This window comes from Cervus elaphus, chromosome 26, assembly GCF_910594005.1.
Source record: "Cervus elaphus chromosome 26, mCerEla1.1, whole genome shotgun sequence".
Classification (NCBI taxonomy): domain Eukaryota; kingdom Metazoa; phylum Chordata; class Mammalia; order Artiodactyla; family Cervidae; genus Cervus; species Cervus elaphus.
In genome coordinates, this window is record NC_057840.1 from 42,105,311 (window position 1) to 42,177,399 (window position 72,089).

At 44.5% G+C, this 72,089-nt stretch overlaps 1 non-coding gene and 2 pseudogenes across 1 annotated transcript; 2 read left to right on the forward strand and 1 right to left on the reverse strand.

Moving 5' to 3' along the window:
• Positions 1-19,938: 19,938 nt before the first annotated feature.
• On the forward strand, positions 19,939-20,011 carry TRNAW-CCA. The gene has a single exon. It is a non-coding gene; the product is annotated as a tRNA-Trp (tRNA).
• Positions 20,012-29,928: 9,917 nt separating this feature from the next.
• On the forward strand, positions 29,929-30,924 carry LOC122684267 (annotated as a pseudogene).
• Positions 30,925-45,814: 14,890 nt separating this feature from the next.
• LOC122684268 lies at positions 45,815-53,719 on the reverse strand (annotated as a pseudogene).
• Between the last annotated feature and the right edge of the window lie 18,370 nt (positions 53,720-72,089).

The following is a 72,089-nucleotide window of genomic DNA, read 5'->3' on the forward strand; positions in this document are numbered from 1 at the left end:
CTGTCAATCACAGTTCCTGTCTGAGACCAGCTCCGTTCCCAGGTCCTTCCCGGGGAATTGCCCCCTTTCCTGTCCTGGTTTCTGAAACATCTTGACCCTCATAAATGAAGCTGTCTGGAGGAGGAAAGGGGCTTCCCAGGTGGCGCTGGTGGTAAAGAACCCGCCTCCCAGTGCCAGGGGACTTAAAGAGGACTTCGATCCCTGGGTCAGGAAGATCCCCTGGAAAAGGGAATGGCAACCCACTCCAGTATTCTTGCCTGGAGAATCCCATGGACAGAGGAGCCTTGCAGGCTACCATCCATAGGGTCACAAAGAGTCAGATACAACTGAAGTGACTTAGTATACATAGCATGCAAGCATGAAGGGGGGAACATCAATACTTTGTAACCAAATTTCCAACAGACACAAGGCCCAGATTAATCCTTTGCTGAGATTATTGAAAAGGGAAAACTGAATGTGAGTCCCTAATATCCACAGGATAACTGGGTTCATGCCCTTCAGAATATACACTTGGGGCTCCCTGGAGTCAAACATTTCTGTCTAAAACACATCAGGGCCCATTTATTAGCCACAGCATAGCTCCTAATTTCTTCTTTATAAACAGAAGATCAAAAACTCCACTTGGCCTGATTCCCACCTTTATCAAGCCACTCCGGCACCTGCCAGCCAGTTTCTGAGTCACGTGGTGGCCTTCAGGTTACTACACCACGGTCTGATGATTCATAGACAAATATGTTTCGAATACTGTGTAGCTGTTACGGGGCTTGCAAACCCTCTGCAGCCCCTGAGCCTCTTCCCAGAAACAAGAAAACTCAAAATCAATTAGACAAGCTTTTCTCCTAAGCAATGCCCATCTTGAATCTCTGCGCCCTTCAAAACCTCCTAAGCATCCACCCTTCTCCTCTCTCCAAGCGTATAGGGCCCGTGGCCCCAGGATTTACATTTTCTTCTCCCTCCTCCTAAAGATCCCCCCCAGGGCCTGACACCTGCAAGGATGGGCCAGCTTGGATGGGGCTGGGGGCTCTCATCCCCCCTCTGCTGGAATGATCCCTCCCTTCTCTAGCCTCTCTAGCTGCCTTCTGCTCTATTTTCCCCCTTTACAGAGAACCTCTCAGCCTTTTCCTCCCCTCCCTGCATTAGGAATTGGCTCCTCTTCAGCCCCGGCTCCCTGGTGCTTCCATGTTGTTTTTCTCAGGCAGGTCTCTGATTTCAGATCCAGGAGCCACTGCTGTTCCCACCTGCCCCTCCTCTGAGCATCACTGGGACATCTGTCTAGAAGATGTGGTTATATGCAGTAGGCTGTGTCCAGGAAATGAGAAGATCTCACTTTTATTGAACACTTACTATCTGCTCATAGTATATATATATATATATATTTTTGCCCCTAGTATGTTTTCTCATTTAATACAGTGAGTCAAGGTGTTTGTATTGATATTCCCATTTTTTAGATGAGAAAAACCAAAGCTTTGAATGGATAGAAAACTTTTCCAGGATCATTGCATGTGCTAAAGTCTGCACTCAGATCCAGGGTTGCATGAATTTACAGTCCATCTTTCCACTACGGTCTAAAATAAGACATCTCTAAAATAAATAAATAAATAAACAGACTTCCCTGCTGGGCCAGTGGTTAAGGCTCCATGCTCCCAAGAACGGGGCACAAGTTCCATCCCTGGTTGGGGAACTAAGATACTACATGCTATGTAGCATGGCCTAAGAATTAATTAATTAAAATGGGACATCTCTGACAAATATGTTAGAAATTATTACTATTTACCAGTTACCTAAACATGCAATTCAATTATTTTACTCTGAATCCTGGAATTAAGGCAGTTAAGAAAACACCTTGCCTAATTTGGAAAAAATAGTTGGATTTTTAAATTTTTTTAAAAAATTTGAAGTCCCTTAAGACAGTAGCATGCCAATTTCAGGACTAAGCTAATAAAGAAACACTTAAATCCTAATTTCATTTTAAAAGAATTACGAGTTTTATTAAGGTCAAAAATAGAGCTTAAGACACAGAGTCCAAAGTTTAACTATCCTGAATTTAGGCAGGAACAATACAACCAAAAAAAAAAAAAGAGAGAGAGAGAATTTACATAATAATCTGGACAATTTGGGGAAATATTTTGTAAATGTAATATATAAAATAAAGTTTGGTCACAGAAAGTCCCCACTTCACCTTTATGATGCCAGCAGCAACTCAGCTACATCCGTTTAAATTCATACTTCAGTTTCTAGAATTGCCAACTTCCTTTAACGCCAATACTTCAAGGAAAAGAAAGGAATATTTTCTTTCGAGTATGTGCCTTCTTTGTTTCAAGGGAAGGAAAGAAGGAGGGTTAGCCTAGGTGAACATCTCTGAGATTCTTATTACATATGTGGAAAATGGACTGAAATTGTCAAGAAACTGATTTCTGTAAAACTGGGCGGTCTCCAGGCAGAAGTGACTGTGGATTTATTCTCAGCAGTTGAAGTCACTAGTTTATCCTTTTTATTAAATTTTTCATCTTCGGCTTTCAGTGCTGTTGCCAAGTTCCATGAGAAGATGCTTAAAGACATGTTACTGGGAGCAAAGGGCCTCTCCGCTGTATGAAAGTAATCTCCTTGGTCCCCCCCTCCTATCCCCTCAAGGCCTTCAACAGACACGTAAAATACATAAATTCCATTTCCGCATGTGGCCTGGAATGCTAGTTGTCATCACGCTATTGTGTCTGCTGTAAATAATTGTGTTCTAGGAAGGCAACCGATTATAGCTCCGCAGGAGGCATGAGGGACCCACAGCCTTTACTCTCTTCCCATTTGTATTATCGCTTCCATTTCCTTCTCTTCCGAGAAGCTGTAGGACTGCTCCCCTGTAGCAGGGAAAATTCAGGTCCCACCCCAAGACCCAGAAATGGGAATCAGCTTGGTAGTACCTAGAGCTCAGACTTCATCTCCTCACCTTGTGGGGCTGCAGCCCACCCACATCCCACAGGAGGAAGGCAGAGAAGGAAGGTTCGGAAGATCTTTATTGGGAGGGGATGGGGCAGGACTGCCATTAGTCTCAAGGCTACAAAAACTCTTAATTTTGCCCAGTCTGCCTGCCTGCCAGGCTCCAAAATACTGTTGGCTGTTTCACAGCACAGGGCATTTGTCCCACATGTTCTCAAGTCAATAAAGATCAGCTTTGTCCTGGAGTATTTTAAACATACAGAAAAGCAGAAAGAATGATGTAACCAACACCCATTCCCATCACCCAGATTTTTAAAGCACTGAGGACACAGCAATGTCCAGGCAGATGGACATTCCAGACCAGGTTTGCCAGTCAGCGCTGCCCCCGATTCACCTCCCTGTGTTGGGACACCCAGGGACTTGCATCTCATGTATCAGAGAAGATGTGTAAACAGCACATCTAATTCCTTGAGCTGATGAAAGGTGCTGTGTAATCACGGTACGTGCTCTCCCAGCAGAGCTCACACCTGCCTTCACACCCAGAGTATTCCTGCAGCATTCTGGGCTGGAGGCCCCAAGGAAGGACCACCTATGCATAGATGCATCTTAAATTGTGCTGAGTTCAGCGGTCACAATTATCCTAATTTGCAGCTGAAAGAAATCCCAGGGCACATCCAATGAAACTCTCTCATTTTACAGATGGCAAAAAATTGATTCTCCTTTTTCCATACATACGGATGACCAACAGGCACATGAACATATGTTCAACATCACTAATTATTAACATCAGTGTTAGTTGCTCAGTCATGTCCGACTCTTTATGATTCCACGGACTGTAGCCTACCAGGCTCCTCTGTTCATGGGATTCTCCAGGCAAGAATGCTGGAGTGGGTTGCCATTCCCTTCTCCAGGGGATCTTCTCAACCCAGAGACTGAACCCAGGTCATCTGCATTGTGGGCAGATTCTTTACCATCTGAGCCACCCAATTAATGGAAAAATACAAATCAAAATCACAGCAAGATATTACCTTACACCTGTCAGAATGGCTATCATCAAAAAGACAAAAAAAAAATAACAAATGTTGTCAAGGATACAGAGAAAAGGGAACCGTTGTGCATTGTTGATAAGAATGTAAATTGGTGCAGTCACTATGAAAAACCCTATGGGATTCCTCAAAAAAATTGAGAATAGAACTACTATACAATCCAGCTATCCCACATGTGCATTTTATCCAAAGAATATGAAAACAGAAATCCAAAAAGATACATGCACCCCTATCTATGTTTATCACAGCCCTGTTTACAACAGCCAAGATACTAGAGCAATCTAAGCAACCTAAGTGCCTATCGACAAATGAATGGGAGAAGAAGATGTAGTATATGTATGCAATGGAATACTACTTAGCCACAGAAAAGATGAAATCTTGCCATTTGGGACAACATGGTTGGACCTTGAGGGTATTATGCTAAAGGAAATAAGCAGTGTCCCCAAGGTCACACTTAATAGAATCCAGGCTAGAAACCCTAGTACCACTCAGTCTAATGCTTTTTCCATCATCACACCGTATTGCTTTCATGAAGAGTAAAGTGGAATCCATGCGCTCTCGCTTTGACCATCAATGAGGAGAATGCAGGGAGCAAAGGTGGTGTTGGATGTGTTGCCTCCTTTTACAACTGGCTTCGTTTGGGGCAGAGAGGCAGGCTTAGATCTTACGCTGCCTCCAGAACCATCCAAGCTTGTGCATCCAAGCAAGTTACTTAACCTCTTCAAGACTCATGTCCACCTCTAAAACAAGGAAGATAGTTTAACTTAACTCACAGGGAAAGGAAATCAGTCCTGACTATTCATTGGAAGGACTGAGGCTGCAGCTCCAATACTTTGGCCACATGATGCGAAGAGCTGACTCATTGGAAAAGATCCTGATGCTGGGTAAGACTGCAGACAGAAGGAGAAGAGGATGACAGAGGATGAGATGCTTGGTTGGCATCACCAAATCAGTGAACACGAACTTCGGTAAACTCCAGGAGACAGTGAAGGACAGGGAAGCCTGGCGTGCTGCAGCCCATGGAGTCGCAAAGAGCGGGACACAACTGAGCAACTCAATAACAACAACAAAATAAGGAAATACACATAATTGTCTTAGCACAGTGCCTGGTGCATGATAAGCAAACTCTATGAGCTGTTATCATTCACCAGCAGGTCTCACAGGAGCTGAGAGCTAAATAATCTTGGAAATATTATTAGATGGGTCCACCCATCTAATACAGGAGAAAACGGGCCTAGAAAAGAGAAATTATTCTCCCAAGTTCGTGCCTCTGGTTGGCACAGAGTACAGATCAGAATTAGTGTCCACTGGGCCACATTTGCGTGCTCCCGACCCCTCACCGCCTGAAGACAGTTCTCTGTCTCAGCTTAGCCCTTTTCCTAATGACCACAAGCCGTCTTTAATATTTGCTTGGTGTTTTCTCTGTTAAGCTGAAAATACCACCTTCTCAAGTGCCCGTTCAGCCTGATTCCCTTCTCAGAGAGGCCTTCGGACTCGGGAAAGGCATGACATTTCATCCAGTATCTCCATGAACTTGGCATCAGGCATCCTTCCTTTTCCTTTCCTACTTTTCTTTTTTGAGCCCTTTGGATACTCACAGAGTCTCATCTACAACTGACTTTGGAAATCCAAACGCTTGTATGGCTCGTGTCAAAGCTCTCTTCTCCCCTTCTGTCATGAACCTCAGCCTCCCGGCTGACAGCTCATGTGTCCTTGAGGATCGGAGGCTGGGCCTTTATGTTATCTCAGGTACAGAAGCTACCGCTGGGCCATGTCACCTGGCCCTAGGGACAGGGCCATAACTCCCACAACAGACATTTTACAGCTGCACTGAAGAAATGTGGTTTCTGCTCTGGAAGTGAACTTCAGAAATGGGTTTTCTTACTAGGATTCTCACCAGCTACCCTGACACTTCTTTGTCATAAGACACTTTTTCAGTATCCATTGATCCAAAGTCAGCTAAATTCAAAGGTGACAAATATACTTAGAGGCAGTTGCACAATTTGTGAAATAGAAATTCTATTTTCAAAATCATTTCAGCTCAACACATATTTATGGAGCACCCTGTGTGCAGGGCTCCAAACAGGCATTTTCATGTACTGTTTTTTTTGTTTAATCCTCATACTCCCCAACAAGTAGGTTTTCTTCCATTTCAGTGACTATTTCGTGAAGGCAAAAGTGAACAGAAGCACAGCCCAGGGCCAGAGGCAAAAAATTATATATACATCCTTGTCATCAATTCAGTATAGTATTCATACATTTCTCAGGGCTTCCCTGGCGGCTCAGATGATAAAGAATCTGCTTGCATTTCTCTACTTAGGTGTTCTATGAAAAACATGTTTCATGAGTGGGATTAATAGCCATATAGTTTTACATTAAAAGGATCGATTAAAGTGGTTTTATTCAGAGCAGAAAAATTTATGGTAAGCCCTTAGTTACTATTCTATTATTCTTTAGTTACTATTGTGTTATCTTTTAGGAAGCCAGATGGGTGGTAGAAACTCAGAGAGCTCCTGTGATTCAGGGAGATTTTCAGACTTTAACAGTTTGCTCAGTGTGACCAAGATTACAGCAGGAGCGGGTGTTACTGGAGTGACTTAACATGACTGAAAGCAGGGCACACGTGAATCCCTCCACCCCTCCAGGGGGCCTGTGTGGAGGCCAGCTGGGACCCTGGGGTGCCGACCTCACGTGGCGACACCGAATTGTGAAATCCTAGATAGACCCAGTGTGGGTAGACAGCTGCTGCCAATTAAAGCCAGCCCAAAAAAATGATCATTCTTATTACTGGGTAATTTATAGCATTCTCTCTGATCTCCTGCCCTGGGAACCATGTGCTTCAAGACATCTTTCACGGGGATGAGAACACCCGGCTACAATAAAGCCTTATTTAGGTTACTGTTTATTGAGATGACTAGAGGCCTCCCACCAGCCCGAGTTGGTAGATTTCAGCAGGATTTTGTCACTGCTGGAAAGCTGGCTCTCAGGCCTTGCCGTGTAAATAGAGAAGCATTTCTGTACCATCCGGTGTTGGATTAGCCCCTTGGTAACTTGCCAACATTCAGCCCATCTCTCAGGGATTCAGAATCCGTTGCTGGCTCCTCCTCTCTCCACCCAACAACATCCTCGTTTATTATGCATCTCTTTTATTGAGCTTGTCCATCCACATATTGTGTATGCTAATTTTTTATATTAAGCTAAATAAAGCATCAACAGAAGGCAAATCTCCTGGTCCAGATGGACCAAAAGAAAGAAAATCATTTCTGTCTTTTGCAGAGATTATTCCATTGCTTCCTGCCAACAGTCCTGTGGTGGAAAACTGCCTGAGAATAAGCATGTATGTTTCAACTTAGCTGGGAGGTTGCTTCCCACGTGTGGACGCATCAGGGCCCGTGGCCTTTGGAGGAGGTGTCCAGGAGTGCATCCTCCTTGGTGGCTGCTGAAGGCAGAGGAGGGCAGAGTGTCTTGACTCCATGCACACCTGGCAACCTCCTGCTTCCCAGTGGGTTCATCTGCATATTTGCCAGCAGGAGAAAATGGCAGTATTTTTCACACTGTAGATTGCAGTTTCAATGCCCTGGTCTCTAATCTGCCTCTTAGAGTGTAGTCAGGGAGAGCTGACTCCCCTTAGGTGATCAACTCTGGGCTTCTGTTGATGCCCTGACCTCTGGCCGCGGATAACCCTCATTACCTGGCCCTGGAGGTTCTGTCTAAGCTATAGGAAGTATCTTAAGGTCTGGTTGTCTGACATCAAGGTCTGAGTCAGCCTGAAGCAACCACCATCTTCCATACAGGCCTGGGCTAGTCCAGCAGACCAGACAGTGCATGGAGGCAGCCAGCACGCTGTCTGCTCCCTGCCCCCCAATAGAGGGAGACCTCTCAACTATTCTTCCTTCTTATAGATCCCATTCAAATCATCCAGTATATAAAGTACATGACAATTGATTGAGTTCTTTATTAATCACAACTTCAATGCTGTTGTAGATCCCTCCTTCACTTTGATCAGACTCTGATAATCCCAAGTCTCTCAGCTACGCACTTATAAATTATCAGGAAAGAATATTTATTTTTTGGCCATGCTGCATGACATGCAGAATTATAGTTCCCAACTAGGGATCAAATCTGTGCCCCTTGCAGTGGAAGCACAGAGTCATAACCACTGGACTGCCAGAGAAGTCCCAGGAATGTATTTTTAGAAAGCATTCTTATTTGCCTTAAATGTATTTCAATTAATAAGGGGTAAGGGGAATCAGGAATGCTAGAGATGGGATGTAAGCTGGAATTTTGAGCAGGACAATAAGTGTAGACTTTATGAGAAGGTAACATCTGAGCAAAGATCACATTTCACTCTACAAGTTATTGCAAGATACCAAGGTGAATCAGACACAGCATCTGAACCTAAGTAGTTTGTCTCTAGTGAAGGAAAATTTTCAAGACACACACCAAACTGAAGTCATAAGAGACAGAAGAAAATGTGTACATAAGTAGCAGTGAAAGAAAGAATATTTTAATTCTAATGAGATATGCTTATTTAACTTACATGCAGAGTACATCATGAGAAACGCTGGGCTAGATGAAGCACAAGCTGGAATCAAGATTGCTGGGAGAAATATCAATAACCTCAAATATGCAGACGACACCACTCTTACGGCAGAAAGTGAAGAAGAACTAAAGGGCCTCTTGATGAAAGTAAAACAGGAGAGTGAAAAAGTTGGCTTAAAGCTCAACATTCAGAAAACTAAGATCATGGCATCCAGTCCCATCACTTCATGGCAAATAGATGGGGAAACAGTGGAAACAGTGGCTGACTTTATTTTTTGGGCTCCAAAATCACTGCAAACGGTGACTGCAGTCATGAAATTAAAAGACGCTTACTCCTTGGAAGGAAAGTTATGACCGACCTAGACAGCATATTAAAAAGCAGAGACATTACTTTGTCAACAAAGGTCCATCTAGTCAAGGCTATGGTTTTTCCAGTGGTCATGTATGGGTGTGAGAGTTGGACTATAAAGAAAGCTGAGTGCTGAAGAATTGATGCTTTTGAACTGTGGTGTTGGAGAAGACTCTTGAGAGTCCCTTGGACTGCAAGGAGATCCAACAAGTCCATCCTAAAGGAGATCAGTCCTGGGTGTTCATTGGAAGGACTGATGTTGAAGCTGAAACTCCAATACTTTTGGCTACCTGATGCGAAGAGCTGACTCATTTGAAAAGACCTTGATGTTGGGAAAGATTGAAGGCAGGAGGAGAAGGGGACGACAGAGGATGAAATGGTTAGATGGCATCACCAACTCAATGGACATGAGCTTGGGTAAACGCCGGGAGTTGGTGATAGACAGGGAGGACTGTTATGCTGCAGTCCATGGGGTTGCAAAGAATCGGACAAGACTGAGCGACTGAACTGAACTGAACTGGAGTGAGATATGTGTAAGCAAATAGCTTTGGTCCTGGAATGAAGACAGGGAGAAAAGGACAATTAACTAGTCTAATAGCTTGATGAGGAAGGGAGGAATGGGTTAAAGAGCCACTGTTAGAAAAGCAGATGGTATAATGTTGGGAAGAGGTGAGCATGTGTGAAGCCTGGAGGAGATGGGAGAAGGGTCTGTGGGTGGTGATGAAACATACAGCATGATGACTGTAAATAATGTGTGTGCATGCATGTGTGCTCAGTGGTGTCCAGCTCTTAGTGAATCCATGGATTGCAGCCCACCAGGCTCCTCTGTCCATGGGATTCTCCAGGCAGGAATACTAGAGTGGGTTGCCATTTCCTTCTCCAGGGGATCTTCCCAATCAGGAATTGAACTTGTGTCTCCTACATCCTCCTGCATTGGCAAGCAGATTCTTTACCACTGAGTGACCTGGAAAGGCCCTAATTAATTATTATTTAATAATAATTAATAATACTGTGTTGCATATTTGAAAGTTGCTAAGGGAACAGGTTGTAAAAGTTCTCATCACAAGAAAAAAGTTCTGTAACTTTGTACGATGATAGATATTATCTAGACTTATCATGGTGATCATTCCACAATATATACCAATATTGGATCATTATGTTGTATGTCAATTATACCTTGAGAAAATAAAATAATCATAATCATAAAAGAGTCAATGGTGAGAAAGCAACTAGAGGATATGACAGATGTTTGTCTTCCAGGCAAGAACGGTCTAACCATGTTTCTTACATAAAATACTTGAAATAATGCTTCTAAGGTGATTCATTTATGTTTGGGATGGACATGTACACACTGCTATATGCAGGATGGATAACCAACAAGGATCTACTGTGTAGCACAGGGTCCTCTGTTCAATGTTATATGGCAGCCAGGGTGGGAGGGGAGTTTGGGAGAGGATGGATACGTGCATACGTATGGCTGAGTCTCTTTGCTGTCCACCTGAAACTATCACCACATTGCTAACCAGCCACACTCCAATATAAAATTAAAAGTTCAATTTTTAAAATTTAAAAAAAAAAACTCTTCTCTGTATTTGGGCAAAGGAACCACATTAGCCAGCATGTCATTGCCAGTGACTATCAAAGGGTTCCTTCCAGGCTGTGTGGTGAGGCAAGCAAGGTCAGAGAAGGAGCTGTGAACTGTGAGGTGTAGGGCCGGGAAAGGATGGTAAAAATGAGGAGCAGTTGCCATCAGAGGGGAGGAAGGAGGATATAGGAAAGAAGAGAGAATGCCAGGAAAGGAAAGCCCAAGCTGACCTGGGGCGCAGACCCTGATGCCAAGGGGTCCAGTGTGAATGGGAGAGCTGACCTGGACTGCAGGTGAAGGTCGTTTGGGACCGGGAGGCTGACTTGCTGTGGGTCTGTTTTTCCTTCTCCAACCTATCCTTCTTGAAATCCCAGAGTGCTCTTTCCAGTAGCAAAATCTGAACTGAACTGCATGCTTGACAAAGGCCAGCTGATTCCGACTGATAAACACACCCACGTCCTTCGAGCCTCTGCTCCGCTGTCAGCTTCCTTGAGAAGCCTCCCTGGGCTCCCAGTGGGTCTGCCGTTCGCTGCTCCAGTCTCCTAGTGCTGCTCGCAAGTGTCGTTAGCACAGATTGCTGTGTGTGGCAGAGTCAACACACTCAATTCTCCTCTAGAACCTAAGGTCTTAAGGGCAAGAGTCAGACTTCCTTATATCTGTGCCCCAGGCTTAAGCAAAGACTAGCATGCTGCTTGCACTCAACTGATGAAGCTTTAAGGGTAGGGGTTTTTAACAGGTGTGAATGGTTGGACCTCTTGGGAAATTTTTTCAAAATTCAGAGACCTTGGCCCTTCCCAGGTCTAATGGATCCAATCTCTGGGGCTGCTTTTGGGTAATTGTGTTTTGGAGAAGCTTCCGCGGATGAGTCAGATGCTGTTCATGATGAAAAGCCTCTGCTCCAGAGATGCAGCTCCAAGTTCTATGCACTCACGCTACTGACATCACTCGTGGGGTCTGGAAGCAGGAAGTCACCGTGAAGAACCCAGGTTTCGGAGCCAGAAGGATCTGGATTCAATCTGTAGTCTCAGTTGTGAGTCCATTGCCAGCCAACCATGGGAACTTGGGCAAATTCCCATACCTCTCTGAGCCCTGACTCAGAGGTCGTAAAAATTAAATAAGACCATAACACAGGGTAGACACTCAAGCTGGTGCTGATTTTGTCTGTAACAAATCAAAGTCTCGGGCGTGCTCTTTCCACTCAATCCTGTCTATCAGAATAATGATGAATGATATTTTGTATATTTGCAAAGCTCATTATTCTTCTCACAAAATGTTCTTGCCATTGACATCATTCAAACCTTTTAGTGACTCTGAGAAAAGGGACAGATAATGTCTTGGCTAGTCATTTTATACATGAGGGAATGTCATTTCTTGGAAGTGTAAGGATTAGCCATGAGCACATCTGAGTGTCCAGTTGGGAACAGATGCCTTCCTGCTCTGCTCACTGGGCCACCAGCTCATCAGCACACACCTGCCCTCTCCCCCAGGTAGTTACAGGGGTGCAGGGAGCTGGGGAGAAGCCCCAGTTGACAGCCATGGGTAAGTCATAATCTGCCCAGGATAAGAGGGAAGCAGCCTGCCGGAAGTGAGACTTCCATCTAGAAAGAGAAAACTCCAGGCAAAGAGAATGTCACCTACTACCGTGGAGAGGCAGAAAGAGACTGGTGTGGGTGGAGGATAAACTTGTAGCTGATTCTGATGAGTAAGAGAATGTGCTGGAAGGGGCATCCTGGTCTGATCATGAAGAACCCTGAATGACTTTCACACTTGCTTTGGCAATGCAGAGCCACTGAAGATGATTAGCAAGAAAATTTATAGCCTCAACATTCTGACCCTGGCTTCCTGAATAGATTAAAATAATGATAATAACAGAAGCTAAATACACACTAGGCACTGCCCGAAGAGCTTTACAAAAGTTAACTCAGTTAATCCTCATACCCATCTTTTGGACAGGTCTTATCATTTATTTTCCTTATTTTATAGATGAGGAAACTGGGATGAAGGGATGTTAAAGAACTTACCACCATCACACAGCTGGTAAGCGGCAGAGCTCAGATTTGCTAGTGGTCTGGCTTAAAGGGTGATATTTCTAATTACCCCAGGAGTGGTACCTCACAAGAAACTAAAAAGCAGACAAAACAGTTAAGAGATGGTAGCAGTTTGGGAGAATCAAAATGGGGAGAAAGGAGACTTGGTTATGGATAAATCAATGTAGACTTATAAAGATGATTATTTAGTATACGTGGAAACTTACTGGCCAGAAAATTGAAAGACAATTTTCACTAAGCATCTTTATAAGGAGAAGGATGGTTGGTAAGAATGATTCATTTTCACCTCCGTCCTTGCTTTGCAAGTAAGGAAATGTCCACAGGTGTTCTAAGGATGCTCCTTCTATCTGGCAAGCCCATTCTTTGCTCTGATGGGACTGATATCTCACACTTTGTAGGCAGAGAATAGGTAGTAGCTCAGGCAGAGTGATCACAGAAAGGACCGCACTCAGTCTGTGCTAGTGTTCGGCCTCCTTCATCTTCTGAAGCCATGCCTTCTAGAAGATGGTGCTGGTGGTTTAGTCATGACCAACTCTTACAACACCATGGACTCATGGACTGTAGCCTGCCAGGATCCTCTGTCCATGGGATTTCCCAGTCAAGAATACCGGAGTGGACTTCCATTTCCTTCTCCAGGGAATCTTCCTGACCCAAGGATCGAACCTGTGTCTCCTACATGGCAGGCAGATTCTTTACCGCTGAGCTATCAGGGATTTCAGGCTTCCCAAGTGGCTCAGCTGGTAAAGAATCTGCCTGCAATGCGGGAGACCTGGGTTTGATCTGTATCTTGGGAAGATCCCCTGGAGAAGGGAAAGGGTACCCACTCCAGAATTCTGTCCTGGAGAATCCTATGGACTGTATAGTCCATGGGGTTACAAAGAGTTGGACACAACTAAGCGACTTTCACTTCAATCCTTTTAGAAAGATTTCCCTTCTAAAAAATACTTGGCAATAAAAGATGGGAGAATATAAAGATTGGGAGGGTTAAGGAGAGGGATCAAGAGTAAAAACAGAACTGAAATACTTCAGCTATCTTTGAAAATGACCAGAAATCTCAAAGCATAAAACATTTTCAAACTTGCAACTGAAATGGAAAAAAAAGAACAGTGTGAAATGAAAGCGGGCCCAAAGCATTGCCTCAGCTGTCCCAGTGTCCTCCCGAAACAGCACTGAAAGTCTCTGTGCCGAGCATCTGGATGCTTCGGAGGCGTCCCTACTGACCTCATGCTCCTTCACTGAGCTCATCTTGGACAGCTTCATGGACAGGCACATCGTGTTTCATGTGTAGCTTTTAATATCTGTCCTTGTTTTCTGGCTTCTCTTTGCAGAACCTCCAAAATGATGTCAGCTCCAAACTTTCCAGAAAGACTATTTTCAAGGAGCTCCCATTTTGCCATTCTGAGCAGTTAACAGTAGCCTCTTCAGAAGCCATCCTTTTGGTGGGTTTTGCCATACCGTGATCCTTACAGGTAGATGTGATGGACACTAGCTGGTTGCTTTCCCAGCTGAGTGTCATTCCCTCCTGGGCATCCAGCTACTCCATTTCCCAGCATTAGGGGCACCCATGTGCCTGGGTTCTAGGCAAAGAAGGTGGCCAGAATGATGGGCGCTATTTTCATTCTGGCCCCTGAAACCCTCCCACATGCCGTGTGAGCTCTGCTTCACACGGTCCTGTTGAGTCTGACATGCCAGTGAGACATCCAGAGCTGCATGTTTAGAGAAACGTCTGAACTCGAGATGCAATCATTGGTACAGATGTGATTGTCCAGAGGCTGGAGAATGAGGAAAGGCCAAGGACAGATCCGTGAAGGCCACCTGCACTTCACAAGGAAGGCTACCCAAAGAAGCTGGTGATGCATTCTGAGAAGGAAATAGACAAAGAAAAGCAGGATGAACTTTTTCATGAACATGAAGGAAGGAGAGTGTTTCCAAGAGGCCGTAACCAATAGAGACAATTGTCACTGCAAGTTCCATAAAATGAGGTTAAATAAAAGGGTCTGCCAGATTTGCCAGTGCCAAGGTCTTTGACAGCATTTGCCAACATCTGGCGGGGATGGGGAGTGCGGTTTGCTGGTATAGGATACAGTCTTCAAGAGTGTGAGGACTGAAGGAGAAGACAGAGTGTAGACAGGGAGTGTAGACACTTGATGTTTATGAGGAAAAGGAAGATGGAAGGAAGCAGCACCAAGACAGAAGGAATATATTAACAACATGAAGAAAGGTATTTTAATGGGAAGACAAAGTAAATGAGAAAATTAGTCTTCGTTCATTCCAATTTTGTGCGTGGGGGGTGGGGGCGGTGGGGAGGTGGGAAGGATAGATAAAGAGAGTAAGAAAGAACACACATACCAAAAAAATTCAAAACATAATACACAAAAATGATAGAGGTCATTATCCTCTAATAGTAAGTGGATTTGGGGGGTTTATTTTCCTTCTTCAGATTTTTCTGGATTTTCCAAATTTCTGACAGTGGCTACTGTATCACACTGGTACCAGTAACAGGTTTTGGTTTAGAGACTCAAGCCTGATTAAAAGCCAAGACCTAGGAGAAAGTGGGAAGAACAAGAAGGGGGAGAAGTGTGTAAAATAAAATTCTGAGGCAGTGGGGGGAAGCAGCAACTCAGCTTAGTGGAGAACATTCTCTTCTGACACTTTATTTTCTCAAGGCTGTGACTGAGGAAGAAGCGACAGGCATGGGCTGATGAGTTCAGAGCTGGGAATTGACAAGAAGATGGAAACTCGTGATCAACACTCCACCACCCACCCACCCACCTCCAAGAACCAGCGCCATCCTGCCAGCAGCTTCCTGTCGAGATTGTCCCACATTGTCTCCAGGACTGACTTCTTGGGGCAAAAAGAGAGCTGTCTTCCTTCCTTCCTTCTACCCAAAACTGGTTTTCCTATTGATTCCTATGTGGCCTTCCTCCAAGCTGACAACATTACCTAGCAGCCCATGAATTGACTCACCATGTGAAGCTGACAGTGAATAATGAATATCCCTTAACATTCCTTCCTACTGGTGAGAAGTTGCATTTTAATAGAAGACCTTTAGAGCTATGTGTTTTAATCAAGAGATGAACATTTCCACCTCTGTGGTGCTTGAGAGAGCCTTTTTATTTTTTCAGTATAAGGGGAATGGTGGTTCCAATTTTCTCTAAACTCACCATCCAGATAAAGGTATACCTTGTTTCCATGGGAGGACAACAATGCTGATAGATGGGTTTTAAATCCTCATCTGTTACAGACCACTTTAATGGAAAGACACATAGTTGCATAAGAAAAGAAGATTGTATACATCACATGTGTCCTTCCAGGACCAGGATAAAATAAAGATCTTTTAAGAAAAACAAAAACTGAGAGAGTTTGCTAGCAGCAAACCCTTACTAAAGGAAATCCTTAAGCATTTATTTCAGGAAAAAAGGATATTATCCCAGATGGAAAGAATGAGATACAGAAAGAAAAACAAAGAAAGGGGAAAATATGTGGGTAAATATGGAAAAACATTAATACATAAAATAAGAAGAATAAGACAATAATAATAATAATAATGTTCCTAGGGAGCAATTTAAAAATAGAAGTAAAATACACAGTAATAATACCACAATGTTAGAAGGAACAACTGAAATTGAAGTATTTTAAGGACATCATGCTACTTGGAAAGAGGGTTTACTGTTGATAACGTAACATTTTGATAAATTATGTATATTAAATTTCTATCATAGCCATGAAAATAATAAAATGCATAACTCTTAAACTACCATAGGAAAAAATGAAATGAGAAAAACTTAACAATTAATCCAAAATAAGATAAGAAAGGAGAGAGAATGGAACATAGAAATGGTGGAACAAGGAGAAACTACAATTATTTTAATTAAAAATATTAAAATTACAACAATATATTGCTGTTGTTTAGTTGCTCAGTTGTGTCCAACTCTTGTGACCCCATGGACTGCAGCAAGCCAGGCTTCCCTATCTTTCACTGTCTCCTGGAGTTTGCTCACATTCATGTCCGTTGAGTCCATGATGCCATCCACCCACCTCATCCTCTGTTGCTCCCTTTCTCTTCCTGTCCTTAATCTTTCCCAGCATCAGGGTCTTTTCCAATGAGTTGGCTGTTCATCTCAGGTGGCCAAAGAATTGGAGCCTCAGCTTCAGCACCAGTCCTTCCAATGAATATTCAAGGACGATTTCCTATAGGATTGACTGGTTTGATCTCCTTGCAGTCCATGGGACTCCCAAGAGTCTTCTCCAGCATCACAATTCAGAAGCACAAATTTTTCGGCACTCAGCCTTCTTTATGGTCCAACTCTCACATCCATACATGACTACTGAAAAAACCATAGCTTTGACTAGACCGTCCTTTGTTGGCAAAATGATGTCTCTGCTTTTTAATATACTGTCTAGGTTTGTCATTGCTTCTCTTCCAAGGAGCAAGCATCCTTTAAGTGCCCACAGGACTGGACGCTTTCAGTCAGCTTTCATTTAAAACCAGAGAAGGGCAATGCCAAAGAATGTTCAAACTACCGCACAATTGCACTCATTTCACTTGTGAGCAAGGTAATGCTCAAAATCCTTCAAGCTAGGATTCAACAGGATGTGAACCAAGAGCTTCCAGATGTACAAGCTGGGTTTAGAAAAGGCAGAGAAACCAGAGATCAAATTGCCAACATCCACTGGATTATAGAAAAAGCAAGTGAATTCCAGAGAAACATCTTCTGCTTCATTGACTACGATAAAGCTTTGATTGTGTGGATCACAACAAACTGGAAAATTCTTCAAAAGATGGGAATACCTGACCCCCTGACCTGCCTCGCTTCCTGACCTGGGAAACCTATATGCAGGTCAAGAAACAGCAGTTAGAACCAGACACGGAGCAGCGAACTGGTTCAAAATTAAGTCATTATGTCAAGCCTGTGTATTGTCACCCTGCTTATTTAACTTGTATGCAAAGTACATGTGAAATGTTGGAGTGGATGACGTGCAAGCTGGAATCAAGATTGCCAGGAAAAATATCGATAATGTCAGATATGTGGATGACATCACTTTAATGGCAGAAAGTGAAGAGAAACTAAACAGCCTCCTGATGAAGGTGAAAGAGGAGAGAGAAAAAGCTGGCTTAAAACTCAACATTCAAAAAACGAAGATCATGGCATCCAGTCCCATCACTTCATGGCAAATAGATGGTGAAACAATGGAAACAGTGACAGCCTTTATTTTCTTGGACTCCAAAATCACTGCAAATGGTGATTGCAGCCATGAAAATACAAGACCTTTGCTCCTTGGAAGAAAAGCTATGACAGAACAATATAATAAACACAAAATGTCAGTAATTATAATAAATGAAAACAGATCAATTTTTCCAGTTAAAGACAATAATTAACAAATGATTTTTTAAAAGAAACACATTAAAAATAAGTGAATACAAAAGCATTAAAAGGAAAGGGTAAAAATATGTATGTGGATGAACATTAGTCAAAGGAAAACCATTGTGGTTATAGAAATTTTAGGGAAAAAAAATTGGACTTTAAAGCAAAAGGCATTGCTATAGGTATGGAGAGTCACTACTTAATGATAAAAGATTCAATATGGTAGTAAATTAAAGTAATTCTAAACTATTATGCACCTAATCACAAGGCCTCAAAATAAATAAAGCAAAAACTGACGGATGATATAAAATCAATAATTTCACCACCACTGCGGGCTTCCCAGGTGGCGCTAGTGGTAAAGAACCTGCCTGCCAATGCAGGAGAGGTAAGAGACCCGGGTTGAGTGCCTGGGTTGGGAAGATCCCCTGGAGGAGGGCATGGCAACCCACTCCAGTATTCTTGCCTGGAGCATCCCATGGACAGAGGAGCCTGGCAGGCTACAGTCCATAGCATCACAGAGTCGGACACAAATGAAGTGACTGGGCGTTCAGCACACCACCATTGCAATAGATTTTCAAATAAAACCCACAGAAATTATGAGTCTAAGCATTCAGAAAAATCATCAGAGACATAGAAGATTTGAAAATAAAAGAATTAAAAAGTTTGACCTAATAAACAGAATATTATACTTAATAACTACTCAGAGTATTTGTAAAAACTGACTAGACAGAGTGTCATTACACAAGTTTCAACACATTTGAAAGAGTTGGCATCACACGGAACACATTTTATAACAATGCTGTCAATAGATATTATAAAATATAGCATGGAGGCCACTAAAACCGCCATATATTTGAAATTAAGAATTACTTTTAAGTAATTTACAGATCAAAAATAATCAAAATGAAAATCAAAAAAAAATTTAACTGAATGCTAATGAAAATACTACGTATCAAAGCTTTCAAGATGCAGCTAAAGTAGAACTTAAATGGAAATTCATGGCCTTAAAAATTTAGATTAGTGACAAAGAAAAGACAAAAATAATTGCTATAAGCATACATTTACAGAATCTAGAAAAAGAATTGCAAAATAATTTCAATTTTAGTAGAAAGAAGAAAACAGAGGTAAGAAGGAAAATTTATGATGCTAAAAGGAAACATAAAAAAGAGAAGAACAAAGTCAGTCCTTTGGAATGACTAAAAAATGGCCAACTTTGAATACAATTGATAAAGAAAAAAGAGAAATAACAAATACAATTAAGACATAGCTTCAAGTATTGTAGATATTAAAAAAAACAGAATATTAAAAATAATGTTTAGGAAAAATTTTGTACAAATAAAATTTACAACATAACTGAAAGAGTCCCTTGGACTGCAAGGAGATCCAACCAGTCCATCCTGAAGGAGATCAGTTCTGGGTGTTCATTGGAAGGACTGATGCTGAAGTTAAAACTCCAATACTTTGGCCACCTGATGCGAAGAGCTGAGTCATTTGAAAAGACCCTGATGTTGGGAAAGGTTGAGGGCAGGAGGAGAAGGGGACAACAGAGGCTGAGATGGTTGGATGACATCACCAACTCGATGGACATGGGTTTGAGTGGACTCCGGGAATTTGTGATGGACGGGGAGGCCTGGCGTGCTGCAGTTCATGGGGTTGCAAAGAGTTGAACACGACTGAGTGACTGAATTGAACTGAACTGAAAGAATCAAATTCCTAGAAAAGTATAACTTACCAAAACTGAGTTAAGAAAAAATGAAAAACGTTAATAGTCTAGTCAGCATTAATGAAATTGAATCAATAGATCTTTCAGAGAACACACGTTTGCAGAAAAGAAAGGAACACCTCCCAAGTCATTCAGTGAGGTCAGTATAACATGTAGATGAGAGAGAGGGGGAAAGAAAGAGAGAGAGAAGATAAAATATATAGTGTGTGATTAAGAATAAGCTGTCTGTCACACATACAGAGAACAAGCTGATGTCGCCAGTAGAGACGGGGAAGGAAAAGGGCAACCTAGGTGTAGGGGGTTAAGAGGTACAAACAACTAGGTATAAAGTAAACTATAAGGGGGGTCTCCCTGGTGGTTCAGTGGTTAAGACTCCACGCTCCCAATGCAGGAGGCCCAGGTTCGATCCCTGGTCAGGGAACTAGATTCTGCAACTAAGATTTGATGCAGCCAAATAAATATCTTTTACAAAAAATAAACAAAATAAGCTACAAGGATACATTGTACAACACAAGGCATAAAGCCAATATTTTGTAATAACTATAAATGATTTATAATCTTTAAAGCTTGTGACTCAAAAAAAAAAAAAAAACTTGTGACTCACTATATTGTACACCTGTAACTTATATAATACTGTATACCAACTATATTTCAAGAAAGAAAGAGAGAGAGAAAATGCAGGAATAGAAAGTCTTTATAAACTGTGCTTATTGAACAAACTGAAGGAGTGCTTAAAGCATAGCTACCTGTATAGTCTTCCCTCAGCGGGGATTTCAGCAAGACGGCCTCAGACAATTTCAAATCCTCAAATGGGTGTAAATCTATGCAATTCCAAGAGGGGACTAGAAAGTGGGAGGGTCCTCTGTTATACACAAGCTAATCACTAAGAAACTGGTTCTCTCCTACATATGGCCCTTGACTCTTGAGTGCCACAATTGTGACAGCCTTTTTTGCTTTTTGAGCAAGGTTCAGAATATATTCCCTCTCTCATGCCAAGACCATGACTTTCTGGGGTCCCTCCATCTTCCCAGGATGCTATCAGCAACTTAAAGATCTCTGCTGGTTTAAATTCCAAGGTAATATCTACTCCTGCTTCTCCAAAATAAATGACTTCTTTGCTCAATCCCTTTCCTCTCTCTTTTTCTTGCCACAGTAGCTATTAACAGCTTGCTACATCCATCCTCTTAACCATTCCTACAAAAAATGTAAGTTGCCTTAATTTCAAGAGCAAAGAGCATTTAATTTTTTACATCCTTGGTGGCTCAGATGGTAAAGATTCCGCCTGCAGTTCAGGAGACCCAGGTTCGATCCCTGGGTCAGGAAGTTCCCCTGGAGAAGGGCACGGCAACCCATTCCAGTATTTTTGCCTGGGAAATCCCATGGACAGAGGAGCTACAGTCTATGGGGTCGCATAGAGTTGGACACGACTGAGCAACTAATACATAGGAGGGAGAAGAGAAATATTTGTGTTCCATCCTTCTAAGCCATCAAGGATGAAGAGAAAAATAAAACGGTTTCATTTCCTATTGACACAGTCTGAGTATTCATTTGCTGTCACACTTTGATCACGGATGATTACGGAAATCAGCGGCATGGGAGCCATGGGGCAGCTGTGCCCTCCTGCTGTTTGTGATGGGCGACTGGGAAGGGTGTGCTGGCTGAATGCGTGAGGTGGGAACACCTCCATCCCGTTGCTGTGAAGGAAGACAAGTGGACAAAGGATGTATTCCACCAAAACCACACTGAACGGAGTTTTGTAAACTTTTTTCCACTTAACATGCATTGTTGACATTCTCTCATCTTCAAGGAATCTTCAACATTACTAAAAGTAACGGTGGCTTAATCATCTGTACATGTCTATAACCTAGTTTTGACAAAACACGCCCTTGTTAGATATTTGCATTGTTTCTCATTTCTGGTTATTGTATGTTATGCTTCAGTGACCGTCCTTGTAAAGAAATATGGCTTGCACCCTTGATATTCCATCTGGATTTATTCCTAGAAGTTAAATTGCTGGGCCAAAGGATATAAGGCTTTTCTTTAAAAAAAAAAAAAAAAAGGGTCAAAATGCCCTCCAAAGGCTTGTGCCAATTTACATTCCCACAGTCACTAGAGCATGTTAGACCAAAGTCCTCAAAGTGGGATGCCTTTGAGCTCACAAACTCCAACCTCAGTCTAATAAGATTTTCCTTGCATCTCTTAGTTGGCTTTTACCAAGGCCTTGCATGCTTTCAAATGCCAATCATTTCTTCTTTTCCAGATTAAAATATCTTGGATAAACAGAGTATACTCTGAGTATACACTAGAGTATGCGCTGGTGGCTTAGTGGTAAAGAATCAGCCTGCCAATGCAGGAGACACAGGAGACTTAGGTTCGATCCCTGGGTCAGGAAGATCCCTTGGAGGAGGAACTTGCAGTCCACTCCAGTATTCTTGCCTGGAGAATCCCATGGACAGAGGATCCTGATGGACTGCGGTCCATGGGGTTGCAGAGTCAGATGCAACTGACCAACTGATCATGCACAAACAACTTCTCAGTGTGATAAATGGTAATAAGCTGATATATAGTATGCATTTTCATTCATATGAATAATAAAAGCTAAGCTGTAGGCATCAAATACTTCATAGCAGGCCTTGTTCTAAGCGCTACATGTGTGGATATATAAATCTTAACAGTTCAGTCAAGTAGGTGAGGCTGTTTTTTGCAGAGGAGGCATCTGAGACACAAACTATAAAATGTGACCACACATACACACACACACACCAAGATTTTTGTATTCTAACTCATAGGAAACCTCTCAACATACCTGACTGTCAAAGCTTCTTCTTTGCTCCACATCAGTCAATCTCCTCCCGAGCGTGGGCTGTGATCTCCTCATCTCTAACTGACCTCCCTTCGCTAAGTGCCCATCCCCAACCATTGCCTTGGCCCCAGGTCACTGGTTCCTCACGGTGGTGGTGCACTGGAGACTGCGTTGTGCAGTCAGGCTGGAGGTCACTCACTGCCCTTGGCCTGAGATCATTTCCTTGTCCGTGTCCTCTTGGTGTTGGCAGCTGTCAATTTTTTTTTCATTCAACTGGAGATTTTCCTCTTTCTTTGTTGTTGTTCTGTCGCTCAGTCTTGTCCGACTCTTTGCGACCCCATGGACTGCAGCACACCAGGCTTCCCTGTCCTTCCCTGTCATCATTTCCCGGAGTTCGCTCAAACTCATGTCCATCGAGTCGCTTATGCCATCCAACCATCTCATCCTCTGTCACCTCTTCTCCTGCCTTCAATCTTTCCCAGCATCAGGGTCTTTTCCAATGAGTCAGCTCTTTGCATCAGGTGGCCAAAGTATCGGAGCTCCAGCTTCAGCATCAGTCCATCAGTTTCTTGGTAAGATGAGTGATTTTCTACTGTATCCTGGAGACTGGGTGTCACCGAGGGCATGCAATCCTGGAAATGCCTGCAGGCACTGAGCAGTGCCCATGCCAGACTCCCCATAGAAGACACGTTCAGATGTCATTGATTCACCACTGCGTTCATGGGGATCGATCTAGTCATCGTCTTGTGAGATTTTCAAAATTGAAAGATCACACTATAAGGATAATTTGTTCTTCCCCTCCAATGGGTGTCAATCATCAGAAGGAAAAAAAAATCCCTGAAAAACTAACTTTAAATTCTCCCAAGATTCTCAAGTTTGAAACACATTTCTCAAAGGAAGGAAAGCCTCCTGTTTCTTGTTTCCATACCTCCAACCCATAAAGCAGAGAAAACGCAGGAGTCTGCCAGACCTTTTGCAAAGAGCTATTTATTATGACAAAGCCAGTTGTCACTGTCCACATGAAGTCATCTCGGCCTGAGCATGTTAGGCGCCTGGCTTAGAAGGCTGTGTCATTCCTTGAGCTGTGGAATATTGTTTTGGCAAAAAGCAACTGACTGTATGCTCTCACCCGTAGGAAACCATCCAATGCTTCCCCTCGTCCAGTTCATCATAAGCACGCCTTCCCCTTAGACTCATTCCCCTTGCCCTGGACATGCTCTGCGGAAACACTCTTTCTGCTGGGAGGGGTAGGGCTGCTTCCTGATGGAATAGAAAGGTATCAAGGTGATTGGCCCCTGGTGAAGAAGCCCCTGTCTCTGCAGCAAGATGCTGTAGGGTCTACAGCCCCAGCTGGCATCCTTCAGAAGAGCTGTTGGTGAAAGGGGTGAACAGAGAGTGTTCTCAGTGGGGACCAGGACCCCGAAGCCTTCCCCAAGCAGAAGGGCCTATGTGTGTCCTGCCAGCTCATACTTTTCCAGCTGATTCTACTTTAGAGCAACCTTGCCAGAGAAAATGGAAAAACACATCTTAGAGATAAATCAACAACAGTTCCAAGTTCCTGTTTCAGCGGTTTTGCTTCACGGTCTGCCCTTGCTCGAGATTATATTGCAATGACCTACCACTGTTCTCCTGGGTCCAAGGATGAGATCTGCCCCAGAGAGTTAACTTTTCACCTGGGTGGTCTGTCATAAAGCAGGTCCCCTTTCAGAGAACCATAGAAGTTTAGAGCTGGAAGGAATCTTCCAGATCAATTACTCCAGTACATTACTTCTACTGAGGAAACGAGAGACCCAGAGAGGTTAGGTCACTAGCACATGCTTACACAGCAATCCAGTTGCAGAGACAGGAATGGTGCGGGGTCTCCAGAATCCCCTAGAAAGGTAGAAACCTCAACATGGTAGACCCCTAGACTCTCTACAGTTTTCCAATTTGATTCCAAATGTTTTCATTTTAAATGGAAATACCTAACAATAGCTCAAACCTCTAGGCACCTTTCTAAATTTCTCTACTTCTTTGGAGCAAATGATAGACTACTTTAGAATTTAAGCCACCAAAATCTGAAGCATGCCTATCCTAACCTTATTCAGTTGAACCAAAGGATCTCAGACTTTCAGATATTTGGAAATGACTTCGAGTCAATTTCTGGTTTGAGTTTAGCATTGTAAGCAAACATTTCATGCCTGTCATCTCTTTTGATGTATTTGGAGCCTGAGATTTATAGTCATAAACCTTCACTCGGCATGTCATCCTCACAACAGGCATCAATCTCACCATCATGGTAAAGATGGGATTGGTGTGTTGGATATACTGATGACATCCTAGGCCAATTTCAAAGCCAAGAAAGCAATTACTGGATAAGGCATATGTTCAACCTAATGAAGAACATTCTCAAATAATACACTGGATCTTGTATGTTTTCAATAAAGCAATAATTGGTTCATACCTGTACACAGAAAGATAGCTTTCATGTTTCTTGAAAAATATGTTTTTTAGGCTAAAGGGCAATTGCTCATTGAATAAACTCTTTCACTGAATATATGTTGTGGGGACACTACCTGTCCCAGACTTGCTATCCAAGACATTGGTATCTGTAACAGGATAAAGGATGGCCCCCAAGAGATGTGTCCACCCAGAACATATGAATTTCACCTTATTTGGTAAAAGGGTCCTTGCAGATATGATTAAATTAAGGATCTCACGCTGAAGAGGTGATCACTGATGATCTGGATGGGTCCTTACTCCAGTGAAGAGTTCCTATGAGAAGAGAAGGGAGACACAGACATGAGGGAGAAGACACAGGCATGAGGGAGAAGACACAGAAGAGAACTTTGTGTGAAGACAGTGGCAGAGACTGGTGTCATTCTGCCACACTGAAGAAACTCTTGGAACCACCAGAAGCTAAGGGGCAAGGAAAAAATTCCCTCCAGAAGTCAAGGGGAATGTGACCCTGCAGATATCTTGATTTGGCCCAGTGATACTGATTTCAGACTTCGGGCCTCCAGAACTGTGAGAGAGTAAATTCCCTTGGTTTGTGGCTGCATCCCTGCAATCTGCCTCCAGGGTCACGTCATCTTTTCTGTGTGGATGTCTACTCTTCTTCTATCTCTCTTACGAGTAGACTTATGATGGAAAGTAGGCTTTCCATTTACAGGTTCCGGAATTAGGACCTAATATCTATAGGGGTGAGTTAATCTGTCTACCTTAGCCCCCAAATCTTATTGACTTAACACAACAGAGACCAACATGAAAAGTACCTTCCTCCATCTTGTGGCATGCCAACTGGAACACTTAGTGGCCAAGGTCAGAGCAGCAAGGAAAGAAGAGGGAGAAGATTCTAGGCTTTTAATTACCTTCTCCTGAAATTGACTCATGATAATTCTGTTCACAGTCCATTGGCCAGAACTAGTCATAAGGGCCCAACTTAACTGTAAGGAATACTGATGAAATGGAGTGGGATCTTTGGACCCTCCCCCACCCCCACCCTACCATGTCTTCACCCTGTCTTTTGTCTGTGGGAAAACTTTAGCCAAAGATTAAGTTTAATTGGAGAAATGAGAAAATGCAGGAACAAAAGAAAATAGGCCAACAAGACTAAATAATAATAGTTCTAGTCATTAAGTGGAGAAGGCAATGGCAACCCACTCCAGTACTCTTGCCTGGAAAATCCCATGGACGGGAGAGCCTGGTAGGCTGCAGTCCACGGGGTCGCGAAGAGTTGGACACGACTGAGTGACTTCACTTTCACTTTTCACTTTCCTGCATTGGAGAAAGAAACGGCAACCCACTCCAGTGTTCCTGCCTGGAGAATCCCAGGGACGGGGGAGCCTGGTGGGCTGCCGTCTATGGGGTTGCACAGTCATGTGCTGAAGCAACTTAGCAGCAGCAGTAGCTGTTATTAATCAAAGCCAAGGACCTTTGGTTCCTCCCTAAGGGTTGTAGATAATATTCTGAGCCATATCATATGAGCTGTCTTGTAGATACTGAATCTCCCACCAGGTGGAAGGAGTTAACTGCATAAGTCCAGATGGTAGCCATGACATAAGCTGCCACAATTTGGGAGAATTGGCCTCAAGGAAATGGGAACAAACCAATCCTAGAACTAAAGATTATGGACTTAAAATAATCAGGATGATGCTGGTCAGACCACCAATGATGAATTTCAAGATCACTGTCAGAGCTGACTCTGCTGTTTCTGCGAGTAGCCCCCTCCCTCTGCCTATAAAAATTCTTGTCTCCTGATCGTCAGTGAGAGGGGAAGTTGGCCTTCAGACAGGAGTCTGTCCTCCCCCAACACAGGTTGCCAGCATCCAAAATAAAGCAAACTTTCCTTTCCACCAACCTTGCCTCTTTATTGGCTTTTGAGAAGCAAGCAGTCAGACCCCACTTCTGGTTATACTGACATATGTAAGGGGGCAAATAAATATTTGATGAACATTAACTATCTCTGCTGTGACAGTTGGACTGTGAAGAAAGCTGAGCACCAAAAAATTGATGCTTTTGAACTGTGGTGTTGGAGAAGACTCTCGAGAGTCCCTTGGACTGCAAGGAGATCCAACCAGTCCATCCTAAAGGAGATCAGTCCTGGGTGTTCATTGGAAGGACTGATGCTAAAGCTGAAACTCCAATACTTTGGCCACCTCATGCGAAGAGTTGACTCATTGGAAAAGACCCTGATGCTGGGAGGGATTGGGGGCAGGAGAGGGGGATATCAGAGGAGGAGATGGCTGGATGGCATCTCCGACTCAATGGACATGAGTTTGAGTAAACTCTGGGAGTTGGTGATGGACAGGGAGGCCTGGTGTGCTGCGACTCATGGGGTCGCAAAGAGTTGGACATGACTGAGCTTAACTGAACTGAACTGAACTATCTCTGCAAAATGCTAAGGTCAGAAAATTATGCAGACTTTTGCTGTGGGAGACAACTACTGCTTCTGTCACCCAGCATGGTTCCCTGCTCCGTCCAATGCAGCAGAATTGCTCCTCCTCAAGCCATGTGGAGCTAAAGTTTCAAAGGTGGCCACATTACCCAGGCTGTCCAACCAAAGTCTTAGTGTGGAATTTTCCACTTCAGTGCTGGAAATTGCACCAAAGTTAGCGCAATGCAATTCGTACGCTAAAGACCCAGGTGCTGGTCTAGTTGCTCAGTCATGTCCGACTCTTTTGCAATCCCATGGACTGTAGCCCACAAGGCTCCTCTGTCCATGGGATTTCCAAGGCAAGAATACTGGAGTGGGTTGCCATGTCCTTCTCCAGGGGATCTTCCAGAACCGGGGATTGAACCCATGTCTCCAGCATTGGCAGGCAGATTTTTTTTTTACCGCCTGGGAAGCCCCAGCTACCCAGAGTCAGGTCAAATTTCACAGGTTAAGGGCACTGTCCTCTACAGCCCACCGTCACTTCAGGCACCAGCCCAACCTACCCACACTTCTGACCCACTGCTGCAAATGCAGGTGTTCCCACCAGCTCCTCAGGTTTGATAACTCACTAGGATAACTCATAGAACTCAGGAAAACATGATCCAGATTTATTATAGCAAAAGGATACGAAACAAGACCAGCCAAATGAAGAGACACATGGGGCACAATGTGGGAAGGTTCCAGATGCAAAGCTCATGTGTCCTCAGGATGAGTCACTCTTCTAGGACATTGACATACTCGTCAGAGTTTTTACTGGGGTTTCACTCTATAGCTATGTGATGGGGCCATTGACCATGAGATTGAACTCGATCTCCACTCTCTTTCGCCCATGGAAAGTGGGGCTGTTATTACTTGGTTCATAGCCCCAACCCTCTAATTACATGGTTGACCCTTCTGACCTGGCCAGCCCCATCCTAAAACTATCTGGGGGCCAACAATGAGTCACCTCATATAAACTCAGGTGTGGTCCAAGAACCCACAGATGAATTACAAAGGCACTCCTATCACTCGGGAAATTCCAAGAGTTTTGAGGTTTTCTTCCAGGAACCAGGGACGGAGGCCAGCCAGATTCATCATACAACAGCTGGGATGATGAAAGTCTGTAGCTGCTGGCTACCAGGTCACCTGCCCTCCACTCATTCCCTCTGCCCACCCCCATCACCTACCACAGAGAGGAAAACTCTGGTCATGAGAGAGAATAAAACCAACACAAAGGGAATATGAGATGAGACATGCAGCGTGAGAGCAAGCCCTGGCTACACAGGCTGATTTCTTCAATGCAGCCCTGTCTCTCCCAGTTATAGGAGTCAGTAAATCTCAACCCTTACTTAAGCTCCATGGAATTAAATCCCTGTCACTTGAAAAAAAAAATTAGCAGCCTTCCCTTCAGGAGCATACCATTTGAATGAAGGATGACATATACAAATGAAAAATGACATGCCAATTTTCAGGCAACAATTTAAGAATAATCATACATTCATTCATGATTAAGTACTGCGGGAGAAAAACAGAACTATTCTTCCCAAGGAAGATCCAATTGCTATGACATTCACTTTTATTCTAGTTCTCACTTTATTCAACAAGATTCTGGTGCTTGAAATGACAGGACAAAGTTACTATGAAACATATCTAAAAGCAGGAGGAATACAAGGAAGAGTTAGCTCTTATTTTATACACCAGGGTATTCATCATCATCCCCATGGGAGGGAGGCCATTAGGAGTACAGTAGAGTCATAAAATTCTGAAAATACATATTGCTTTTAAAGCTGAAAACAAGTTTTAAGTTGCAATCACTTTTTAAAAATATTAATGTATATCTTTCAAAGTAGGTTAAAAGCTTATTTCAATGAAAGAAAGGTGGAAAGCAACAATGATAAATCACACAAGTAGCAAGCAACATCCTTCTCTTTGCAAAACACTGAGAATCACTACTTTATACAATAGGTGTGTTTCTGAGAATCTCTGTGACTACTTGATTTGGGTCCTATTTTACCGTCAATTACCATGATTGAGGGCAAGAGGAGAAGGGGATGACAGAGGATGAGATGGTTGGATGGCATCATCAACTCAATGGACATGAGTTTTCAAAAACTTGGGGAGATAGTGAAGGACAGGGAAGCCTGACATGCTGCAGTCCTTGAGGTCACAAAGAGTTGAACACAATTTAGTGACTCAACAAACAAAGCAAACAAAAGACACTGTGACATCCTTTGTAGCAAAGGATCTTTTTGCTAAAATGACATCACCTCCAGGGGCCTGTAATTTTGGTAAATTCTGATTCCTAGGACTAATATATCACATATCTACTGAACATTCCATGATGACCAAGAGCATTCAACACTGTGGTTTAGGAAACTGGAACTTCAGAACATGTACCAACAGCATCTTGGATTGAATGCCACCCAAGGATTCTCTGCCCAAAGGTGGGACCAGTCAAGACTTGAGACTCAGGATATTAACTGCCAATTATTTGTGCTCACTATGTGCTATATTAAATTGTATCAACATCGTCTTATCAAATCTCACAATGACCTTACATGATAAATGTTGTTATCCCCATTTTAGAGATGAGGAAACTGAGGCTCAGAAATGTCACCTGCTGCTAAGCAGTGGAACTAAGATGTGCTTGCTTGTTCAGCTCCAAAACCCACACTCCAAACACCTGCTCCCTCAGCTGCAAGTTGCCAGCATTGTCAAAGAGAGTATCCCACTCTTCACCTACAGCCTGATCAAACTTGCCTTCCTGTCCTCCAGACCAGGTGCAAATTCTTCAGTCTGACCAAGACACCAGAGGATTACAGCATCATTGTCGATGAGGAGGCTTCCTGGAACTGCCCTCCTCAGAACACCTGGGTGTGGCCGATGTTACCTGGCTGGCCCTCAATGTGGTATCCGGCACCGGCAGCTTCTCCAGTTTCCAGCCCATCGGCATGACCGAGATCGTCAAGTCGGCCATCGCCCCACTGGCCGACCAGAACATCTCTGTGTCCATGCTGTCCACCTACCAGATGGACTTCATCCTGGTGCATGAGTAGGACCTGCCCTTCATCACGCACATCTTGTCATCAGAGTTCACCATGCTGTGCGTCGTCAATAGAGAGACGCTGGCAGCTGAGAACCTCGGCATCACGCGCAGCTTCCTGAACCGAGGTGGTCCAGAGGCCCGTCATCCACCCACTGTCCAGGCTGAGCAACAGGATCTGTGTCACCAGCCTGGACTCTGACACACCGCCCACTGTTGCCACACTCCTTATGACATCACGTTCTACTCCAGTGGACTGAAGGACCCCCTGGCGTCCTCCGGCGATGACTGTGGCCACGTCCACTTCTCCTTCTCCCTCATCGAGGGTTAATCTCCCTGGTGATGGATGAGCAGACCCAGCAGAGGTTTCCTAGTAATTTGCCGTTTATGAGCACATCTGGGGGGCTCTGGAAGATGGTGTGGACTGGAGGACAGTCCCTGGGATTTGACAAGTACACCGAAGTGGCCTGGATCTCCAAGCCTTTGGCCGCCGCAGACATCCCAGACTACTACACCAGCACCTTCAAGTTCCTACATGTGCTGGTGCTGGAAGAAAACATCCGCACCCTGAAAGTCAGCCAAGCAGAAAAATAAGGAGGGCCTCTTCCGTTCCTCCCCATCTGTGGCCCCAGGCTTGGGGGCCAGCCCTGCCCTGAAGACTCATGCAGTATTTCTCAAAAGACTAGAAAATCAATCCCATGGCCCCCAAAGGATGGGTCCCTAGGAGACACCTCCAATGGCTGGAACCCAAGCCAAGGCCTCCCCGTGCCCTCCTGCCTTCCTCAAGTCCCCAGATCCTCCAGTGAGACCCCCACCTCTTCCCCCACCCCAGAAAATGATGTCTGGGGCCCAGGGAGTAGTAAGCCCAGCCACCATCTCATCTGGCCTCACCCAGGGCCGGGGCAGGGCGTTGGCAGATGCTGAAGGAAGCTGACACCTTCTACAAGACACTGGGGTACTGATTCTCATGTCATCTTGGGGGGCTGGCTGAGCAGGGCAGAGTTCATGGAGCCCAGGAAGGCCCTTGTTAGGGTGGGGGCTCTGGATCCTGTGTTTGCTGGTCTCTGGTCCCACCAGCTCTGGGCTGGTTCCTGCAGACTGGAGGCCAGTGGATGGTAGTATGCTGGTGAGGCTCCAAGGGAGCCCAGGGTGGTGGGGACCTGAGCTGGGTGGGGACCCCAGCCACCCAGAACCTTGCCTGCCAACCACAGGGCCTGTGCCCCAACTCCCAGCAAGACTGCCAAGGGGGCCCTGTCCAGACCCCCCCCACCACAAGCACTCATCCTCAGGGGCGCAGGGTTCCCAGGAAACCCAGCAGCCTGCAGCACGAGCTCCTGTGTCCTCTCCTTTCCCCGGCCCCTCCTGGGGCCAGCAGAGCCTCGGTTCTCCCCAGCTGGGGGCATCCCCAGCATTCTGGGCTGGGGTTTCCTTAGCTCACCTCCCCAGCAATTGACTAGACCAGCCCAGGGCTCCCCTGTCGTCCTGCCCCACTTGTGGGGGAACGTGGAAGGCCTCCGCCCCCAACTCACCTGCCCGCCTGCCCCTCAGTCCAGGGACCATGGCGTTCATGAGTACCTGACCTGGGAGGCAGCTTATCTGAGCCTTAATGGAGAAAACTATACTGTGGCGTGCTTTCCCATTTAATGTATTTGCACCCAGGCTGTGGTTGGCAGTGGGTTCGGGGGGCGGGGCCTGCTTAGCCTGTCGGGGCCCAAAGTGCGACATCTCTTGGTTGACATCTGTGGCTCCAAGGACAACCCTGAGAACTGAAGCTGCTTCCAGGGCTTTCCCTTCAGAGCAGGAAGCTGGGAGCAGAGGTCAGTTATGATCCAGGGCCCCACGGGGCCGGCAAGGCAGAGTGGTTCTGCGCATCAGAGGAAGGTTCCCATGGGCCACAAGGAGGTGAACAGGCAGATGGCAGGCCAGCCCCCAGCCAGAGAATGGGGGGACCCCTGTGTCTCCTCTCCAGCGGGTAGTATTTTCTGAGTGAGCAGGACCGGCAGAGTCCTCCTCGGTGACTAGACATCTGCTGACACGTGCTGTCCCTGAGAAGCTGGGAGAAGGGCCATTCTCTTGACTGGGTGAAGCCCCACTCACCCTCTTCTCCAGGCCACACGGGACCCTCTGAGCCCGGGAAACCCACCCAGTGGGGAAGCGGTGTGTCTGAATTCTTACAGATGTTCAGAGTCCAATCACTGATTCGGAACCCATGTGGTTGGGTTTTTTTGGTTGTTTTTTTTTTTTTAACTGAAGTCATTTTGCACAAAATTCCAGAACACCCAAAACATGTCAATTGTTTGCTGGTTCCAAAACCAGGGTGACCGCGTGGGCAGGGCAGCCCTTCACATCCTGAGGCCCCTTTCTGTCCCTGAAAGACTTGGTTTTTCCATAGCACACCCTCCAGTGACCCAGAGTCACTCCCCCACCTCTCCTCCCCACAGAGCAAGTGTGTGGGCCCCTTGACCCCCAGAAACGTGTCTTCCCAGACAATATACGCCCTAGGACATATATTATATACACATATAGATACCTGTGTTTTATGTTGATATGGATATATACTGTAAATAGCATATATACTTGAGCACTATATATGTTAACATATATTTTAAAAAACAACAAACACCCGCTCCCATGTAACCAACATTGCCAATTGCCCTCTAACTGCCATTACCCACCTCTTTCATACTTGCATAACCCCAATTGTATATTAACCTTATATAAGCCAGCACCCCTTCTCAAGATTCAAGTAGAGCATCATTGGTCTCTGAGAGAAATGAACGTGAGCCACAAATGCAAGCCACATGCATAATTTCATACTTTCTAGTACGCACTCTGAAAAAAAAGTAGTATAAGAGAAAATTTAATTTTTATAATCTATTTTCATTAGCCCAGTATACTTAAAATATTATCATTCAATATGTAATCAATTTTAAAATTATAAATGAAAACTTATAAAATATAAATACAAGGACACTAAAAGTGTGGGACAAACCCAAGATTTGAGGGCAGAAGAAATGAAAGAATGGATTCACAGAGATGGGACAACTAGAGGAAGGGCAGGTTTGCGGCAAAGAAGAAATCAAGCACTCAGTTTTGATGCATTGTTTGAGATGCCAATCAGACATTCCCTAGTCAAGCTAGATTTGTGGATTTACAAGGTGGATTCATGAGTCTGGAGTTGGATGGAGAGGTCTAAGTTGGAGGTCTAACATGGGGAATCATTAGCACGTGAATGAATTTTAAAGCATTGAGACGGGATGAGCTCATCAAGAAAGAGAACAAATAGAGAAGAAAGGTTTAAGGACTGGCTGCAGGATATTTCAATATTTGAAGTCCAAAAAACCAGAAGAATCCCAAAAGGAGACTGAGAAGCAGTGTCAGTGTTACAGGAAGGGAACAGAGGAGCCAAGAAAAAAAGTGTTTCTGAGCAAAAGGGCTGATCAACTACATCAAACGCCGCTGGTGTGGCAGGAAAGGAAAATCACCCACTGGGTCTGTCAGCATATCAGGAACTCTGATAGGAGTTCCCATGGAGGAGAGGGCGGGAAAGCCCGATCAGGCTCCACGTCAGGGAAATGCAACTCAGAACCACAGGGAGATAGCACCTCACACCTGTCAGACTGGCAGCTGTCAAAAAGTCAAGAAATAACAAGTGTTGGTGAAGATGCGGATAAAAGGGAATCCTTGTGCACATTTGGTGGGGAGGTGGTGCAGCCACCATGGAGACTTCTCAAAAAACTAAAAAGAGAACTACCATATGATCCAGCAAGTACACTGCTGGGTATTTATCCAAAGAAAACAAAAACTTAACTCAAAAAGATACATGTGTCCCTCATGTTCATTGCAGCGTTATTTACAACAGCCAAGACATTGAAACAATATGTGTCCATCAATAGATGAATGGATTTTAAAATGTGGCATGCATATATATATATATATATATATACACACATGTATATAAATGTACAAATGTGAGAGTTGGACCATAAAGAAAGCTGAGTGCCGAAGAATTGATGCTTTTAAACTGTGGTGTTGGAGAAGGCTCTTGAGAGTCCCTTGGACTGCAAGGAGATCAAACCAGCCAATTCTAAAGGAAATCAACCCTGAATATTCACTGGAAGGACTGATGCTGAAGTTGAAACTCCAATACTTTGGCCACCCGATATAAAGACCCAAGTCATTGGGAAAGACCCTGGTGCTGGGAAAGATTGAAGGCAGGAGGAGAAGGGGACGACAGAGGATGAGATGGTTAGACAGCATCACCGACTCAAAGGACATGAATTTGAGCCAACTCCGGGGAAGACAGTGAAGGACAGGGGAGCCTGGCATGCTACAGTCCATGGAGTCTCAAGAGTCAACAGACTTAGCGACTGAATAACAACAATACAGTGGAATATTAGCCATAAAAAAGAAGGAAATCTTTCCATCTGCAACAAAATGGATGGACCTTGAGGGTGATATGCTAAGTGAAATGTCAGACAGAGAAAAACAAATAGCAGATGATCTTATTTATGTGTAGAATCAAAACCAAAACAAACAGCAAATTCTCATTGGCTATCTATTTTACACACGGTTTTGTAAATTTCCATGTTACTCTCTCCATGATGTATGACTCAGGGAACTCAAACAGGGGCTCTGTGACCATCTAGAAGGGTGGGGTGGGGAGGGAGATGGGAGGGGGGTTTGGGAGGGAGGGTTCATGGGTGTACCTATGGCTGATTCTTGTTGATGTATGACATAAAACCAGAAAATACTATAAAGCAATTATCTTTGCATTAAAAACAAAAAGGAAAAGCCCAAGCTTGTAAATAAAACAGACTGGAGGTTTTCAGAGGCAAGGGGTGAGGGGTGGGCAAAATGGGTGGAGAGAATCAAAGTGTACAAACTTCCAGTTATAAAATAAATGTCATGGGGGGGGTACTGTCCAGTGTGGTGACTATAGTTAATAATACTCTGCTGTACATTTGAGACTTGTTAGTACATCTTAATAGTTCTCATCACTATGGCTGATTCGTGTTGTGTATGAAACCAACACAATACTGTAAAGCAAGTATCTTTCAATTAAAAATAAGTTATTTTTAAAAAGTTCTCATCACAAGAAAAGTATTTGTAACTATGTGTGGTGATGGATGTTAACTAGATTTATTGTGGTGATCATTTATCAACACATAAAAATATCAAATCACGTTGTACTAATATAACTAACACAATGTTATATGTCGGTTATAGCTCAGTAGTTTTTAAAACTTGACTGGCGAAGATTCAAAAGAAAACTGAACGAACAGGAGGAGAGTTAGTGAGTAGGGAAACCATTTGAAGCAGTCTTGTTATAAAAAAAGAGAGAGAAACAGTTCTTTTAGTGGAGATGTTTCAGGGTTGTTGTATGTGCTTCCTTGTGTGAGTATCATTCAGCGGAGTGGAAATATGACTTTGAAGAAAGGGAAAGATGAAAACGACACAAGGAAAATTCTTAGATAGACAGGGCGGGAGGGGCAGCAGTGCACAGTTTGAGAAAGTGAGATGAGGGTAGGAATACAGAAGTTCACCCATGATCTCCTATTATGTAAAGCTATACATGTCTGACACAATGGACATGAGTTTGAGCAAGGTCCGGTAGTTGGTGATGGACAGGGAAGCCTGGCATGCTGCAGTCCATGGGATTGCAAAGAGTCGGACACGATTGAGTGACTGAACTGAACTGATACATTTTAATGTGTGGTGTTGTTCAGTTGCTAAGTCATGTCTTACTCTTGGTGACCCCATGGACTGCAGCATACCAGGATTCCCCTTCCTTCACTATTTCCCCGAGCTTGCTCAAACTCATGTCCATTGAGTCAGTGATGCCATCCAACCATTTCATCCTCTGTCATCCCCTTCTCCTCTCGCCTTCAATCTTTCCCAGCACCATGGTCTTTTCCGATGAGTCCGCTCTTCCCATCAGGTGGCCAGAATATTGGAGCTACAGCTTCAGTATTAATCCTTCCAATGAATATTCAGAGTTGATTTCCTTTAGAATTGACTAGTTTGATGTCTTTGATGTCCAAGGAACTCTCAAGAGTCTTCTCCAGCGCCACAAATCAAAGGCATCAACTGAGCCATGTTATTTGGTTTTTCAGCTGTCTACAGGCAAAACAACATCCTAGTAGAAACATTTTACTAGGAGACCCTAAAGGATTTTACCAAGTGACTTATATGATCAGTAAAGACATGGATTTTGAAAGCCGATAGACCAACAGGCAAAGCAGAGATTCAGGACCTTCAGATCAATGAGACTCTCAGCAGCCCTGGAAGCCACAAGATTGAAGCTCAGAATAAGAGGGCTTCCAATGCTTTAAGAATGTATAATTTAACTCTGCTATCCATTTGTCCTACACTGATGACTCTCTCAATAAAAACCAAGGGCTGGACCTTTCCCAGAAAGCACATTCATCCTATTCTGAGGTCATTCCCCAGGAGTAAGGAGCTCCCTTGGAAATGGATGTGTGTTTTGGCAGGAGAAAGCAGGGAAGAGTTCCACATTCTATTCAGTAGACATCCCCTGACTCCTACTTAAGCTCAGCCGAGTCTCCAGGAGGTGGGAAATGGAAGTCAGTTTTAAGGATAGAGAAATGAAATGCCATAAGTGGAAGTTAAGGGCTCTGTGCTCACAGTCCCGATGTAGGGGTGGGATTTTCCCCACACTGCCAAGTGATGCTCCATGACACCAACTGGGGCCCAACACTTCAGTTCCATTCTGACACCATCTATCCGCAGAGAGCATCAGGTTCTGCAGGTAAAGGGCTCAGATCCCAAGCACAAGTCCAGGTTACCTGTGCTTCTGATTGGCTACAAGTTGGAGGTTCAAACAATCCCCTCCAACCCAAAAACAAACACTGCAGCAGTTTGCCTTGGCCCTTAGAAAGTGAAACTCCAAGCACAACCTCCTGGCTCCTTCCTACACTGTAGCCCCTCCCCCTCCCCGGCCACGGTGCCTCAGCCCCTCTGTCCTTTTCCTGTCCTTCACACACACCGCGTGCCCTTCCCTTCATCTGGCACCCTTCTCCCTCCATCCGGCACCCTTCTCCCTCCATCCTGCCTCCTGATCTCTGCTTGAACCTCATTTTCACTCAGAACCTTCCTAACATCTCTGAGCGGGTTACATCCCCATCCTATGTTCTCATTAAGCGCTGTGTGTCTCTTTGCTGCAGACACTGTTTTGGATCCTGTTGGGCTGACATGATCAGTATCCAAGAAGGCATTATACTCCCACCACCAGGCACAGAAGAGGTGATTGGTCAGGATGGGCTGAATACGTGACATAAAGATGAAATGCACATCAGAGTAGTTCTCTGCAGTCTACAAAGTGCTGTTACACGGAGCGTAATATGTGACCTCACAACTTCACTCTGAAGACAATGTTAGCACCCCCTTTCTGTAGATGACAAAGTTTAGTTTTCTTAGATTTAGTTCCATTTTATTCTCCTGTGGTTTTTTAAAATGCTATTTCATTATTCCTGCTCTAATCTTTACTATTTCTGTTCTTGTCTTTTTTGAATCTGCTCAGTTGCTCTTTTCCTTCTTAAACTGGAACTCAGCTCACTGATTTATTAAACTTTTTTTGTATACATTTAAAGCCAGAAGTTGCACTCGATATATTGCCTTAGCTATAATACATTGCACAGTTTTGGGTAGTGCTTTTGTTGTTAGTTCAAAATATTTAAATTCCCCATTAAGATATTTTCTTTGCTCTAGGAATCATTTAGAAATCATATTTAATTTGATTTTTTTTAAATCCTTATATCACAAAAACTTTAGGGGGTATCTTTTTAGCTGTTGCTCTCAAAAAGTTGCTATAGTTTGGTCAGACTTTTTATTGTGGATTCTTTGGTTTTGTCATGATTTCCCTTATGGTCAAGTATGTAGCCAATTATTGTAAATGTCACATGGGTTGCTTGAAGCCTCAGCGTTACACTGGGTGGCCCACTTGGATCGGGGACTCTGGGACTCGGTGTGCGTGATATTTCTCTTGAGAAACTTAGGTTTATAAAAGTTTTTGCTTTTTGCTTCCTTTCTTTTTTAAGTTTATTTTATTGAAGTATAGTTGATTTACAAGGTTGTGTTAATTTCTACTTTTTCTACAGCAAACTCAGGTATACATATCTATGTACATGTTCCTTTTCATTTTCTTTTCCATTATGGCTTATCACAGGATACTAAACATAGTTCCCCATGTGGAAAAGTAGGACCTTGTTGTTTATTCACTCTGTATATAAGAGCTTGCATCTCCTAACCCCAACCTCCCAATCTTTCCCTCTCCCAACCCTGGCAACCACCAGCCTGTTCTCTGTCTGTGAGTCTGCATCTGTTTCATGGGTAAGTTCATTTGTGTCGTATTTTGGATTCCACATATACGTGATATGGTCTTTATCTTTCTCTTTCTGACTTAGCTTAGCTTAGTCATAATAATCACACTTAGCTTAGTGTGACAATCTATAGGTCCATCCATGCTGCTTGTGCTTCCTGTCTAATCACTGTAATAAAATGGAATGTGTTTCTGCTGATATTAGTATATTTTTTGAGTCATTTGTGCCATCCACTGTATTAATCACCTGCTTTACGAACATGATCTTAGTTAACTCTTAGCGCATCCTGAAAGGGTATCTTTTATTAATGTAGCCATTTTACAGACAAGCATACATGGCACTCAGAGGTTAATCAACCTTCCTAAGGCAACTCCGCAGGAGAGCCAGTTCTCATCTGGGTTTACACGACCCCCACGGCTGCACATTTAAGGACAACACGCTGGACCAAGGGAGTGAGCTGCCACGTCTTGCTGCGGTATTAGGTAATCCCCGCCCCTCCAACTAAACGAATCTGAACCCTTCTAGACCATGGGTAACTCAGAGAAAAGACACAAGTGATTCCAGCAGGGTCTGTTTTCCTCTGCTTGGTTTTACAACACCAAATTATCTTCCAATCCTTTTCAGTTGGGATTAAGTCAAGTTTCAACTGCACATTAAAATCAGCAGCAGTGTGGGTGCTAGGATGAGAGAAGCGGGGCAGAAGGCCCTTAGAGCTCCAGTCTGATGGCCCCTCACTGCACCAGGCGACTCCCCTTACTTTCCAAGGAAGGGGACTCTGCCCCACATGGGCCACGAGAGCAGTAATCAGCATCTTCTCTGTTTTAAAATGTATCCAAGCCAGGGTGGCCTACAGTGAGATATAGATATAATAACGCTATTAAGACAGAAACAGGAAGCATACAAAAAGAAAAAAATCAGTATACCAAGAACTTGTCTCCACTATTTATCAGCTGTGTATCCTTGAGCAAGTCTTAACCTCCCTGGGCCTTCAATTTGCTCACATGTAAGATGGAAATGGTAATGGTATCCACTTCACAGGATCTTATGTTGATTAAGTGAGTAAATATATACAGAACACTGAAGGCAGCGTCTGACACATCACAAGGGCTATATAAATGTTAGCTACTATTAGGTTGGCTTCCCAACAGACGAGACACTAGGGCAATGAATAAATTTATATCTAAACTGCATTTTGGAAGCTCTTTCCCAAGGGAAAAACTGCCAGGCATCAAGATGAAAACTTGAATAATATTTGTGTTTTCAGTGAAGTTTCTGATGGGCCAAACAAGATGCTGAAAGTTTGTGTTCTGAAGCTGAAACTTTTCCTGTATTTGAATAATCCTTGACATAAACTTGGAATCCTATATGAACACACAAAATTATTTTTAGTCATTAATTCACAGAGACTTAATGTGGTCATGTGGAAGTCAACGCCATTTTTTTTTTTCCAAATAATTTTCCTGCCACAATTTAAGCTAGAAACTGGCCAGTTGGAGAGCACTCATGCTTCCCTCATAGCTCAGTTGGTAAAGACTCTGGCTGCAATGCAGGAGACCCCGTTTAATTCCTGGGTCAGGAAGATCCACTAGAGAAGGGATAGGCTACCAACTCCAGTATTCTTGGGCTTCCCTTGTGGCTCAGCTGGTAAAGAATCCGCCTCCAATGTGGGAGACCTGCATTTGATCTGTGGGTTGGGACAATCCCCTGGAAAAGGGAAAGGCTACCCACTCCAGTATTCTGGCCTGGAGAATTCCATGGACTATGGATTGCAAAGAGTCAGACACGGCTGAGAGACTTTCGCTTTCATGTAGTTAGTGGTTAATCAACAAGATTTAATTTGGCACCTTCCCTATTGCAGACGTACCCAACTTTGGAAATAACTGGAATGCAATCTTCTATACATTTTTAATCTTTCTGACTCTGTTTTTCTCCTTCTATATAATTGAAGGGCCACTTACATGGTAAAATGATATTACACAGGAAAATCCCATGGACAGAAGAGCCTGGTGGGCTACAGTCCATGGGGTCGCAAAGAGTCAGGCACAACTTAGCGACTAAACAATTAAGATTCCTCCCAGCACAGCGCCTGGCCCTGAGCAGGCACTTGAGAGTGAGGTTTCCAGCTCTTCCCTTTCTTCACAGGACATGCCCTCTGCTTTTGAGGGGCTCACCACCCTCTACCCTGTGGTCAGGATGAAGGCTTAGGGGGCTGCAGGGCTTGACTGAGCTCAGACCCCCAAGGAGGCCTGGGTAGAGTGACAGCCTGTCAGGTGGGTTTGTGGGCCCCGGGAGTGCCTAAATCGATGGTGGATTCAACAAGGGGGAGGCGGTCTGAGCCCCTCTCAGGAGGGTCTGCCTGGTGGGGGGTGGGAGGGGGGCAGGGAGGGGGTCGGAGCCTGCAGAGGCTCCTCAGGGAAGTTCTGAAATGTTGTCTAGAGACAAAATCGCCCCTCCCGCGGCTTCCTTACTGTTGTTCCTAATTAGTTCCATGAATCTGTCAGGGTCGCTGAGGTTACTTTGAAAGGAAGCATGGAGAAGTGGGTGGCTTTCCTCTCCCATTGTCGGCTGACTAATAAAGCCGCCTTGTTTTGTTTTCTGGCCTGGGACTCTGTGAACATTTCAAGAAAGAATAGAGATCTTTTCAGAGAACGCAAAGCCCCTGTTCTGGAACTCCCCAGAGGAAGGCACCTCCACAGCTCTCTACCCCGCCCGCCAAGTGAGAAAACAAGAACACTGCTAGACTCAAGCGTCCATGTTGGATGGAGGCGCTGACGTGCTTACGTCATTCGTGCGTTTTAAAGCCTGACCTGAAAGCTCTTCCGAAAATGGAGCTAACAGCCCATGTGTTCGCTTTGGTCATTGGATGAAAACAGAAAAGAAGCATCTTCTGTTGAAATGAAGCCCTGTGAACCCCAGGTGCCTCACCATAAGGAAGATCCCTCAGCTGGAGCTGTGATGACTTAAGAAACCCAGGAAACCACCAAAGTTGAGAGGAAAATTCAACAAACCTGAAGGTGAAGCGCAGCCCCACGAAAGACCTTCATGGTATCAGTATATTAACTGAGACCCTCTAATAAGCAAACATTAAAATGTGAAGTTCTAAAATCATAAATTCATAAATACTAAGTAATGCTGCTGTCTACCTTAAATGTTTCAGGTAAATTTTCTTTTGAAAATAAAAGTAGGAATATCTGGGGGAAAAAAAAAAAAGAGCAGCCCCAATACCTTAGCACCTGCCTGGGAAGACCTCTCAAAAGCTGAGCAGGACTGAGGCAGCATTGCCCGAATCCCCAGAAGTTTCCTTAACCTCCTGGTTGGGGTAGAGAACGTAATTTGTGGGTCTGGAAAGACACACACACTCATCTCACAGTGAGAATTTCATCCAATCATTCATAGGTAGAGGAATCTGTTGTCCATTTGCTCAGTCGTGTCCAACTCTTTGTGACCCCATGGACTGCAGCATGCCAGGCTTCCCTGTCCTTAACCTCGTGATTGTCAAAAACAGACTTCAAATTAAATGAATCCACTGCTGTAAAAGACACTGTCTTCTGGCTGAAAAATTCCTTTCTTCGTTGTCAATTTCTAGTTCATCATTCAGTTGAGTTCAGTCGCTCAGTCGTGTCCGACTCCTTGCGACCCCATGAATCGCAGCACGCCAGGCCTCCCTGTCCATCACCAACTCCCGGAGTTTACTCAAACGCAAGTCCATTGAGTCAGTGATGCCATCCAGCCATCTCATCCTCTGTCGTCCCCTTCTCCTCCTGCCCCCAATCCCTCCCAGCATCAGGGTCTTTTCCAGTGAGTCAACTCTTCGCATGAGGTGGCCAAAGTATTGGAGTTTCAGCTTCAGCATCAGTCCTTCCAATGAACATCCAGGACTGATCTCCTTTAGGATGGACTGGTTGGATCTCCTTGCAGTCCAAGGGACTCTCAAGAGTCTTCTCCAACACCACAGTTCAAAAGCATCAATTTTTTGGTGCTCAGCTTTCCTCACAGTCCAACTCTCACATCCATACCTGACCACTGGAAAAACCATAGCCTTGACCAGACGGACATTTGTTGGCAAAGTAATGTCTCTGCTTTTTAATATGCTATCTAGGTTGGTCATAACTTTCCTTCCAAGGAATAAGCACCTTTTAATTTCATGGCTGCAGTCACCATCTGCAGTGATTTTGGAGCCCAGAACTTCTTCTCTAATTGATCATTTGAAATCACTGGATTTAGAAGTTTGATTTTGACCAATCAACAATGTCTTTAAAAGGTATGGCCTTAATTGTTCCCTTATTTTCAAAAAACGCCATCACACATGAATGAATGACACCCTCAAAACATTCAATCAACAATTTTGTCTGCATGCACCTACCACATTTTGCAGGAGACTGTACCCAGAGAGTCGTGTAGACTAACACAAGCACCTCAATAATGAGTCCAGACAGTGAACACAAGATGAACAATCCAAAATCTACATTTAATTCATAAATAGCACTCAGAAAGACACAGACTGAGTTCAGCGCAGAGAACCCACAAGGTTGTCCAGAGTGGGCCAGAAGTCTTGTGAGAGAGATCAATCTGGATTTGGGCCTTTAAAAATAAGGGAAAGTTGGAAAATCTTAGAGGCTAAGAGAAGACATTTCAGAACAGAAAAATTATGTGAACAAAAATCTGAGCAGTGTTGATAAAGTTTCTTAATGGAAATTTCATAGCCTGATACCAGAACCAACCAGCCATAGAATTAATGGGAAAAATATATCCCTACCTCATCTCCTCTGCCACTTCGCTGCTGCCCCGGGTCCTGGCACACAGGGTCAGTGATGTAATTTGCCAAACTCAATGCAAAATGAAAACGCACAGCCCAGTGGGGTGGGGAAGCGAACCTCCCCTTCCCTTGGGCCTATCACCCCAACATACAAGGAATAGATGACCCCAAGGGACTGCAACCTCAACACAGGATGTGCTGGGCTCCTGGACCAGGAGCAGGTGAGAGGCCCCTGCCAAAGCCAGGTACAGCCAGCCTAAGACAGGTCAACCACTGCCTTGCCCTGCCTCAGATGCCGCGGGGCCTGCACTTGACTCTGACCCTCCTATGCCCACAAGCAGGCCCTGCCAGGAGTGCACTTGGAGCCTGGGCCTCCCCCCCACAATGCCCCTGGGCAGCAGGCAGCAGGGGTCCTATGCAGACATGTGTGGAAGAGGGAAGTGGAAGAGCAAGGGAAGGGGGAAGACCAGGTCCTCGGGAGCTGGGTGCAAGCAACTAAAAGCACAGAAGAAATTGCAGCACAGTCAGGCAAATGTGAAGGGTCAAGTTATACTGTGAATACCATATATTTTGGTTCTGCTTATTCCCCTGCACCCCAGAGACCACCAGGACAGTGACCCACCCAGCCTGGCTGACCCCATCCTGTCACTCTTTAGAAAAACTCTCTACCATTAAGAGATGACGGACAGAATCAAACCAATTCATCAAGTGATTCATTGTGCAAAACCCAAAATAATAACTTCGAACCTCAGCTCTCCCTGTTATAGCTTATGTAACTGTTTTTTGTATCTCTCTTTTTATTTAGTCTACTAGGACAAAAGACCAGCTATCATATTTGCCCCATAAAGTCCTTAAGAAGAATGAGTATCAATCTTTTTGAGCGACTGCTGTCATATCCTTCCATTATTGATTCATTGCTTACTCTTTAGATCATTTCACGTCTTCCAAGAGAAATTTTGTTAATTCTTACCACACTTAAGAAAATTCTAGGTGATTCTAGCTAAAGATTTGTCAATTTTGTTTATCTTTTCAAAGAACCAGCTCTTGGTTTCATTTTGTCTTTTTAGTCCTCTGTTTCATTGATTTCTGGTGTAACTTTTCTTGTTTCCTTCCATTGACTAACTTTGGACTTTGTTCTTCCTTTTCTAGTCTCTTGAGGTATAACATTAGGTTGTTATTGGAGATTTTTCTTTTTTCCTGATGAATTTCCTCTTTCTTTTATTTTTTAGATTTACTTTATTGAAGTATAGTTGATTTACAATGTTGTGTTAATTTCTGCTGTACTGCAACATGATTCAGTTATACACATATATACATTCTCTTTTATAATCTTTTACTTTGTGGTTTATCACAGGATATTGACTCGAGTTCCCTGTGGTATACAGTAGGACCTTGTTGTTTATCCATCCTGTATATAATAGTTTGCATCTGCTAACCCCCAAACTCCCAATCCAACCCTCTTCCTCCCCCATCCCCTTGGCAACCACAAGTCTGATTCAATTCCCTCTTAGAACTGTTTTTGCTGTATTCCACAATGGCATTCTAGAAGTTGACTCTTCGTTTCAGTTCTCCAAAGAGAATCAAAGGCCTGATAGCTTCCTGAAAGTGGGACAGAGCTTAAACACAGAGAAGTCCTGACCCACAGGTCTTGGGTCAGCTGACACAGTTCCAGGAAAAGCAGCTAGAAACACACCTGAAGTCCCCCAGAAGCTGGTCCCTCTGTGAAAGGCTCTGATGGGTGAGGGTCCCTGGGGGACAGCACAGAACGCCATTCACGCATGAGAACTACAACTCAAGATTCCACCACAGAAATAAGACCTACCGTGGCATGCTAATTTTGCCCTGATTTGTTGCAAAGGCCTGACTGACCTTGCCTGTGTATGCTCAGTCACTTCAGTCATGTCTGACTCTTTGTGACCCTATGGACTGTAGCTCACCAGGCTTCTCTGTCCATGGGATTCCCCAGGCAAGAATCCTGGAGTGGGTTGCTATGCCCTCCTCCAGGGGATCTTCCCGACCCAGGGATAGAACCCAGGTCTCCTGCATCTCCTGCATTGCAGGTGGATTCTTTACCACTGAGCCACTGAGGAAGCCCCTGACTGATCTTAAAAATACATAAAATAGACATATTGGTCATCAGATGCATTATACTCCGAAACGAACCAGATATTTTTCAGTCAATTTTCTGATCCAATCAGGCTGTTTGTCCTTCAGTCTTACAACACAGAGTTTTTCTGAAGACCATTTTAAATCAAGCAGCATTTTCTGTGATTTCTTTTTTTCCCAACTTTTTATTTTGAAAATTTTCAAACCTAGAGTAAGACGACAGAATGCCGCAATGACTACCCCTACCCCATCACCTAGATGCACCAACCATTACACTTTGTCACGATGGCTTGATGGAACAGCAGTTCACCTTGGAGTCGCACGGGATGACCCTTGAGAAGGGTGAGAAGAGCCTCACGCAGGCCAAGACGCTCTGGTTTCCTGCCGACAGGTGACTGCTCAGTCGTCAGGCATGTCGAGATTCTCTGGGCCTCTGTTTGGCTGAGGCTAGACTGCTCTTTCTAGATTAAGAAACAAGGGAGGTTAATTGAGGAAAAGTGTGCGTTGCACTTATGCAAATGCACTTAAGAAAATGTCGATGAATTCAGTAAATACATGGACTTCCCTGGTGGTCCAATCGTTAAGGATCTGCCTTCCAATGCAGGAAACATGGGTTCAATTCCTGGGCAGGGAACTAAGCCCACGTGTTGCAACTAGAGAAAGCCAGCATACGCACCACAGTGAAGACCCAGCGCAGCCAAAAAGAAAACATTCAGTAAATAGAAAAAGAAAGAAAGTGAAGTAGCTCTGTTGTGTCCGACTCTTTGCAACCCCATGGACTGTAGCCTACCAGGCTCCTCCATCCATGGGATTCTCCAGGCAAGAACACTTGGAGTGGGTTGCCAGTTCCTTCTCCAGGGCATCTTCACAACCCAGGGATTGAATCCTGGTCTCCCGCATTGCAGGCAGATGCTTTACCCTCTGAGCCACCAGGGAAGCCCAATAAATAGAAAGTGTATTTTTATTTACTGGAAATCAAGTTTCAAGCAAAACACATCTTACGTTTGCATATATCATACATTCACTCGCCAAATATATATGAAGCTCCTAGCCATACCCAGCACTTTTCTGGACCCAGAACATTACAGCACAGCCAAGCTCAGACCTCACAACCTTCACCACGGAGGGACGGGGACCAGTGACGAACTAGAACAGAGATGCCACACTGGGATGCGTGATCTGGAGGAAATGAAACGGGGCAATACTCAGGGTGAGGTTAGTGACTCCAGCTCATCCCTCAGAGCCATGGGCCCAGCGAATGGAAAGAGCCAGAAAAACATGTTCCAGATACAAACAGGAGGAACGGGGTGGGGGGGGAGAGGAGGAGGAGGTGAGCCCAGAAACCATCAGGCCCTGATGCATAAGGTCTCACTAGGCCTGGAAAAGAGCTTGAATTACATTCTAAATTCCGAGGAAAATCAGTAGGTTTTTATGCCGAGAAAGGCCACGATCTGAAAGAAGTTGCAAAAATCCCTCTGGCCATTGTGCAAAAACAGCGGTTATAGGGTCTGTATTAGTTTCTACAGGATGCTGTAACAAAGCACCACAAACTGGGGGGATGTGGGGAGGGTTAAAACAACAGAAATCTATTATCTCACAGTTCTGGAGGCCAGAAGGGCAAAATCAAGGAGTTGAGAGGTCTTGTTCCCTCCAAAGTCTCTAGGGGAGGAGGCTTCCTTGCCTCCTCCAGCTCCTGGTGGTCCCATGGGGTCCAGAGACAGACTGGGACCTGGGCCCCTTTGCTGCAGTGTTGCAAAGCTTGCACCTGGACACGCCTCTCCTCTAACTACAGAATACAAAGAAACTATAAGGGACTAAAAATAACTGTGTGCATGCCCAGTTAGGGCAAATTCTGGACCAAAAGTTACCCAAAAATCCAGCTGCCATTTCTGAGGAGCTGGAAGCACAAAACTGGGTGTTGGGAACAAAAACAGGGTACCACACATGTCCCCTGCACTCAACACCACAAAGGGGTGGGCAGATCACCTAGGCCACCCCTCCAGCCTGACCCTAAACACACCCCTACCCTCACCCTATATAAGGCACAAGATAAAGGAGCAAGCTTGCCCCCCCCCCATCCCATGGGAGGGAGCAAGGAAGCCTGTTACTTGTTTTTGCTCCCTCTTGCAGCCAGCGCAGGAGCCCCAATAAACCCTTGCCTGAATTTTTTTCTTTTTTTTTTAACATCAAGGCAATTTATTAACAGAAAACAATAACTTGAGGTGTCCAGTTCACAGATAGCGACCACAGTGATCCCCCCTTCTCGCGGGTGCTGTCAGAGGGATTGGGTGTAACATCCTCTATCCGCCCAACCTCCACCCCTGAGCGGGCAAGGGCTCCGAGCGCTGCCTGGGCCCCTGGTCCAGGAGTCTTGGTCCTATTTCCTCCTGTGGCCCGGAGTTTGACGTGAAGGGCAGTGATGCCCAGCTCCTTGCATCTCAGGGCTACACCCTGGGCAGCCAATGTGGCAGCATATGGCAAGGACCCATCTCGGTCATCCCTTCATCCCACCAGTTACACGACAGATGGTTTCCTTGCCAAAAAGATCAGTGACATGGACAAAAGTGTCACTGAAGCATGCAAAGGTGTAGCACACACCAAATACATTTTCTCCTTCAGCCACCTGAGGGCTGAGGCTGATGACCTGTTCTTCCTTCTTTTCTTTCCCCTTGCGAGGTGTCATTGCTGTGTGTCTTCTCCAGACTCCACCACCAGAAAGAGAGCCTAAATTTCTTGTCTGGCCTCTTGTTGTTGTTGTTTAGTCACTAAGTCATGTCCGATTCTTTGAGACCCCATGGACGGTAGCCCACCAGACTCCTCTGTCCATAAGGATTTCCCAGGCAAGATTACTGGAGTGGGTTGCCATTTCCTTCTCCAAGGGATCTTCCTGGACCAGGGATTGAACCTGGGTCTCCTGCACGGGCAGGTGGGTTCTTTACCACTGAGCCACCACCTCTAGTCAATTTCTATTGACCGGGGAAAGCCAAGAACTCAGTCAGTATCAGTCCTAGGTTCATGGCAGCATCATCACAGTCTCTGCCTCCATCCTTACGTGGCCATCTTCCCTGTGTGTGTGTTTCCATGTCTCTTGCTCACAAGAACGCCAGCCAGATAGGATTAGGGCTAACCCTAATGATTTCATTTTCACTTGATTGCAACTGCAAAGATCCTATTTCTAAATAAGGGCACATTTAAAATTTCCAGGGGTTGGGATTTCAATTACCTTTTAGGGGGACACAGTGGGCAGGGGCACAGGAAGAAGTGAGGGGCTCTTCGGGGCTCCTGCAGTGTCCAGATAGGAGAAAGGTGGCTGCAATGCTTGGACAATGAATGGGGGAAACGAGGGACGATTTTGTAAATCTACCCACAAGACTTACGGAGAGTGACAGCAAGAGAGCCATCAGGAGTGCCTTCTAGAATTTCAGATGACAAAACTAGGAAGATGGTGCGGCCATTCATGAGATGGAAAAGTTAAGAGAAGGGTCAGGTTTGGAGTAAAAATCAGTAGCTGTATTTGGAGCATGTTCAACTTGAGATGCCCTTGAGTTGCACCTATGGAGCGATCAAGGAAACTCTTGAATCTGCAAGTCTGGGTCTTAGGGGAGAAGTTAGGACTAGATTGTGAATTTGAAAATTAGCAGCATGGGGGATCTTCATTTTCTTTTTAATATTTATTTATTTGTTTTTGGCTGCAGTGGTTCTTCATTGCTGGGCCTAGGTTTCTCCAGTCACCGCTAGTGGGGGCTACTCCTCGTTGTGGTGTGCGGGGGTTTCTCATTCCAGTGGCTCCTCTTGCTATGGAGCACAAGCCCTAGGGTCAGTAACTGCGGGCTCTAGAGTGTGGGCTCAGTAGTTGTGGTACAAGAGCTTAGTTGCCCCTCGGCATGTGGAATCGTCCCAGATCAGGGATGGAACCTGTGTCCCCTGCACTGGCAGGCAGATTCTTAACTGCTGGACCATCAGGGAAGTCCTTAATTTGCATTTCATCATGAGTAGGATAGTTGAGACTTTGAATGAGAAAATGATTTTGAAAAAAAATGATAAAGACTAGTTTAATCATCAAGATATTTCCAGAGAGTAATTACTTGATGTGAGGAAAATGAAAGTGTTAGTCACTCAGTCGTGCCTGACTCTTTGCAGCCCCAATGACTGTAGCCCACCAGGCTCCTCTGTCCATGGGATTCTCTAGGCAAGAATACTGCAGTGAGTAGCCATTCTCTTCTCCAAGGGATCTTCCCAACCCAAGGATCGAACCCAGGTCTCCTGCATTGCAGGCGGATTCTTGACCCAATGAGCCACCCAGGAAGCCCAATTACTTGAAGCTTCATAGCTGAACAGAGAACGTTGTGGAGTCACTGGCCGATGGTTTAGTTTACTCGGATATTAGGAAGTGAGGGGACCATGCATTGCTGGCTTTGTTACTCTGCGACTTGTGAGCCCTGGAATTTGGTTATTAATCAAGGAGAAGTGAATCCTGTGTGACATGACAAGAATGTTTCCATATTTTGAACAACTGTTCTTAAATCCAAAATAATCCCATAAGAAAAAGCCTGGCTCCATTTGGTGATGTTTGACTGCTGACAGCTTCTAAGCCTCATCCTTCCGGCCAACCCCTCTATCACATGGAGCAAGAAAGCCTGAGTGCTCCCTCTTTCGGCACAAGTGTCCCTTTGGACCAGAGGGACAGTCCAACCACGGAAGCTTTTCCCACGCCTGGACCCTCACTTGGCCCCACCCCAAGAAGCCCCAGGCCAGTCTCTCGTCCTTGCTCTCTCAAGACATGTCTGGACCAGCTTGAGAAACCTGTTCTGCTCTTCCCAAATGCCTGATTATGTGGGCAATAACCTTTTCATACACCCTTCTGCTGTGAGTGTGGCATCATCAGTCTTAGCATCCAAACCCAGGGCCAGGTGGGATTCCAGCTCACTTGTTCAAAGCGGCTAAAATGAAACCCGGGAATCAGCCGTAGTGTTTAGGGAAGAAAAGGACCATTTACCACTCCAACAGAAAAGACAGGAAGCAGCTGGGAAGTCTGATGAAACGGTGTCCGATAAAACAGCTGGATCCACAGGAGAGGAACCTGCGAGCCCAGGGCCATTCGATGAGGCCCCAACACCCCTTGCAGAGGGAGCATAGAGCCTCACCAGCAAAGAGTAAGAGCAGGCTGGTAGCTGAGCCCTGTTTCGATACAGATCAGAATCTCAATTTGAAAGAGAAAAGTGAAAGTCACTCAGTCGTGTCTGACTTTTTGCAACTCTGTAATACAATCTGTGGAATTCTCCAGGCGAGAATACTGGAGTGGGTAGCCTTTCCCTTCTCCAGGGGATCTTGCAGGCCGATTCTTTACTGGCTGAGTCACGAGGGAAGCCCAAGAATACTGGAGTGGGTAGCCTATCTCTTCTGCAGCGGATCTTCCCGACCCAAGAATCAAACTGGGTCTCCTGCATTGCAGGCGGATTCTTTACCAACTGAGCGATCAGGGAAGCCCCTTGAAATAGAAAGGTTAGTAAATTATAGAAACTTGCTTCTCGTGTTTGGGGGCCAGAGGATGGGTGGGGAGGCCCAGGAGATGAAGGCAGTGCATGAGGTATAAAAATCACATCCTCCAACTTGTAAAACAAGACAAGTGACTGTGTTACCTGGAAAGCATACACCTCTGTGGTTTAAACCGTGTTTTGTCTAAACCAGCGGTCCCCAATCTTTTGGCACCAGGGATCGGTTTCGTGGAAGACAGTTTTTCCATGGACGGGGATGGGGGGATACTTTTGGGTTTGCCTGCTGCTCACTTCCTGCCATGCAGCCCATGTCCTAATGGGCCTCGGACTGGTCTGTGGCCCCAGGGTTGGGGGCCCATGTTCTAAACCACTCACAGTTTTCAGGTTAAGCCTTCTCAGAGTTGGTAATCTCTAAACATGTGTTGTAACTTAATTCTACACCCTGGTTTTTGTACTCCTTTGTAGGAAATATGCACCAGATTATAGAAAGGCTCAGTCAGGATGGGGCAGGGGGTGGGGGGCGGGGGTTGGGTATGGTTTCTGGTGCAATGGTCTCCACGGAGAACATGAGAAAACACCCTTTGTGTTGGTGCAGAAAGGGAGGGGGGCAGGGAAGGACAATCAGGGAACTTTGGGTGATGCTGCAGAAAGGATGAGAGCGCTGAGTTCCAGCCCCACTTCTGTAACTAACCTTAGGAAACTCATTTAACATCTCACTTCCTCAATTTCTCCTCCATAAAAAAAAGAGCAAGGTTCAAGTGGATGGTCTCTAAGGTCTGAAATCACTACACTTCCATAATTCATGGTCTCTAAGCCAAAGACGCCAGGCTTAAAATGTTACAAAGAACAGAGATGTGGCCAGATACAATCCCCTTCCAGCGTGACTTGTTTGTAGCCTGTGAATCCATCTGAATAAGGTTCCAGGTTTCAGATCCTACCAGATCCCCCAGTAATTCCTGGGGGACCGCAACCCTGTTATTTCCAGGGCTGGAGTCAATGGGCACCAGCCTCTCCCGTCTCTGCCACACACCCCTTTGGAAACCACTCCGGTCACGAGGCGAACGGGAAATAACTCAGATCTTCCAGCTCCCGCGAACACTGTACACGGTTTCTCCACGGGAGCTGCCAAGATGCTAAGCTCCTCTCCGCAGTTTTAAGTGGCTGCTCTCGAAGAGACCAAGCAAGATGAGTGATGCAGCAAGGCCAGCCCCAAAGCACAGAGCGACGGAAACCAAAGCCGACTTAAGCTCACAGAATGTGGACCAGGAAAAGGCTGGTTTCCTCTTCGTTTTGAAGGCACGAGAGACGCTCCTGAGAATCAAGCAGTCAAGCTAACCCTGCTTGGAAGGGTCTATATTCTAATGCTTTCTACATTATGCTTTTGGCCAGCCAGCCACCTGGCACATCTGTTTCCAGCTACGAAACTGTTCTTGGAAAACACTCTGGCACATGCTCTGTTCTCCCCTCCACTCGCATCCTGTCCTCAGACCACCTCCTCTCCTCCAGGACCCCAGGAAAACCAAGACAAAACCAGGAGCCCAAGAAAACCAAGACAAAGGTGCCATCCCTGGTGAAGATGAACTGAACCAGGTCCTATTGACTCATGTTAAGACTCTGCAGAAGTCACTGCTAATTTACATCTAAGTTGCATCCACTTATACTGGAAATAAAGTCAGGCTTTGCTTCCTGACGTTGTGGCTTTTTCCATGCATGCATGCTAACTTGCTTCAGTTATGTCCGACTCTGTGAGACCCCACGGACTGCAGCCTGCCAGGCTCCTCTGTCCATGGGATTCTCCAGGCAGGAATACTGAAGTGGGTTGCCATGGCCTTCTCCAGGGGATCTTACCGACCCAGGGATCAAAACTGTCTCTTATGTCTACCTGCATTAGCAGGAGGCTTCTTTACCACCAGCACCACCTAGGAAGCCATCGTGTGCCAAATCATGAGCCACGGGCTTCTTTCTTGGGATGGATATATTGTTATGGAATTGCTCCTCCCTCTTCCCTGCAAATGGAGAGAACTACCCCGCCCCACCTCCCACCCAATGTTTAAGCCCTTTGACCCCTTCTTTTGTCTGCAAAGGGCTTCATCCACATGGAGAGGGTGACAGGCCTGAGAAGCTGAGGGACATCATGCCTGGCCTAAAGAAAGAGGATTTTCACTTTTAATTACAGAGTAGACCCACAGGATTTGTGCTTCTGAGAGGGTAACAGGCAGGAAGTCCAGGGGTCTCCAAACGGAGGAAATAGGCCGCAAGTGTCAGACACTTTTTCTCTCTCCCTTAAGCAGCAGGAGGAAACCAACTACAAGGGTCAGAATTTTTTTCCCTTCTCCATACAAAATCAAAAGGAGGTTTCTCTATGGAAATGTTTTTCTTAAGCTATGTTAATGAAACTGTGTATTTGTTTTGGAATTTGCCTTTCTTCAAAATGGTTCCACCTAAGACTATCTTTTCGTCTTTTCTCAAACCTGGGGCCGATAATAGCTCAACAAACCAGCATTTGTATCAATTGTTTTATGGCTGGGGGATGACACACCTCCGGCCATCCTGTCTCAAAAATGCACATTGTGGGGGAGGGGCCCGCTGACCTCAAGGTCAGCCTTGAGGTGTCTCTCTTCTCTGGTTAACAGCTTTCTAACAGACAGAAGACAGCTTGCTGAAGACTAGCAAGGGGGCACTCTCCATTCCCTTCTGATGTCTGTGTCAGAACCTTTCTCTGTCCCTTTTCATATTTAATAAAAATCTGCTACACAAAAGCTCTTGAGTGATCAAGCCTGGTCCCTGATCCCGAAGTTAAATCTTCTTCGGAGATCACGAATCCGATCCCATTCACTGTAAGCTATATCATTTCCCTCATAATTATTCCTGAATTTACATAATTTGATGAACCAGTCAAATATGGGAGGTGCATTCAGTCTCTAGGGGACTAGAATGAAGAGTGAGAGGTGTCTCTCTGGTTTAAGAGGAGCCCATGGTGAGCAGGCCACCTCTGCTGAGAAGTTCCTGTTCCAGAAAGACTGGTTCCCCCACAGCACTGGAGTAGGGGAGATGCACACACAATCACACGTCACTCAGAGGAACAAGTCCATGATTCATACATAAATGACAACATCAAGACACTGGACAGGGACTTTCCTGGTCTGGCAGGTAAGACTTTGTTACTCCTAATGCAGAAACCTGGTCCCTGGCCAGGGAACTAGATCCCATATGCCTCAACTAAGAATCCACATGTTGCAACTAAGGCCTGCTGCTGCTGCTGCTAAGTCACTTCAGTCATGTCCAACTCTGTGCGACCCCATAGACGGCAACCAACCAGGCTCCCCCGTCCCTGGGATTCTCCAGGCAAGAACACTGCAGTGGGTTGCCATTTCCTTCTCCAATGCAGGAAAGGAAAAGTGAAAGTGAAGTTGCTCAGTTGTGTCTGACTCTTAGTGACCCCGTGGACTGCAGCCTACCAGGCTCCTCCGTCCATGAGATTTTCCAGGAGAGAGTATTGGAGTGGGCTGTCATTGCCTTCTCCAGCAACTAAGGCCTGGCACAGCCTAAATAAGCAAATAAATAAAATATTAAAAAAAAAAATAACAATAACCATTACTCCCCCTAGTCCTGGGCGTTGCCAGGCACTGTGCTGGTCCTTCACCTCTCTGCTCCCAGATTCTTCACCTTGGTCCCTTCTTTGCTGCCCTTCCTTCCCCAGCCCTGAGACCCCATCCAAAAAGTCCCTCTGACAGATGTCAGTGCATTTCCATTCAAAAGGATGGATAATGTGACTGAATAGCCCACATATTTGGACTACAAGTTTTCTAGTAAAATACTGGTCATAGGAAAAATGATTCTTCTTAAAATCACAAGAATAAAAAACAAAAATGGTGAGCAATACCATTTAGGCATGTGAGTCAGTGATAATGTTAGCTTCTTCAGTCTTCAGATCAAAATGTAGAGTAAATTGTAATAACTGTTAGCATCCCCACTTTGGACTTTCCTGATGATGCAGTGCATAAGAATCCACCTGCCAATTCAGGAGACATGGGAGTCTCAGTTTCAATCCCTGGGTCAGGGAGATCCTCTGGAGAAGGAAATGGCAACCCATTCAGTATTCTTGGAAATGCCACAGACAGAGAAGCCTGGTGGGCTACAGGCCACAAGGTCGCAAAGAGTTGGACACAAGTGAGCGCACACAGGACCCCGTTTCACGGGTGGGGACATTGGAACAACAGTGAATGCAAACTATTTGTATGGCTCCAAAGATTTGTCAAGTGTGAGTGTAAAACTATGCTCAAGTCATCCAGGGGGTAAAACCTAGAGGCCACACCTGGAGACAGTGCCCTGCAGACAGAGGCCAAGTCACTTATCACACAGAACTGTCTAACCCACACTCCTCAGAAGATGCAGGTTCAGTGTCATCAAGGGGAATTTTTATTATCTGAACCAGAGCCAGAATTCCATGAGGGAGGGAGGTAAGCCTCACAAGTTGCTCTGAGTAGAAGGTGAAGATCTAGCGGAATATCTGCATGGAGAAGCCTGGGCGACCCAGACAGGCACAGTGGGGTGGGGGGGACCGTGGGGGAACCAGAGATCAGACAAGGAGACGAGAGAAGGCGGGAGGGGAGGAGAGGAAGCAAGGATGTGAGTGGGGGGAGGCAGAGCCAGAGGTAGTGAGATGGTAACCAGTGGGATACCCATGGAGCAGGGTCATGAGAAATCTCCCCGGCCGGAGGCTGAAAGCGCTCAAGGATAAAAGTGTCTGATGTCAAACACTGGATGATATCACTTATAATATGTGCAATCGCAACTGTAACACAGATGGGACTTGCCTGGTGGTCCAGTGGTTAGGACTTGGCGCTTTCACTGCTGAAGCCCTGGTTCGATCCCTCCTGGGGGAACTAAGAGCTCTCAAATTGCGAGGTGCAGCCAATATATAAATAAACAAGCAAATAAGTAAATAAAATATGAACACATCTATGAAACAGAAACAGACTTACAGACCTAGAGAACAGACTGTGGTTGCCAAGCAGGCAAGGGTTGTAGGGGAGGGATGGATTGAGAGTTTGAGGTTGGCAGGTGCAAACTACTATACCCAGAATGGAAAAACAGCCAGGTCCTACAGGAGAGCACAGGAAACTAGATTCGATATCTGTAATAAACCCATAATGGGAAAGAATATGAAAAAGAATATACACATGTGTAACTGGATCACTTTGCTGTACATCAGAACCAAATACAACATGGTAAATCAACTAGACTTCAAAAAATTTTTTTAAATGTCTGACATAACTTTTAGGTTCTACGCTGTGGTACCAGGGTTAAAACTTGACGTCAGTGTTTTGAATGTTTCGAATGTTATTCATTTTCTTCCTTCTATCAAATCTCATCTCACATTTCAACCCTGACCGCCCCTGATGCTCCACACCTGATCCTGTCAAACAAGGTACCTTGATCCTTTCTGGGGTAAAACAGTCTGTTTCACATTATAACCACCCCTTTCCAAGTCCTTCTTCACCTCGTTTCTCCTCGGCTTCTCACCAGACTTCATGACCGTGTGTGTGTGTGTGTGTGTGTGTGTGTGTGTGTTTGTGTGTGTTCAGTTGATGACAATGTCTGTTCTGGTTCTCACGGCTGCTATGCCGACATCTCTCAGACCTCCGGCTTCGACTGCCAGGTTCTCAGCAATTTTAACGTTCTCATGTGTATCATGAAATCCAGCACCTGACAAAATGCGCTCATTGGCTGGCAGGGGCACTGCCGGCCACCTCATCAAGTTCTCTCCTCTTGAACGTGGCTAACAAGCCTCCTTGGAAGCCTGACATTGCCTTCAGAATCATTAAAGACCACGCATGAAATAGCCTCTGGCAAAACGAACTCCAAATAGTTCCTGATTGCTAAGTATGGTGTAACAGCGCTGCTGGCAAGGGATGAAACTAATCTCATGCAAATAACTAACTGGCCTCGGTGTAACTGTGACCTTGGGCAGCTGAGCCCTGAAGAGCATGAGGTGCCTTCTAGCTGGAGCACTTCAGAACTTAGAGGCCGTCCCGGCTGCTGAATCAGAAAGATCTTGTCCTGAGGGATTAACCTCCCCCATGTTCCACACTCAAATGTAATTTTAGCTAGAAACCTGAGCCTGGACACCCATGGTCCTACAAGCCCGGAGTGATAATCTATTGCCAAAAACCTGGTTGGGTTTTTCCAGAAAGAGCCTAATTGCAGATTTAGAGGTGTCTTATGTTCCTCTGATTGCCTCCTAGCCTCTTCCCCATTCCACTCCACCAGATCCTTCCAAAAAGGAGGAAATGAGAGCTCTTGCAGTCCACCAGAGCAAACCTCCTGATGCATTTTGCATCTCAGGTCTGCAGAAGATACTCGTGGCTAAGAAAGATGCTGAAAACTGCTGCCCTGGACCAACCTCACCCTCATCAGAACCAGTTAAGAAAAAAGGAAGAAAGGGCACTAATTTTAATGTGTGCAAGCAGTGCTGGGCAGTAGCATAGCATAACTTGTTTGTATGGTATCTCTGTGTTAAAATCAAGAACATGCAGGCTCAGAGAGGCTATTGACCATGTACACGATCGTAGCAGTAGGAAGGCTATGATTTGAACTTTTGCATCTGAAGCAGAAGCTTGTGCTACTTCCACTAGAATCATAGCTCTGTGGGGTACTTGACTACAAGGCAGATGAAAAAAGAAGTGGTTTTTTAAAATACACACCTTTATCAGACTGAAGAAGTTTCCTTCTGTTCCTAGTTAACAGAGGTTTTATTGTAAATGGCTATTGAATTTATCAGATGCTCTCTCTCAGTCTACTGAGATGAAAATACGGTTTGGTTTTGGTTTGTTTTGTGGGAAAGGGGTTTAAGTTTGTGAATTATATAGATTGATTTTCAGGTTTCATGACAACTTTGCACTCCTGGAATAAATGTATTATTCAATTTAATATATAATTGCTAAAATTGTGTTGAGAATTTTTACAACTCTTCTCATGATAATATTCTTTCCTTATAATGTCTTTGTCTGGTTTTATTATTGTTTATCTTTTTCTTTTTTTCTTTGGCCATGCAGGAGCTTAGTTCGTTCACCAGGGATGGAATTCAAGCCGCTTGCATTGGAAGTACAGAGTCTTAAGCACTGGATCCTCAGGGGAGTCCCCACCATTTATAGAAGGTAGTGTTAACCTCATAATGATTCCCTGGGGGTCCAGATAGTAGAGAATCCCCCTACAATGTGGGAGACCTGGGTTTGATCCCTGGGTCAGGAAAATTCCCTGGAGAAGGGAATGGCAACCCACTCCAGTATTCTTGCCTGGAGAACTCCATGGACAGAGGAGCCTGGTAGAATACAGTCCATGGGGTCGCAAAGAATCAGACACAACTAAACAACTAACACTCTCACTTTTCAGCCTCATAGAATGACTTGTGAAGTATTATTTCCTTTTTCTTCAATTGTCTGGAAGACTTCAGGTAGAATTGACATAATTTTTCTGTAAATGTTTGGTATGGTTCCTGAGTGAAGCATCTGGGCCTGAAATTTCCTTTGTGAGAAGTTTATAACTACAAATTCAACTTTTTAAATAGACATCAGACAGTTTGGGTGATTTGTCTCTTTTTGGGTGGTTTTGATAGCTTGTGTCTTTCAAGGAAAGTATCCATTTCATCTAAGTTGTCAAATTTATTAGAATAAGGTTGTTCAGAATAGTCTTCCATTATCCTTTAGTATCTGTAGGATCTGTAATGATATCACATCTCTCATTTTTTTATATTGGCAATTTCTGTCTGCTCTCTTCTCTTCCTGATTAGTATGACTAAGGTTTATCAATTTGATTGATTTTCTCAAAGAAGCAGTTTTTGGCTTATTAGTATTCTCTACTGTTCTTGAAGTTTATTTCAGTAATTTTTATAGTTTCCTTTCTTCTGCTTACTTATTTTGCTCTTTTTGTTTGCTTGTTTCCTAAGTAGGAAGTAGAATTCATTGAGTTTGAGACCTTTCTTGTTTACAAAATATAGGCATTCAATGCCCTGAATTTCCTAGTAAGTACTGAATTAGTGGCATGTCATAAATTTTTATATATTGCATTTTCATTTTAGTTCAGTGAAAAGCACCTTCTAATTTCTCTTTTGAACACTTCTTTGATCCCAGAGTTTTTTTTTTACAAGTGTGTTGTTTAATTGCCAAACATCTAGGAACTTTCCAGAGACCTTCCTGTTACTGACATCTAATATAATTCTATTATGATCAGAGAGCATACACTGTATAACTAGAATTCTCATTGATGTATTCAGACTTCTTTTAGGGCCCCTTCATGGTTTTTCTTAAGGACTGTTCTACGTTCACTTGAAACGAATGTGTACACTGATGTGGTTATGTGGAATGCTAGTCAGATCAAGTTGGCTAATAGTGTTTGCTCAGGTCTGCTTCTATACCCTTGGCAGTTTTTTATCTACTTGTTCTATTCATTATTGAGAGAGGGACATTGAAAATTTGGACATGGGAACTTCTGAGTGAAAGAATCAACTTTCCAGGACTTCCCTGGTGGTCCAGGGGTTAGCATTTTGCCTTCTAATGCTGGGGGTGTGGTTTGATCCCTGGGCAGAGAGCTAAAATCCTACATGTTCTGATGGCCAAAAAAAACAAAACATAAAGCAGAAATAATATTGTAACAAATTCAATAAATGATCCACATTAAAAAAAAAAATCCACCTTCCAATGCAGGGGACATGTGTACCATCCCTGGTTGGGGAACTAAGATCCCACATGCTTCAGGGCAACTAAGCACGTCAACTAGAGAGCCTATGCGCCCAAAGGAAGAGCCTGTGTGCCACAACTAAGACCCAACGCAGCCAAAAACAAATATTCTTTTAGGGAAAAAGGAATCTCTGACATGATTGTAGCTGGCTATTTCTCTTTGCAATCCTACCAGTTCTTGCGCAATATATATTGAAGCTCAGTTATTAGATGCATAAACATTTATGATTGTAATGACCTCTTGATGAACTAACACCCTTATCATTACGAAGTGACCTTCTTTATTTCTGTTAATCTACCTTGTTCTAAAATCCATATTGTCTGATATTAATGTAGTCACCCCTGCTTTCTGATTAGTGTTAGCATGATATATCTCTTTTCATAGTTTCACTTTTAACCTATTTGTCAATTTATAATTAAAGCGTGCTTCTTGTAGACAGCATACAGTTCAGTCTCACTTTTTATCTGATCCAACAATCTCTTTGACTTAATTGAAGTAGGTACTAGTTTGCCAGGGCTGCTGTGACAAAGAACAACAAAGTAAGTGGCTTAAACAACAGAAACTTACTGTCATACAGTTCTGAAGGTTAGCAAATTTTGCACTGTTTCCAGTGCTCTGTAACAACCTAGAGGGGTGGGGTGGGGTGGGAGGTGGAAGAAGGTTCAAGAAGGACAGGACATATGTATACCAATGGCTGAACTATGCTGATGTATGGCAGAAACCAACACAATATTGTAAAGCAATTATACTTCAATTTAAAATGAATTTAAAAAAGAAAGAGGGAAATTAAAATAATTTTTTTCATGGCTTCTCTTTCTGGGCCTTCAATCTTTTCACTAAACCATTTTTCTATAATGTCTTATTTGTTATCAGTCCCATTCAGTGTATTTTTCTTCTGAGACATTGCAGTTTTCATCGCTAGAAGCTATACTACAGTTTTTTATAATTTCCATGTTCTTAACTTTCAAACATACAGAAAATAGTAATATTAATCTTTAATGTCTTTGCCTGTTAATTCTAATCTGACAGTTCTGGGTTATTTTTAATTGATTGATTTTTAATTATAAGTTGCATTTCCTTCTTCCTAGCATGCTTGAGAATTTGTAATTAGGTGTCACATATTTCAAATTCTAATTCATTAGGCAGTGTCTATTTTTGTATGCCCATAAATTTTCTTTAAGTTTGTTCTGGGATGCAATTAGATTTCTTAGAATCTGCTTGATCTTTTTGGGTCTTGCATTTAAGCTTTATCAAGCAAGACCAAAACAGTGTTTAGTCTAGAATTAATTATTCCCCACTATTGTGATCAATGAGCAACCTTGTAATCGATCCTTCAGCTACTCTATCCAATTCTCCATGAGTTACGAGCTTTGTCAGTCTGGCTGGAGGGAACAGGCATTATTCTTGGCCCTGGGTAGACAGTGGGTATTGTTTCCTCTATCGGCTTCAGAGAGTTTTCTCCTGATCTCAGCCATCACCCATCCCTGCCTCAGCCACACGGGATAAAGGCAGGAGACCCCTCAGGCCCTGCCCAGCCTCCTGAAGCTGGGTACCTGTGGGCCTGGCCGGTTGTATCTGTCGGCCTGGCAGGTCTGGTATCACCCCATAAGGAGACAGAACTTCTCCTGCCACAGTTAGAACATTTGACCTATGACTCTCACCTCGCCCCATCCTATTTGCTTCTGGATGCTCACCTTCAGCTGGACAAACCCCTGTCTGTTCCCTGTCTGGCCTCACTCTCCCAAGTGATAATGGCAGCGGGCCTAACTGGGCAGTACCCAAGGATGAGGTAGGGGATGGGGTGGGGTCCCTCTTACTTGAAGCTGGCTGGTGATCATGAGAGAGGTTCATCTTTGAGTGGAGCCAAGTCTAAATGAGTAACTGGTTCAGATCCAATGTGAGAAAGAGAGGGGAGTTTAGTGAGGTCAGAAGGCTGGTGAAGAAGTGATGGGGGACTTCCCTGTGGTCCAGTAGTTAGGTCCTCCATGCTTTCACAGAGGTTGAGAGTTTGATCACTGCTCCGGGAAATAAGATCCTGAAAGCTGTGCAGCTCAGCCAAAAATTTTAAAATGTTTTTAAAAAGAGAGAGGGTGGGGAAGGGGAGAGTGGGATGAATTGGGAAATTAGGATTGGCATATATACACTACCATGCATAAAATGGATAGCTAGTGGGAACCTACTATAACATACTATAACATAGCTCAGTGCTCTGTGATGACCTAGAGGGGTGGGATGGGGTGGGAGGTGGGAGGGAGATTCAAGAGGGAGGGGACATAGGTATACCTTTGGCTGATTCAGGTTGATATATGGCAGAAACCAATACAATATTGTAAATCAACTATCCTCCAATTAAAAAATAATCAATTAATTAAAAAAAAAAGCACTAGTGTCCAGATGGCCCCAGGCTGGTATCGCTCACGTAATTGACCTGGTTGGTCCCCAGAGGCATTGGAGATGGGGACCTCTGCCACAGGCGGAAGCTTGTACAGGATGAGCAGAGACTGATGCTCTTTTCTCCTCTTTGTAGACATCACAGACATAATGTCTAAATGGAAGATACTTTTTGGGGAGTGAGGACATACTAAATTATAAACTGCAAAGACAAAACTCATCATCTTGTGTTGAGAGGTACTACTTTTAGCCTTTCCCTCTGGGCTCATCACCTGCCTCAATTCTCAGGACTATGATCTGTCTTTGGTTCTCTTCTTCATGCTTCAAGACTTTTGTTCTTAAAAGATTTGTTTTAAAACACTTATATACGGACACACAAGTTTTCGGCCACAGTCAAAACTCATTTTCTGCTTTTAAATCAAAACGGTATGGAAAACACATCACCAGGAAATTTTGAACCTTAAGAAAATGCATATTGGAGCACATGTTTTCAATTATATTGGAATGAATTTGAAGCTATGGAGACCCAGCTTGGCACAGTAAACAACTGGCCTGTGATCATCCCCACAACTTTCATCATATGATACAAACCAGCCTTCCAAACAGCCTTCTGAGGTCAGCTTCCAAGTGTCATCTGGCCCAACCCAGGCCTTTGACGAAAAGAGGAAAGTATGTATTATCCACCCCTCAAGCTCACACAGCAGTGAACAACTCGGCACATGAGGTTCAGCTGCTTCATTTGCCTGCACGTTGCATCTCAGAGGCACCAGCCTGCCTCCTACCATGTTTTGAAACAGGAAAGTCAATTAGGATACAACTTTGTTTTCCTACATGTGTTGGCTTAGAGAGGTGGTTTGCTCTTAACACCTACGCAGGCTGAGTGAGACTCTTTCCTCAGTTAAAAATGGCACAGTGTTGTTTTATGGCCAAGGGTAGTATTTCTTTGAATGTATTAGAGGCTGGAGGATTCCAGGGGCCATCTTTTGAGTAGACTCAAAGGCTACTTGACAAGCCCAATAGAAGTCAAATTAGCATGTACCAGGCAGACTCCAAAAAGCCTTTTGTTTCGATGACATTCCCAACCATTCTTTAAGAGACTAGCAGTTCCTCAGAAGTTCTCACAGACTGCTTCAAGAAGGGAAAAAACCAAGAGTAAGGACTCCACTCCCAGCCCAGGCTTCAACTAGGGCAGCTCTGTTTTAATACTAGCTTATTCTGAGTAACATTTCATTTAAGGGGGAAAAAATCTGAAGGATAAAGAGTTAGAAAACCACTGCCTCAGGATAGATACTGTTTGGGCAACCTCTCCTCCAAAAAAAAAAAAAAAAATGTTTTTTGTTTTTTTTTTTAAATAAGTAACATACATGACCTAACTAACCCTCGCCATCTAGAGCTATTTGCTTCCAGAACTTAGTTACAAGAATCCAGACATATCATTAGGCTGCTTCTGTTGAGAGATTCCTACTAGGCTCACATCAGCAAGTTCATAGTGAATCTTCAAGTCATTGCATCTTTTGGAGCTTTTCACATTTTAATCATGAAACTTAGGCAGGATCCCTGGCATCAAGAAAGAGGATCTGACCAAAGCCTCTGCCTATGTGACTCATGTTCAGGTCACATCTAATCTTCGAACCCCTCAAATCATCATCCTAATAAAGAAAGAGTTTGAAAAGCTTTCACACATTTGGATTTCTGTTCACATGTGTAGCCCACAGTTGAAAACACAAAACACTTGGTTGCCTTTCAGCTGAGAAGTTGACTACCTGTTATAAATATGAATCCTCCTGCAAGCTGACCCAATAAACCATTCTCAACCCCAGCACCTTAGGTAGCTCTGTGTGCGTGTGTGTGTTAAGTCACTTCAGTCATGTCCAACTCTGTGCAACTCTATGGACTGTAGCCTGCCAGGCTCCTCTGTCCATGGGGATTCTCCAGACAAGAATACTGGAGTTGGTTGCCATGCCCTCATCCAGGGGATCTTCCCGACCGAGGGATCGAACCCACTTCTCTCCTCTCTCACATTGGCATCAGGTTCTTTAGCACTAGCACCACCTGGGAGGCCCTTAGGTAACTGGGTGAAGCAAACAGCCAAGTTCAGGATCTAAAGGGAATGGGATACCTTAGATCAATGGGATAGCCCCCATCCCGCGGCTACCCTCCTGCTGGAAGCCCTATAACCACGTTCCTCAAATCTAAAAGTAGATCCTGTGGGACTTCCCTTGTGGTCCAGTGGTTAAGACTCTGCATTCCCAGTGGAGGGGAGCTGGGCTCCACCCATGGTTAACAAACTAGAGCCCACGTGTTGCAACTGAAGATCTGGCCTGTTGCCCCTAAGATCCGGGTGCAGCCAAATAAATAATAAATACCTAACACTACAACTCATGACCCAACAAGTTTGACTATGCTTTGAGGAACATTTACACTGAACATTCAAGCCAGGGACATCTTGGGCTGTCCTGATTACACGCTAGCCAGAGTCTCAGGTCTCTGTGGGAAGTGTGGAGATGCGGAAGGGAAACAGAGTTGTCAGGCAAGTCACGCAAGCACACGCCTTGCCGTCTTATCATCATCTGCCGTGAGCCCTGAGCTTCACGCTCTTGCTTCTCACAGGCGGTGAAACTGAAGCCGGGGAGGCCCCTGGACAAGTGTTGGCTGAGTCCGTAGAAGACCCCAGGATGCTCAGAAACACGGTCAAGAACGTGTGCTTGGAGCCAGTTCCTACAACTCTTATTCCACAACCAGAAAGTGCTGTGTGGTTTTTTCCTTGGAAAACAAAATCAGCATCTCTCACTTTTTGCTCCCTTTTGCCAAACATGCAGGTTTCTTTGGAGCATGTTTCATCTGACCCAACCTCGGTTAATCCTGTTCAAAGTTTTAGATCAAGCTGAGCAGAGATTCCCTGTTCACCAAGAAGAAGCAATAGCAGGCAAGTGAGAGGAGGGTGGAAAGGAGGCATGAATGCATAAGAGCCCAGGATGGACTGAAGGACAGAGGTCCAGAGGCTGCCCACTGCCAGGGGTCCACGGCTGGAAAGCAGAGACCATGATAAGCAAATGGAAACCCCCAGTGGACGCCTTTCCCAAACCTCAGCTAATCACCAGTTTCAACTCGTGCTTTAGGTTGTTCGTGTTCTCATTATTATAAAAGATGAGTGAAGAAAGCTTCCATCCTTGACTCCTGTTAATTCTACCCTCTGCGGTCACAGTTTTTCCATCCAAGAATAGACGCAAACAGCCCAGTGCCTGCCTCTGAGAGTGCATAGAGATGTCTGTGTTTAACTAGGAAGAGTCGTATAGTGTGATTTTTCTCATGTCGTTACATAGAATTATGAAAACTTTGGCACTAAGGAAACTCAGTTTTTGGTGAAAGTCCAAGAGAAAAAAAGATAGCAAAATGTAAAAGTTCCATTTTCCCTTCACTCTCCCATTTTATGAGGTCGCTTGTTTTTCCTTCTATTCATCATTCTTCAGTGATTGTTTATTTAATCACCATGTCTCCCAGTGATGAAGCCAGGAGACCTCAGGCTCCATAATGACGGTGGGAATTGACATATAATTTCCAGATACCCATACTGGACCAAAAGAGCCACTGGGATGCCTAATATCCCCATAAGTCACATAACTGAAGGCCCAAATCCTTATTTCCTGGATCGGTAAAGTGAATTCGCTCAAGAAATTCTTTCCAACACCAAAGTGAAGTCCCTTCTCCAGTTCAGCCAAACAGTAGGTTCACAAGGCAAAAGACTGAACCTCAGGGCCTGGAGGGAATGGAAGGGAAGAAGTTGAAAATTGGCAGAAATCGAACATTCTCATTGGCCCTGGGCTCTCAGGCCCACAGACATTAAGTCACAAGTTCATGGTCAAAGGGCAGAGCAGAGGAAATGAAAGTCAAGAAGCCAAAGTGTTATCACTTTATTCTGTTCCATCAAGCTTAAAGCGATATGCTTTATTTCCTGATTTTGCTAAACAAATTGCTTTTAGAGCTCAAGTTGTATTTGCTTTCTTCATTTCCAATTTCCCGTGGACATTTCAATTCTCCCGATTAACTTGATGGTGCCAGACCAACACTATGAAACCAAATAGGCGTGTATAGTGATTGGCTCCCAGAAAAGTGAAACAGTAGCTCCCATCCTCATCAATATTAGCATCCTAATATTAAAATAGGAGAGGTAGAGAAGGAGAAAGTTTGCCTGAGAGCGGGAGCTCCAGGGAGAAATTCAGGGATGAGAGATAGCTGGGTGGGGGATGAAGCGCTAGGACCTTTTGTTTGCCCTGAATCCCCCCCCTTCCTGAGTGGCTCTGTGGTAAAGAATCTGCCTGCAAAGCAGGAGACGCAAGAGACACAGGTTTGATCCCTGGGTCGGGAAGATCCTCTGGAGGAGGAAATGGCAACCCCCACTCCAATATTCTTGCCTGGAACATCCCATGGACAGAGGAGGCTGATGGGCTACACTCCATGGGATTGCAAAAAGTCAGGCGTGACTGAGGACACACACACACACACACACACACACACACACGCAGGCTTGTTCCAGGGCAAGCAGCCAACTACTCATGCAATGGGGTTGGCATTTTATCTGCTCAGGCAGGGTCGGTGCATTTTGTCTCGAATAGCATCTTCTCTAAGGAACAATGTTTCAGTGCAAAAAAAAAAAAAAAAAAACAAATGAACAAGGACTGTTTATCCTTTCAAAATATGGACAAAGAGAAATAGAGTGTGGAGTTGAAGGCTTTGTAAGTGAAAGCCAGGTTTCTGCATTTTTTGTTAAGAGTTTTTAAAAGATACTACAATCTCAATATTATGTATTATCTAGCAGGTGACAATCAGTATTATTTCCATTCTCATAGTATACGGACACCCCCAGATCTGTGAGCTTCTGATCCCAGTGGAGTTGTGGAGTTGTTACCCTCAGGCAGGAAAGCATCATGTCTATGGACTAAATGATGAATAAATAAAGTCATATATATATATATATATATATATATACACCCCTTTTTTCATGTTTGTCCATGCTTTATAAATAATAAAATGTAAGTTTGTAGAAACATTACTGAATTCATATCAACTTTTATAGTTATATTTGTTTCCATGATTTGAGATAAAAAATTACAACTGCCATAAAACTGATTAACTGGAAATGTCAGATTTCTTTCTTTTCTTTTAATCAACTTGATTGCAATTCTGAGTTCCCATCCCTCTGGATCGGCAGGAAATTCAAGCCGTTCTTCTCTAGGTTCTCCTCACCCACAAGCAGTGCTAATGTTATATCTTCAGTTCTTATCCATTCTCCCCAGTGATTTTGTTAAGTGTGGAAATCTTCAGTGAGTTTAGGTCCATCAGGTGCTGGGGACCAAGTCCCACTGGGAGCAAGTTTCTGAGGGCTGACACCTGTCAGGACCAAGACCCTAGAACTCCTTCTATGCTAGGCCTCAAACAAGAAGGAAGTAAGATATACAGAGGAACAAACTTAATATTTCTATCAATTATTCTACAATCATCTTGTATCAGGGTCTAACTAGAAAACAGAAACCACACAATAACTTTAACAGAAAATCTTTAACATGAAGAATTATTGACTATAACAGGAGATTAAAGGGATAAATAGAACTCTAAACTATAAAGAGATAAAGAGAACTTCATCCATGGGATGAAGAATGTCTAATGAAAAAACAAACTTGAATAGAAGACCACCCCATTCCTGAAAGCTGGAGTTCAGATGTCATTGGAAGAAGTGTACTTGCAGCCCACAGGATGGTGGAGAGGTTCTCTGGGCTCACCTGAGTCAGAGCTGACCACAGTGGTGGGACAAAGGTTACAAGACAGGGTAACATGGCCTGGGATTGGCAAGCTGAGGGCGTCCCACAGGGGTGCTGGGGGACCACACTACGGGCCAGGAACTGCAGCTGGACTGGCAAGCAGGGAACCCTCCACCGGATGCAGGAACCTCAAGGCTGAGAAGCCAGCCACTGGGGTGTCTGTTAGACCCACCAGCAGGGATGTCTCTGAAATGCAATGTCTAGCAAGGTGAGCATCACTAGACTTTCCTACCCTTGTGTCATCTTGCTGCCACAGTATGATTTAAAAAAAAAAAAAAAAGAATCACACCAAAAAAAAAAAAAATTCATACAAGTACAAGGAAGTGATATTCATCCTGCTTTACTATCAGCCTATCATTCTACTGACAGAGCATTAGCCATGTGCCAGCTGCTAAGCGGAGATGCTCACAAAGCCCAACTCCACGATCCCAGAGCAAGCAATGAAGGGTAGGTCTAGGGCCAGGCAGAAATAAAGAGACAATGGGCACATATATAAAGAATCCTGAAAAGGTCTGTGTTCAACAACACCTCCTGTTCACAGCGTTTGGGAACTCATGATCAACACTAAACGATAGTAAGCTGCCTTCCCTTGTGTTATCTGCTGGTCAGGCCAGGATTCCATCTTGGGTGGGTGTCATCTCTATGGACCACAGTTCCCCCATCTTCCAGAAGGACCTAGTGCACAGACTCCTCTTTACTTTCCCAGGACCCAGTCCACCCTGCCCTCAGAGTCTAGCCTTGTCACCTAATGCCCAAGAGCCCGACACATTTAACAAATTCTCAATGGGACGATTAAACTTTCTACAAAGTCTATTTGAGGCTTAAAAGGCAAAGACTATAAAAGTTCATATGCATATACCACTTAATCAAATTTTCAGCGAAACTTTTATTAAGCCTCTTTTTTGGTAAAGTTGTGTATATAAACATAGCTTCCAAAAGTATTTCACATGCTGGAATATATGCTTCTCTGACAAGAAATAAAATTTAATTTTGTTGAACCACTGCAGCCGTCCACAAAGAACACATTTCATGATTACATACTATTACCTACCTACACATATATATCAGATTAGTTCTGATGGAAGTAAAGTAAATGTTGGCACATTTAATCATTTGGGGAAAAAAGTCTTCAGTGAGTTACAAAATGCTTATGAATTTTATTGAGAGAAATAAATATTATAAATAACAAGGACAAATCATTGTTTGCAAACAACACAATCCTGTACTATGAGAAGTAAAATTTCAGATTAAAAAATTAGGATTAATGAAGGTTTCCAATGAAGTGATCAGAAGTGAGAAAATGTTTAAATAATTTTCCCATGCATCAGCAAAAATGTATATAATGCAAGGGGAAAAGACATTCCACTAGGAAAATATAAACAATGGCATTTTAGAATAAAGAATTTCTATACCTTTCTGAAGAATAACTAGTGTCTAAGAACATAATCAAAGATCTTTTTGTAAGCTGACAGCATTTAAGTCAGTGTCTGACCCATAGCTGACTCTCAGATATACTTACTGATTTGACCGGAGTTGAAACCCTAACACATTTTGGTAAACTGATTGGTTTACCCAATCTTATTTGGAGATACACACAGTTACATGTCAAGTCTGCTGAGCTTTGTCCAAAGAGCTCTATGCTTGTTGATTTTGGTATCTAATGGCTCTGCTTGGTTCAAGAAAACCACCCAGGGCGTGGATTGGAACAGCACATTTGTGTGACAGCAGTTGTGCCCCCAAGGCCCAGCCAGGCTGGGGTAATTGCCTGGCAGAGTGGTATGAGTTGGTGAGGAGGAGGAGGGAAGGCCAAGTAGCAAAGAGAACCAAGCTTGATGAGTATTATGGGAAGCTGATTGAAAGCCCATCTAATCAATGCCTACACACACTCACGTGCAGCAGAGTGAGGTGCAGGGGCTGACCACTGTCTGGACCGAAAATGCATCTAGGACTTCCCTGGCGGTCCAGTGGTTAAGACTCTGCCTGCCAATGGACATGAGTTCAATCCCTGATCTGGGAAGATCCCACATCCCAAGGGGCGATTACGTCCATGAGTCACAACTACCGAGTCTGCGCCCTGGAGCCCGTGACCCACAACGACTAAAGCCCTGCACCCCTGGAGCTGGTGCCCTGCAACAAGGGAGGCCGCCACAATGAGACGCCCGAGCACTGCAACAAAGAGCAGCCCCCGGTCGCTGCAACTAGAGAAAGCCCGCGCAGCAACCAAGACCCGGCACAGCCAAAAATAAAAATAAATATTTCTTTAAAATGCATCTAGACATAGAGTGTGAGAGTGTTAGTCACTCAGTCGTGTCCGACTCTTCATGACCCCATGGACTGTAGCCCTCCAGGCGCCTCTGTCCCTGGGATTCTCCAGGCAAGAAGCCTGGAGTGGGTTGCCATTCCCTTCTCCAGGGGATCTTCCCGACCCAGGGATCGAACCCGCGCCTCCTGTGTCTCCTGCATTGGCAAGCAGATTCTTTGCCGTCTGAGCCACCAGAGAAGTCCGGACATGAGTGTATAGTGGGCAATAGTTAGAATATGGGTGAAACTCTGGATTCCTCAGAGCTTCCCCATCTATGGGGACAGATCGAGGTCACATCAGTTGTAATAAATGCTGCCCTGCTTGTGGCCTGCCTTTGTCAGTCTGAGACTCCTGGTCCTCCAGCCCTGCTCCGTGCCTGCTGCATGCTTACTCCCCCTCACTCCCAGCCCTGATATTTCCACCACCCCCTCCATCTCTGCCATGGGCTGTGGGACCCTGCCCAGAGTATTGGGGCTCTCCTGGTGTCCCAGGAAAGGAAACAGCATGCCTCACCACCCACTTGAGCTGCATATGGGTGAAACTACTAGACAGATTCCAGGGTTCTCCACGCCTTACAGAGATTGTTAACAACACAGCTTCCAGGACCAGATCAGCTAACCAAGGAGACGAATCCCAGCATCCATGGTGAAACCCGGAAGCATCTCTCCCCTCCAGTGATGATGTTCCCACCCTGCCTGGCCCCTCTGTAGACTTGGGCAAACACCTCAGACTCTTGTCAATGTGCCAACAAGCCCAAACTCCAGCATGGTCTCCACCCAAATTCTATCTCAGGAGGCTCCTCATGGGTGGGGGTTCCAAGAAGAAGCTGAAAGGATTGGCCTTCGTTCCCCATCCCAACCCACAGTCAGCAGCAGCAGCCCTTTCTTATATTCTTTGATAAGCAAAACAAATAACATCTCGATCTTGTATACAGTACTATGCAGCTGGAAGGCAGGTCCCAGCCTTGCACCCTTTTATTAGCTTATGGCTATCTTCATCCTACATGAAATCCCGGCATCTCTGCCTCCAAGGATTTCCTCCACCAGACAAGGTCCAGTGGGTCTTGTCCAATTCTAGTGATAGATTTAGGGGAATACCTCAAAGCTACGGTTTTTCCAGTTCAATTCAGAGTTCAGTCATGTCTGACTCTCTGCGACCGCATGGACTGCAGCACACCACGCTTCCCTGTCCATCACCAACTCCCAGAGCTTGCTCAAACTCTTGTCCATCGAGTCAGTGATGCCATCCAACCATCTCATCCTCTGTCATCCCCTTCTCCTCCCACCTTCAACCTTTCCCAGCATCAGGATCTTTTCCAATGAGTTAGTTCTTCGCATCAGGTAGCCAAAGTACTGGAGCTTCAGCTTTAGCATCAGTTGAGTTGGACCATAAAGAAAGCTGAGTGACAATTGATTCTTTTGAACTGTGGTGTTGGAGAAGACTCTTGAGAGCCCCTTGGACAGCCAGGAGATCAAACCAGTCCATCCTAAAGGAAATCAATCCTGAATATTCATTGGAAGGACAGATGCTGAAGCTGAAGCTCCAATACTTTGACCACCCGATGTGAAGAGCCAACTCATTGGAAAAGACCCTGATGCTGGGAAAGATTGAAGGTGGGAGGAGAAAGGGACAAAAGAGGATGAGATGGTTGGATGGCATCACCGACTCAATGGACATGAGTTTGAGCAAACTCCGGGAGCTGGTGACAGGGAAGCCTGGCGTGCTGCAGTCCATGGGGTCACAAAGAGTCGGACATGACTGAGTGACTAAACAGCAACAATGCAATTCCTCAGAGTCACACCAGCACCCCCA